This window comes from Colletes gigas, unplaced genomic scaffold (assembly GCF_013123115.1).
Source record: "Colletes gigas isolate AHSC1104 unplaced genomic scaffold, ASM1312311v1 Colletes_gigas_Sc00018, whole genome shotgun sequence".
In the NCBI taxonomy this organism is placed as follows: Eukaryota; Metazoa; Arthropoda; class Insecta; order Hymenoptera; family Colletidae; genus Colletes; species Colletes gigas.
This window is the reverse complement of record NW_025106647.1, coordinates 5,691,288-5,763,376: the sequence shown is the minus strand read 5'-3', so window position 1 is coordinate 5,763,376 and position 72,089 is coordinate 5,691,288. Positions and strand designations below refer to the sequence as shown.

General features: G+C 39.3%; 3 protein-coding genes and 2 long non-coding RNA genes across 8 annotated transcripts; all 5 read right to left on the bottom strand.

Annotated features, from left to right (window-relative positions):
* Nucleotides 1-41,445: 41,445 nt before the first annotated feature.
* Nucleotides 41,446-45,806, bottom strand: LOC122400496 (juvenile hormone esterase-like). 2 transcript variants are annotated; one of them, XR_006259353.1, is made up of 10 exons: nucleotides 45,716-45,806; nucleotides 44,951-45,127; nucleotides 44,350-44,638; nucleotides 44,102-44,287; nucleotides 43,828-44,027; nucleotides 43,586-43,742; nucleotides 42,981-43,307; nucleotides 42,755-42,899; nucleotides 42,118-42,688; nucleotides 41,446-42,057 (listed from the first exon to the last, which is right to left on the bottom strand). XR_006259353.1 is itself a non-coding variant. In XM_043402008.1 (8 exons), exons 1-8 carry the CDS (start codon nucleotides 45,083-45,085, stop codon nucleotides 42,550-42,552), a joined length of 1,578 nt encoding a protein of 525 aa, XP_043257943.1. In that variant the 5' UTR covers nucleotides 45,086-45,706; the 3' UTR covers nucleotides 42,109-42,549. The 2 variants fall into 2 exon arrangements, 1 of the variants encoding a protein (XP_043257943.1); XM_043402008.1 differs by lacking the exons at nucleotides 41,446-42,057; nucleotides 45,716-45,806 and having other exon boundaries at nucleotides 42,109-42,688; nucleotides 44,951-45,706.
* Nucleotides 45,807-46,780: 974 nt separating this feature from the next.
* Nucleotides 46,781-47,537, bottom strand: LOC122400500. The gene is made up of 3 exons (XR_006259355.1): nucleotides 47,422-47,537; nucleotides 47,082-47,242; nucleotides 46,781-47,003 (listed from the first exon to the last, which is right to left on the bottom strand). It is a non-coding gene; the product is annotated as an uncharacterized LOC122400500 (long non-coding RNA).
* Nucleotides 47,538-48,936: 1,399 nt separating this feature from the next.
* On the bottom strand, nucleotides 48,937-50,221 carry LOC122400498 (defensin). Its single transcript, XM_043402010.1, has 3 exons — nucleotides 50,068-50,221; nucleotides 49,454-49,634; nucleotides 48,937-49,211 (listed from the first exon to the last, which is right to left on the bottom strand). Exons 1-3 carry the CDS (start codon nucleotides 50,135-50,137, stop codon nucleotides 49,172-49,174), a joined length of 291 nt encoding a protein of 96 aa, XP_043257945.1. The 5' UTR covers nucleotides 50,138-50,221; the 3' UTR covers nucleotides 48,937-49,171.
* A 304-nt stretch (nucleotides 50,222-50,525) lies between these two features.
* Nucleotides 50,526-51,480, bottom strand: LOC122400499. Its single transcript, XR_006259354.1, has 3 exons — nucleotides 51,370-51,480; nucleotides 51,006-51,166; nucleotides 50,526-50,738 (listed from the first exon to the last, which is right to left on the bottom strand). It is a non-coding gene; the product is annotated as an uncharacterized LOC122400499 (long non-coding RNA).
* Nucleotides 51,481-55,946: 4,466 nt separating this feature from the next.
* LOC122400503 (catalase) lies at nucleotides 55,947-70,965 on the bottom strand. Of its 3 annotated transcripts, XM_043402026.1 has the most exons (9): nucleotides 70,623-70,965; nucleotides 69,045-69,049; nucleotides 62,791-62,956; nucleotides 61,956-62,097; nucleotides 58,853-59,003; nucleotides 58,419-58,598; nucleotides 57,925-58,116; nucleotides 57,155-57,391; nucleotides 55,947-56,468 (listed from the first exon to the last, which is right to left on the bottom strand). In XM_043402026.1, exons 1-9 carry the CDS (start codon nucleotides 70,948-70,950, stop codon nucleotides 56,067-56,069), a joined length of 1,803 nt encoding a protein of 600 aa, XP_043257961.1. In that variant the 5' UTR covers nucleotides 70,951-70,965; the 3' UTR covers nucleotides 55,947-56,066. The 3 variants fall into 3 exon arrangements, with proteins under 3 accessions (XP_043257961.1, XP_043257959.1, XP_043257960.1); XM_043402024.1 differs by lacking the exon at nucleotides 69,045-69,049 and having other exon boundaries at nucleotides 62,791-62,962; nucleotides 70,627-70,965; XM_043402025.1 differs by lacking the exon at nucleotides 69,045-69,049 and having other exon boundaries at nucleotides 62,791-62,962; nucleotides 70,633-70,965.
* Nucleotides 70,966-72,089: the final 1,124 nt, after the last annotated feature.

Below are 72,089 nucleotides of genomic sequence, written 5' to 3'. Positions count from 1 at the left end.
GCCGTCAAAATTACATCTCTCCGTTGATTAGGTCGTTCCTCCTTTTCCGATCGATAGGGACGAGACAACGTCGACCAGGAGGACTACGACGAACGAATTAAAATCGAATTTAACGATTTTAACGAGCCCCGCCGGAATTAATCAACGTTAATTTAATATCCGACTCTGACGAACCGTTATAGCGCGAACGGAAAACGGTTTATCGCGATAAAATGTACGCGCCGCGACGGCGTGCGTCGAGTCCGAGATTAGGAAGAACGATCTCGTGCCGGGTAATTCTTCTCTTAATCGTCGGGACAGATTTCGCTTTCGTACGAGCCGCCCGGTATCGTTTTCCAGCTCACGTCCGACTACCTGACTCGCGTGTGAGACGATCTTTATGGTTAGAGTTCAGCGCGATAAGGAACCGTACCTAGAGAGAAGCGAGCCTCTAAAGGTGTCCTATTTTAACCCTTTGCCTCGAGAAGTGACTCCCAGTCGCCACCTAATTTAATCCTAATCCTACCGCGTGACTTTGACTCGCATACCAATTGCGACCAACTGGTAGCATCCACTCGTTTGTTCGTATCGTAACTGTAGCTCGCAAGATTTTGGAAAGATCAAAGTAGAAATATAGACATTTATGCAAATTCGCATTTTCATTAATAGAATTAACGAAACGAGAGATTTTAAATGCAATAATTCGTATCTTACTTTAAATATTTCTTACACTTTTGCATATCAAGTCCCGTAATTTCTCGAGAAGTAAAATTTCCCATAAATGCATAAACATTCAGAGTCTAGCGACGACATAATGGAACTCGCCTCTAAGAGAGACAGAAAATTCATTTAAAAAATATGTTCCACGTCATATTTTTCTATTTTTGACTGAAATTCTTTATTCGAGTAAAAAAGGCTCCACGTTGAAATTTTCCAGAAAATAATTATACGACTTCGGGAATCTCTTTCATGTCGTCCAACTATGTACATTTCCCTTTGTACCTCGCGAATGTTTGGTACAAGTGCTTGTTTGAAATACAATATCTTATTAATATAGAACGTTTCTGTTCGGAACGAGGGAAGTATTAGCATTTTGATAAGTGGCGCTCCGGCGAAACAAACCAAGTATTTCCATTGTGGATGTATAATGACTACTTATTGTGACTCAAACTAGTACGTTCGCTCGAATCGCGTACCGTGTTGCGTCATAGAAAAACATTTCTACTTACGACTCTTAATAATCTCATTTTGCAACTTCTTACGGCTACGGTATAGCAAAGGTTGCGTTTTATACACTATGTTGCATCGATGTGCAATGCAACACGTGTAATTCTTAGTATTCTTTTGCATAAAGTACTTGATCCTTGTAGATGCCTAGGGTTTACAACTTACTAACATATAATTCCAACTAAACCTGTAATTTGTACCACAAATTCCTGAACATTGTACGAAGAATGGTCCTGGTCGTATCGAAACTAAAGTTATTTATCCAAGAATTGAATTCTATTTTTATTCCTTTTGTTCATAAATTATGTTACTTGACAATCTTTATAGACCAGCTAGCATCTACATTCGTTCCAAAAAAAAAACAATTCCAAAGTCCCAGCCTTCTCCTCGCATAAAAATTTGATTTTTCTAGCTCGCTACGCCGGGTTTCCCCTCAAAGGAGTCAACATCGTCTATGTTTAAGCAACCCAAGGTGTCGAACAACAACCCCGGACGCATATTTACGCCACGTGCGCCGAAACCAACCAAATGTTGTCCTACAGTGTTCGTCTACTCGTCCAAGGAAACGATCCGCTTTATTCTGGGGTTTCCTCGTCGTGTCCTGTCTCCTCGATCTCGTCCCTAATAAAGCTAATTGCGACTTCTCCGCTCTCTCTACCCCTTTTTACTTCCTCCCCATCCAGCAGACACCCTTCCGCCCGTCCTTTCGGCTCGTCTTTTTTGACCGTCGCCGGCTCTCGAGCCCTTCGTTCGTTTCGACCGACGTCTCCCGTTTCAAGTTCGACGCCCAGCGTCGTCGTCCCTCAAGGTGTGCTTCTCCAATTTACGCGCGTCTGCCGGGACGGTCCCCGGCCGCAGGAAGATAGAAATTCGATAGGAGAACTACGGGACTCCGTCGAGGGAAACTCGGAACGCATCCTACGAACAAGTGTACCATTGATTTCGATCCCGATCCCCCTTACCGCTGAACTTTCCGCGGCAAGTTCGCGCGATACTGTTAGAGGGAACGACCAAAGTTTCCGATTTCCCGGGATCCAACCCGGGGATTAGTTATGCGCTTTGCCAGGATTGGCTCGGGGTATTAAAGACGCTGGCGAAATTAAGGCCGCGAGTGAAAGGGGAAAGGTACGGTCGAATCTCGACGTGGTAGAAAAAAAAAAAGAAGTATTGCTGGCTAGAAAACGGTATCGGTTCTTTCGAACGCGCCTCAAACTCTGTCGAAATTTGCTAGACGTTTGAATGCGGGACTGCCCTCCATTCTTGCGATCGAATCGGGACTGTCGAGTTGCATGTAGGGAGGGTCGAGCAACACTTTGTACTTGGAACCAGTCGAATTCTATAACAAATCTCTCAAATTTATCTCGAATATGTTGACTGATTACTTTCTTACTGGTATAGAGTGATATTTTGTTAATTTATTTGTGAGATCAAATTAGAACCGTCGAGTTGCATGTAGAGAGGGTCGAGCGAGTCTCTGTATTTGGAACCAGTCGAATTCCATAACAAACCTCTCGAATTTATCTCGAATATGTTGACTGATTACTTTCTTACTGGTATAGAGTGATATTTTGTTAATTTATTTGTGAGATCAAATTAGAACCGTCAGATTGCATGTAGAGAGGGTCGAGCAACACTTTGTACTTGGAACCAGTCGAATTCTATAACAAATCTCTCTAATTGATCTATAACATGTTCACCGATTACTTTTGTGGCCCTGCTGGCTGAGGGTTAGGATCTCGTGAGAATCGTAGGAGGACAGAAAGGGAAACGAGGGGGCGCGTTTCGTCCGGGCCTGCTAGTGGGCTCATCAGTAGCAGGCCCTGACTTAGGCGACTGAAATATTAAGGAGTCGTTCGAGGAATGTATACATAGCAACCGAGAGGTCGGTCGAGCGCTTGTGAGAGCGCGACCCCTCTGGTGGCGAGCATGGGAGGCGTCGCCACACTTTCTTACTAGTATACAGTGTTATTGTCTTAATTGATTCGTTTGATGGTCGTTTAGAAGACAATAAAAATTCTGTAGATAAAGCTGGTATATGGCAAAGTGTCACTAAATCGATTTGAATCACCGTGTCACTGTGCGACATGATGGATCTAGGTTTGCAGATGAAGGTATACGATTAATGAAAACACGGTTTATCTGTTTTTGAATTTCCGAGAGCAACTGCCAAGCGGATCGTTGATTATCCGGACCGACAATCAACAATGACCCATCCCCATTTGTTTCTAGAAACAGTGGCGCGTTTATTGTTGGATACAGGAACACGCAATTTCGATACGACATTCGTAGAAACGCTACCGATAGAAGCGACTTAATTTTTGCTTATAAATTTCTTTAAGGAGTTGCACGAAACTTGTGAATTTATAGTTCTTCGACGGTTACCATTAAGGAATTAATTCCACGCGAATTTGTAACACGCGGGACGGATAAATTAATTAAAATGGCGCGAATCAAGTCGCAGAATTCATCGAATCTCTTCGCGGAGGGTTCGTTAACGCGATTAGGCTCGCCGTTCATGAATTTTATACATATTGAATAAACTCGTAAATCTCCTGCTAATCGGCTCTCCTATTGAGGTTCTCGATCAGATTGTCAGAGCCATTCCGAGGCGTTCCATTCTCATTTGGTTCAATCGGAAGGGGGAAAGCCTTCCTCGAGGTGAAGCCTCGTCGGTTCTTCTTCCTTCCATCATTATTCCATGTCCTGCCGACGTCGTGCTTCCTATCCTTGTAATTTTTCATTCACCGCGAATAACCAACCTCCCGTCTACGTGAGGGAACGAGGAGCCAGAAAGAGAGACGGCTTTTTGAGTGTGAACATCAGACGCTCGAAACATCCCTCGTTGATAAAGCCCCGACCGAATGGCCGCCGTGGTAGTTTCCGTTTCCACGACGAATTCATATTTCCGGCAGTGTGTGTCTTTTACACGATGTATTTTCTTATTTCTCGCTGGGAACTTCGAAGATTACCAATCGCCAATTTGCGTATTCGAGGAATTCGTACGAAAGCGAACGGAGCATCGCGAAACGTTGCGCTTCTGCAAAAATCTCCATTGATCCGTGGAACCGGGGATCTCTGAAACGTTACTTCCACGCGAATTGAATTTATTTCAAAAGTATCTTTTTAAAGTACGATCGAATAGGTAACATTTATTAAATACTGTGGACTACGGGTAATTAATTGAAATCTATTTGATATCAAAAGGGAAACTGTGAAGTAACGTAAACTGCAAAGGTTCGTTTCGATATTTCTTTGAAACGAAGAAAATTGTAAATGTATATCGAACGAAGGTAAAATGTTCCGAGCAATTGGAATAAAATAAATGTAATTTATTGACCTCTTTAAAAATAAAACAACGAATATTTAAATGATTAAAAGTCGAATTAATTTCTACGCGTAACGCGATTTTTCAAACGCATGTTGGCTCCGGTTGTAACTTCAAAGCGCATTTGCGGCGATCGAGCAGCTTTATCGCGTTGATCAATCACTCGACATAACGAGATTGTCTTCCACGCCTTCGATAGAAAGACTCTATTTTTCATCCCTCAGTCTTCTTAACTGTGAGTGCGTATCCATCATACGAAACTCCCTTCGCATCTTTAACATAGATTCTCAAATTTTCTACGTCCATTTGTATTTATCGGTTCATCCGAAGTCTATTGCGTCGCCCAATTTCTATCTTCGCTTTCACGAGATTCGTTTTTAGCGATAACGTCCAGTGAAAAATCTAAAAGATAATCTTCGTTCCATCTCTCTCGACGATTAAAAAATTATTTATTGAACCTCTTGTGTAAATTTCGATAGAAAAATTGTGGAAAACGCGCGGTTCTGAGGATCTCCTCTGTTCGCAATTTATCGTTGGGTTTGAGAACCACTGAAGTAGATCCTACCGGTTCCGTGGTATCTCGCCTGTTACCCTCTTCAAAAGGGCGCATTAGGGTATCAAATTAAGCTGTCAAATAAAACGTATTTGCCGTAGGCCAGGTTTTACGCAGGTCGCACACCGTCGCGCGTGAAACCGTTGCTCTATTTCTTGAAAAGGGACTTTATATTACCCCGAAGGATTACGAGAACGACGGGAATAGCACGCGCGATAAATCTAACAACGGAAACAGCTGCGGGAATTAAATTTATAATTGCGCCTGTAATCGATCGGGCTGTTTATGTTTACGCGAAACGGGCAAGTTAAGTCAACGGAGTTGACGAGTAATTAAAAGTGATTAATTCGTTGTGTCCCGTTACAAGATCCAATGTTTTAGTTCGTGAGCAGCGCGATTGTCTTCGACGGTAATTAGCGCGACGAGTATACCTTCTAGGCAACTCGATCAATTTGAACGTTCGATACGCCTTGAACGTAACGAATATTCATTGGATAGCTCGAAAACGTTATTTGGTATAAAAAATCAACAACTTCTAGCAGTCAGATTAATTAGTTAAGACAGTCAGGATTAAACAACTTACTCGACAGCATTCGTTCGAAAGAGTTTCTCTATTACGAAAGGAGAAATTTTTAGTCCGATTATACTCTTTGGAGAGTAAACTTCTGTCGCGTTGCGTTAATTAAAATAATACGCCCTACCGTAACTTTTATGTAATTTTAAAGAAGCATTCGTTATTACTTTGATCGCGTTTCAGCGCAGAGTCGGGAGGGACGAGGCTTTAGAGGGTAATTTCGACCCCTTGCGAACTCAACCTAATTAGCAAAAATTCGCGTGTCTCTTAATTTCGCGTGCCATAGAGGTATGCAAAGTTACGTCAAGATCGAAAAAAATAATGACGACGTCCATTGTCCGTGGCAAAGGGACTCGAAAGCGACTTATCGCTACGCTACAGAGGACTCGTAAGACAATTAAATAGAATCCTCTTTATTGTTTGCCTATAGTTTCAGCGAAAGGATTACGTCGGGAAAGACAGTTCTCCATTTTTCTACAACGTCGGAATTTTCTTATGAGTTCTTAAATCCGCCGATTCTTTCAAACGGTTCCAAACAATTTACAAGTCGGACGCGTGTAGAGATCGTTGAATCGTTTGTTCGCGTCGCCACGTGGTCTGATGTCATTAGACAGAGCTACATCGAAGAGGCGCCTTAAATGTATTCTACGGCGCGCGTTACATATGTAGAAACGCGGTTTAATTTCATTAGACTGTTACACCGAACACGCCTCGTGGCCATGCTCTACACAGTGCGTTGCGATTCTGAGCGTGTGTCTTAATGTTGTCGACAGTTTTATCGAACGGACCACTGAAATGTACTCCACGCGGCGCGTTGCACATGGTGGACCGTGGTTTGAAGCTGTTGGACACGGTTGCATAAAAAGAGTCGTCTCAAATCTATTCTCTCGTTACAAATATATAAATATGGCTCAATGTTGCTTAATCGTGGCTGAGTGTCATTGATCAAGTGTATCGTGGATTGAAACTGTTGGACAAGGTTGCATAAAAAGAGTCGTCTCAAATCTATTCTCTCGTTACAAATATAGAAATATGGCTCAATGTTGCTTAATCGTGGCTGAGTGTCATTGATCAAGTGTATCGTGGTTTGAAGCTGTTGGACAAGGTTGCATAGAAGAGTCGTCTCAAATCGATTCTCCCGATGCATATATGGAAATGTGGCCTAGTGTCATCGATCAAGTGTATTCTATAAAACATGACGTGGAAACGTTGATGGTTGTTTTCTAAGGTTTCGTCAAACAATCTCAAACCTCTTTTGGACAGCATCTAACGAACACAAGGACCTAACTGAACGTTGATAGCCAAGAATCGCCTGACATATACCCTATTCCCATGCATTAGACGCGATCAAACATCGTCGAACCAACCGTCGACGTGCTTCGAGCGACGAGGTGAGACAAAATGAGTGGGGAACGTAAAATGGTGGTGGTATTTGCAATAACAAGGGGAAACTATCAGCCAGAGGGAACGGGTATTAGTGGAACAGTGGACGGTTGACGTGTATGCGTCGTCTCAAATCTATTCTCCCGTTGCATATATGGAAATGTGGCCTAGTGTCATCGATCAAGTGTATTCTATAAAACATGACGTGGGAACGTTGATGGTTGTTTTCTAAAGTTTCGTCAAACAATCTCAAACCTCTTCTGCACGGTATATAACGAATACAAGAACCTAACATAACGTCGATAGCCAAGAATCGCCTGAAATATACCCTATTCCCATGTATTAGACGCGATCAAACATCGTCAAACCAACCGTCGACGTGCTTCGAACGACGAGGTGAGACGGAATGAGTGGGAAACGTAAAATTGTGGTGGTATTTGCAATAACAAGGGGAAACTATCAGCCAGAACGAACGGTTGACGTGTGTGCGTCATACACGACAGGAAACATTCGATCATGCAAAACCGAGCATACGTGTGAGACTCGGGCAAACTCGTCACGCTCAATTTAGCGTATCGATCGCGTCGAACCACGTCGTAAAGCCGAAGAACGATATTCGGGCAACGTGCTATCGCCAGTAGTTTCGATCCGTGCGGAACGAACGTCTGTAAGTTATGGGGTATGGCGGTGAGCGAACCCGCTTCGTTCCCGAAGCACCATACTTCGGCTCTAGGTGCACGCGAATCCCGCTGCTCGGGAAATAGAGCGAACCTCGGTTCCGGACGCGTCTACTTCTGCTCCGTCAACTCCTACAAATGAGACCTGTGTCGTTCTTCGTATCTCTGACGAGGACAATTTGGCTGGTTTCGAATATTGCGTCGAACAAGCTATCCTCCTCGAGAAACTCTTTCAATCTACTGCCAAAGTTCTGATCAACGTTTCCTTCGATCCGTCCCCGTAAAACGCTACTTTGCGAAATGTTCAGCATTCGTCGACCGATACGGTTCGAATATACGTGTCAAAATTATCAAGGATAATCATAATACACGGAGAGGAATTTTCTACTAAATTATTATTAACTGGTGTGCAGGTTACAAAAAATATTACGGAACCTTTTGAACTGACCGTAGTCGCATTATTCGACGCAGGGATATGACCGACTGTAATCGAAAAACTTAATTTGCAACCACATTCGAGAAACTCTAATTTTGCAAATATCTTTTCCTGGACGAGGCTATGTGCACAGGATATCTCGTTACGTACTTTGCCCGGCTGCCGCTTTCATCAGTAAATCGATCGATTTTTTGTTCCGACGTTTTCGAACTTCAAAAGAGAGCTGAAATTGGAACAGCATTCTGCTCCCATTTTGAATCTAATTTATTTTTTCTTTGCCCGTAATTGGAAGCTGGGACTCGTTCGTGAACCATTGCCACGCGTTCGACGAAATTCGCGAGGGCTTTACATTCTTTGCGAACGGTCCAAGGGTAACCATAGCCGAGCGGAGATCAGATTTTTGTACGATTCTACGATGGACGCGCGAACCTTTCCATGAATCGCAATAATCGATACCGCGATTGAAATGGAGCGTTAATAACTCCAATCTGGGACATGATTTTCTGCTCTAATAGGTACACGAAGTTTTCCGATTCGAAAATATTATCTAAAAATACTAAGTTTCTCGTGCACATGGTCTCAAAATGAACAGCTCGTTTCCTTCAAATCGATAAAATAAGCAGAAATTAAAATTTTGCATTTTAGGAACAGATATCAAATTGAAAAACGTTTCGACTCGATCGATCGTTCTCTTTCCGGTCGCGTGGAATTTGGGAAAAAGGGAACACCTGTAAGAGAAAATTGCGTAGAGATATTCCTGGAACGGGAAACGGTATCGTCGATTTGCCAAAGTCGCGGAAAACTTTTCGAAACGTTTTTCGAACCTGGCACTGTTAAAGCGTCGAAAAATCGTCGTACCCTTTGTGAAACGCTTTCTGAAAAATAACCGTCCCACGGATTCCATCGCGGAATCCATTTCTCTTCGCCGATGGGATTTCCGAAACGAGACACGTCGGTTTACGAAACGTCACGAGCCGGGCGTTTGCCATCGCGAAATCCAATTCCTCGCCAACATAAAAGGCGGGGGCATTGTTTTGACAATACTCCTCAAGATCTATTTGTTTCTTCCGGAAGGAAAAAATAAGCAGGGTTTTCCGCGAAATAGCGGACGCTGGTAATTTTATGAATTTGATATAAATGCACACGTAAAGAGACGCGAATAAAATTTCCACGGGACCGCGTTCCTTTTATAAGCAACGAATGGACACCGTTTTATACTATTTCAGCGGGAGTTTCCCTTTTTCGTTTTCTTTTAAAGCAATAATTACGGTTCCCCGGCGTTCGGCTTCAATCCCTTTGCATCGGGGTCGTCTTGTCTTAGTTACAACATCCGACCGTATACAAAGGAAAAGCACCAATTAACGTTATTAGCTTGTAATCGCATCGAGGCAGCAGCCCAAGGTTAATTGCTCGCTGAAATTGAAGAGACAATTTCATATTCTGCCGGCAAAGAATTGGTCGCGCTGAAACGACGCAGGACTCGTCGCCCCGGAGAATTCCGTTCGAAAGTTCGGGTACTTAAAATCTGATTTACCAGCGACGAACGAATTTCGTACAACTTTCGTCACCTCGTCTTTCCGCTACTTCCGTGCCCCTCACCTGACTTTCCCCGCGGTTTTTTCGTCCCATTCCTAGGATCTATTTTTCTTCCTAACAAGGGAACTTTCGTGACCGGAACATTCTAATTTTTTTCGAAACTTTGCTAGCTTGCGGCGCGGAGATCGTTTGCAAATGTCGAACGATCTTTGTTTACGGCCTTTCGAGCCTTTCCTCGTAATTCAAGTACAGTACCAATTTTAGACTCTTTTTCTAATCGATCGTTTGAAAAAGGTAGTGTCACGGACGAGGTATACGAGTAGACTCAGACAAGTTTTCCGTACAGCATCAAACAGATTTGTTAAAAATCAAAAACGAATTTTTAAGAAAAATCGACAAGGTGGGTAGGTGTCTAAATTTTTCGGCGAAAAAAGGAAATTTCAAATCGCTCTATAAAAATTATTTTTAGCTGCGGGGGTCGATTACGATCATTTTTGGTGAATAGATATACCCTCGAAATCTTACGCACTTTCGAGGGAAAAAATCAAAAGGTGGACAAATTTTTCGGCGAAAACAAAAAATTTCAAATCGTTTTAAAAAAATTATTTTTGGTTGCGGGGATTACTAACTATTATTTTTGTTGAATAGATATACCTTCGAAATCCTACGCACTTTCGAGGGAAAAAATCAAAAGGTGGACAAATTTTTCGGCGAAAACAAAAAATTTCACATCGTTTTAAAAAAATTATTTTTGGTTGCGGGGATTACAAACTATTATTTTTGTTGAATAGATATACCCTCGGATTCCTACGCACTTTCAAGAAAAAATGATCGAAAGACGAATATAAAATAGGGATCGAAGCGTTGACTGTCGATGGTGCATATTTTCCCAACGGACACATTTTAATCAAATGATTTTTCTCGCTTTTGGTTGGCAAATAGGCTGTGTGGCTCGTTTTCGCGATATTCCGCTCGACCGGTGAATCAGAGGGAACGAGAGGACCCCGCGGTTAAGAGAAAAGGAATCACCGGCGGAGGAGACGACTCCCTAATCAAGGCGACATTGTCGCAGGACGAACAATATCCGACCGTCGACGCGCTCGCGGATCCCGCCAAGCCCTCGTACGCACACTCGCAAACACAAGCAAACGCGCATACACGTACGAAAGCGCGCGGTCGAGTGCTCGAACGAGCCGGTATAAAAGTGTACAGCGTGTACAAGGGGGCAGTATTAGTGCTGGCGGGGAAGGGGGGGTGGGGATGAAATATGCGTGTTCCTTCGCGTGAAACGCGAATAGTACTCCGCAGCCTCTGCAGAGGCATTTTCTTTTTCTCTGCTCTTCTTCCACCGTTCTCCGCCTCTCCTGTCCTTTTCCCCCTGGTTTCCTTTTTTCCTCATTCTTTTATTCCTTTCTCGTCCCTGGCCCTCGCTTCCAGCCCCTTTTTTCGCATCTCTCGATCCTTATCGCTCCGTTTCCACCCCCGCGTCGGTCTTCCCAGCGCCTGCGTGAGCCCCGCAGACTCGCAAGGAGGGTCTCGTTAACGCATAAAGGGACGCGTTACTCGTACCCCTAATGGGAACGAACACCCGAAGGAGGAACCGCCGACACGACTCTCACCTTTTCACGGCGCCGTTAGTTTCTTGCGCGCGTCTTTCACCATCATCAACACCACGCGTAAGGAACGCGCGTTGGAACGTTGTTCCGACAACGGCGATACGAGCGCATTCAGGTGACATCGGCCGGGTCCTCGATAACGAAAGAACGAAGATGGCCGTGGATAGAACGGGAGAATCGGATTCTCGAACGGGGACGAGGAATTGACTTCCCTTTCGAGGCTTACGAGCGAGTTTCTGTTCCCTGTGTAGCCGGGGAAATGGAAATCGCGGAGTTTCGATCGTTCCGGGCAAACGCATTGACAGTCGAGACAACCCCCTCACCCCCTGGTTGACGAGAAACTTGAGAAATTGCGGCTCCCAGACCGCGGACAATGGAACGCTATTTATGGTTCTGGTGGACGTCGAACGGCCTCGTAATTAAGAATTCGGAGGGAAAAATCCGAGCGATTGGCCAACAATTTTTAATAATCGTGGGCGACATCAATGTTTTCGTCTGGAACTTTAAATCGTCGGAGTTCCGACGAGACGATGGCTCTAACTGTACCGCTTCGATTTTAACAATCTTTTCTAGGATGACAGAATACTCCAAACAATATGCGTAGAATATCAGTCACATTTTAAAAAATGTAGTTAAAGTTAGCTAGATGTAACTCCAATTCATTATATCTCTGAAATTGTCAAGTAACTAAAACTAATTTAATTTCACGCGTTAAGAATGTGTATTCTACATTCTACGAAAGATATGTCACTGGGTATTCCATGCCCCACAAAAGATCGTTAAAATCGAAGTGGTTCATTGAGTTCCTCCCCTTCTTAGTCGCGTCCCCTCGCTATGTTAACCGAAGGGGTAAGCATTCATTCAACCCGCCAACTTTTGTACATAATAATCGTTCGGCTCCAAACAGAACCCCAAAACTTCACGAAACATTTGATAATTTCATCAAACACGGTAATAAAGAAACTCTTAAGAACAGGAAATGTAGGAAATGAAATGAAAAAATTCACAAAATAATGTAGACAACGGAACAAAGTAGAATCTCGCAGACTTTAGTCATTAAATGTTCGTTTCAAGTTTAATAATGAGAAAGAAGAAGTGTACAAGTAACCTCAAAATAAATGTGTTAAAAGGTGTAACGCTACTAACGAATAACCTCTCCCATTTTAAACTTGAACCAGAAAACGAAAATTTGTAAAAAAGAACTACATACTTTGACTTCTGAATAATTTTGAGATTTTCATTATAAACAAACGTTGAATTTCTGTGTTTAGAGGTAACTCGATAATATCGAGGGATAATTCAATTTACTTTCTTCATTTAAAACAAGAAGCCTTTCTCATCGTGTCTAAACGGAACCGTCAACATTTCGCTGTAAAATTCGAGAGTAAGCAGCGCCATTTTAATAAGATACCCATCCCAAAGATTTCGAGAGAAGCTCTTGAAATGCCCGCCGTTTCGAGCGAACGGATATCGAGTATTCGAAACACCGTTCGAGTCAAAATATCGCTTTCGCCCTAGCGTCGTAAAGAACGGAATCGTACGTTCGGTTCCTTTCTCCGTTCCCTTTCGATGGAGTTTCCAGTCGCCGTCCGACAGAGTTCGAAAGTGACCGCTTATCCCCGTCTTCGTTTGGTCAGTGGAGAGGATTCGGTCGCAAGTTAGCCAACGTCTGCCAATTATGTGTACCTCGGCGAAGCCGGTTGCAACTATATACAAACCAGTATTTACCGGCCGCGCTCCGGGCGATACGATGGAACTAATTATAATCCCGAAAGTTGTACGGTTACGTGGCCGGCTTTTCGAACGTCGCTCCAGACTCCGCTGGTAACTTTTTCGTTATCCTTTCCAGCGTCCCGCGCCTCCCACGAGGTCCGACGATTTTTCCTCGAGCATAATTAGACCCCGGAAGCGTTCGGGGAAACCATTTTATGAGTCGGTATCAATGTTGGGAGCCGACCCGTTCTCTGGTCGTTCGGCGATGAAGTTATTAATGAAAGTTTCGAGTCCCCCGGTTCGATATCAATGCTACAGACCTCGGGACTTCGTGTTCAACTTTACTGTACTGGAGATACGGTTACTCGGGCTACGTGGATTCGTGGACAAGCAATTACTCCCACGTATGGTGGCTCTTTCGCAAAAATTCAAAGAAATAAAATCTTTTATTTCTGTACCGTCTGTGAGATTTTTCTGTTTATAGTTCTCTCCATATGGAGAAAGTATGTGTGATTTTAACGAGGACCCCCCGCGTGTAGAATCAAAACGTAAAAGAGCGATTTCTTTGTCGATTAGAAAGTAGTGCCTGAAATCCTAAACCGCGAATAGAAATTTTGAAATTATCGGTGGTTAAAATTGTAAAAGTTTAGTTGGAATTTAAATTACTTTCTAACGAGTATGTAACGTTCGATAAACCGCGAATGAAATATGTTATTGGTATTTAACGTTTTATAACTTTCAGTTAACTTTATACAAGAAATAAGAATGGTCTGGGTCAAAGTATCGAATAGAAATAATTTGAATTTGTCCAGCAGTACCAAAAATAATTAAGGCGATCGAGGTATGCTGTTCACCCGATATGTGAGACTCGATGGCGAATCGAGTACTTGCAGGGGCAGAATTGGTTGGATCGCAGCCCTCTGGTGACAAGTACTAAGGCATCTAATATCTCTCAGAGGTTCTGATATCTCTGAGGATCTGTCCGTATTGGGTTTCACGAAATCAAAATCGATGAGAATCGGAACTTGCCGCTCCAAATTTGTCTATGTCGACCCTAAAGCCTACAATATGAGCGAGATTGTCTTGAACGAGTTCTGAGAAAAATTCGGAAAATCAGTATTTCCATAAACCACAACGAATAAAAATTTGAATTCCTTCGAACTACAATATCGAACGAACCTAATAAGTGAAACAGTTCTAAATCGAATACCAAATACCGAAGTCACTGAAATTTTCGTCTATTGATAAAATTTATTAAATCTATCATTTTAAAATTAATTCGGTAGAACTAACCTCGTATTTTCGTAAAATCAACACATCGATTAATTGACCTTTCAATAATCGACGTTATACTGTATCTTCTTAATATTTTCTCAGTATTTTGTACACTACTCGGTATAAAAGAGCCAGTACAACGATGAGATTCATATCGAGCGAATACTGATTACGTCTCGTTTTTCAGCAAACTAGAAAGTTAAGAAACTATGTTGGGTCCCTTAAGCGTTTCGCGTACGCGTTCCAATTGTCGAGCAAAGTCAACTTCCGGCGAGAAACGCTAATGCAGTTGCTCGGTTCTTGAGCACTTTTCCATGAAACTCATAAGTTCCACCGCATAGAAGAATATTCCACCCCCCGCGGGTATACTTAACGTAGACGTGCCTCTCTTCTCTGTCATCTTCAATCTCTCTTAAATCTCATTTCTTTTCTTTGCCTTAAATCTTACGTGCGACGCGATTGCAGTTTGTAACTTCGTCCACGAAGAACGATAACAACGTACTTCAGACCAGCAACCGTAATTTTCCGGTTGAGAATTTACCACAAAATACCACGGGCACAATTGTAAACATAATCACAAGTATCTTCTCGTTTTTCAAAAAGTGTAACAGCAATTTTTCTTCTTTTGGGAGACGATTAAAAATTCCTTTCTCTCGAACGAAATACTCGAGCTAGTAAAATGAAGAAATTATTTGCCAAGCTAGTAATATCAGAAATAAAATAAAATTATTACTCTGATACGTTAACTAAAAATTTAATTAGGACCTACGCTTCGCCACGATGAAATTAGAAATCTTCCCTTCGACATTTAGGGCGCTGCAACCCCTTAAATCGACGCGGCGTAAATTACAACGAGCAAATTAATCGCGGCGTTTTTCGTTCGCGTCCCGACGAAGGCAACAGCTTCCGTCGAATCCGGTGATCTCGTTTGTTATTACCTTCGAGCATTGTTCGCAAAAATACAACAATGACAACGGGTTCGTTCGCGTGGTATCGTCGCTGTTATTGGTCCTTTATCATTCCGCGTCCACCGCGGGTAGTCTTTCACGAGATTCCCGTGGAAATGAATTTTCCACGCGGCACGTTGATGCATTATTGCCTGTAGAATGTTAACGAAAACCGTGTCGCGTATGCCGGGGAATTAAAATCCAGTTCGATCGTTCGCCGCGACACTTCGTCGGGTGGAATTTTTTCCTCCCCGAGCGATATTAGATGCCCGCCGTGCGACGTAGTTTTAATTAAACATCAACGATTAATATCTCGCGTTCGAAAAAGGTTCCCGAAACGGCGGGTGCATTTTAAATTAATCTAGTCGGGCACATTTTTTTTCTTTTTTGCAGACCACGGATGATGGATAGCCTCGAAACTCGGACAAGGCTTTGAAACGCGTCCGAAGGAGATGAAAGGCTTCGGGCAAAATCGAAAATTTGACTGACGATTTCCTGGAAGCCACTTCCCGGAAAAGATTAATCGATTACGGGGATCCGGGAGTACGTTATAACCGGTGGGGAGGGGGAAGGGGGGGAACACCTGGGTGGTTTTTAGATAGCAGGTTTTTCTACGATGTTCCCGATCGAATATTAATGCAGTGAGTTACGACACCCGACTGAGTGGTACAAAGTCTGCGCTAAATAGTGTTTTCCAGTGTCAGAGGGCCTTGAACACATAAATTCTGGCATCAGGCTAACGTGTTTGTCGCTTCGACGTTTTCCCAAAGTAATTTTCCACGGGCTGGTAAGATAATTTATGTCCACTTTGTCGAAAACAACTTTACTTTAAAAGGAGGATCGAGAATGATAAAATTTATGCAGGGTGTTAAAAAAAAACCATTGAATATTTATAAGGTATATAGGATACATTGTTCCGAGTAAAAAAGCTTTATTTAACATAGGTCGAAAGGTCAACCGTTTCTGGAATATAAACATTTTTGCTTGTTATTATCATAATTGACTTACTACGGAATTTTTTATGTTTACAGAAGATTTTCCGTGTGTCCATCTTCCATTTCTACACACGCTTGGCATCTTCTTTTTACAGAATCGCAAACTCTCTCGAAAATTCCATATTTCTGTCGAACTGTTTGACAAGAATGGTGGATTCGGTTACGTAATTCTTCTAAGTCATTTATCGGAAAGGAATGCACTAGGCTTTTTAAATATCCCCGTGAGAAGAAGTCCAAAGGGTTTAAATCGAGGTATCGAGGAGGCCATGCAACTGAACACCATGTTTAAATGGTCTCTCACATTACGCACAAAATAAGGTGGCACCCCATCATGCTTATACCACAACGATAATCTTTCTGCCAAAGGCATATCATCCAAGTACTGAGGTAACGTATTCACCAAGAAGTTGAAATAAGCAACTAAGTCAATCATGATACTAGCAAACAAAATTTTTATATCTCAAAAACGGTTGTCCTTTCGACCTATGTATGTTTACTAAAGCTTTTTTACTCAGTACAGTGTATCCTATATATCATATAAATATTGAATGGTTTTTTTTTAACACCCCGTATACAAGAGAGGTATTGCGATCGAGACAGTCTTTTTATAAAAAAATCCGTTTTACGTTTTGATTGTTCAACAAAATTAATATTTTTGAAACACGAGTCGTACCGCATCGAATAACAAATATTTTTTAATTTGTAAACGTTTGTAAGAAGCATCTGTTTAAGATTAAGTTATAAAACTCATGGTCGCGAACTTCTGAATTATACAAAAGGCGAAGGTTTCGGAAAAATACAATAATCAACGTTTTGTACCTAATTCATTCAAATAGCACGGTCGTTGAACGACGTAAGGGTTGAGTACTCACTCTGGAAAATCAGTCTACGAGCGATGTTAGCCAGCCGGTGATCAAATAGATGCATCCTGCGTGCTCGGTGTCCACAAATCCCAGTTTACGATGTTTCTAGCAGTAAAACGACTCGCTGGACGCCGAGGATTTCGCGGGCCTCGTGTACTTAATTTTAAACCGCGGCGGACTGCACTTACTGTAAACGAAGTTACAAGTTGTAAACTACGCGTTGACGTTTACGACATCGTTCTCGTGACTCTGTTATTAAACTCGAAGGTGTCACGGAAGATACCGCGGCACGTTTATCTTGCTAATGACTCGTCGATAATTTATCGAGACCGTTCGACGCTTCGAGACTCGTTAGCGTGGAGGCTATTGGACGGGGACTTTTCCAACGTCCTGGACGTTAAATTCTAATCGAGAATTACCGAAGTCTGATCCGTGGAGGCGCGACTGTGGCCGAATCCGCGAAAAGTTTCGTACGCGTAAACGAGTTAATAATTAGGCACGGAATTATTCACGGTTTTCGCTTCCCGGGAACTCGTCCGTCTGTCTTGGAGAATCGCGGTGCCCCCCCTTGGGCAAACCGCGTTAATTCGAAGTTTACGATCCGCCACAGGTTGAGACGAGCGGCTGGGATCTAGCGAAATTAGAGTCTGCGGAGCGTCGTTGCTCTCTACAGATTTCAGGAGGGCAAAATGTGGGAAACGAGCGACGCTGCAACACTCGCGAATCGTTCGAACGTCTCTCGAGAAGCACTGCTCCTGATATACGGGTAAAAGCCCGTTTGGAAGATATCCTGAAGGACAACGTGGCAGATCCAGACACCTAAAACGGACCATGCTGCACGACAGAACTCTAAACCTGAACCTAAGTTCGCTGATAACCCATCTGATGGTTACAAAAATTATTTCCCCCTCACCCGAGGAAACAATTTCCAAGTAATTGTTTTTCTCAAACGAAACTTTATCGAAGCTCGTAAGAAAATAAAGAATAACTCGTATCTAGTGTCCGTTACTTTTGTACAGTTTAATCGTGCTTGTTTCGTGTGTTTTTAAGAGAAAATCTGTTCGATCTGTCATCGATGTGTTAATGTTGTTTAAATTGGGACCAAAGACACGTATCGAGTTTTCGAGGACGAAGAATTCGTTTTAACGAGATCAGCGTGGTAAGTTTCGCTGTTCGGGCGAAGCAAACCCGTAGTGGTCTGCTGAACAGTGTCGTTGCGATTCTGACGAATACTTCCGGCTGGGAAAGCGAGGACCAGGATATTTCCCTGATGGTTATAGCTTCGATTACTAGTTTTGCGGAATCTTGCGAACACGCCGAGGCGATCGTAAAAGGCAATCGCGTAACTATAATCAGCCTGAGCCGTACAAGCGCCGGTAAAAGCCGTTATGGCCGCGAAAGAGACGAATGCCCCCGGAGCGGATAAGCCGGAAACGGGATAACGTCCGCATCGCCGCGACGTAAAATTTCATGGGTCTGCGAAATTTCTGCCGAACCTACCAGTCCCTATTGCCCGAATGCCTCTTTCGATCCTGATAACGTGCGCTGATTGTACCCAGAGCGTAGTCGAAAATCGATCAAATTTAGCTCGTTAACTCTGATCATCGTAAATTAATTCCGACAACTGAATAGATTTATGAACAAGTCATCGAGCTATCGAGACTCTTAACTCGACGATTGTACCACAGCGTTTTTCAAGCGTTTCACGGTTTGCAATAGTGGGAAAAAAATTTTAAAAAGCTGATCAACTGGAATCATTGAATATTTAACAGTAACTTCTATGTAACGTTCAGTACATTTCTATTAAGAAGTTCGCTACTATAGTAGGATGTATTATTATTAATCGAAGAGGATTTAGATATAATATGATATTTTGATATCAGAATAGAATCTCATATACATATAGTGTGGTCGGCCATCCCTGGGAAAAATTTTAATGGAAGATTCTAGAGGCCAGAATAAGACCAAAATCAAGAATACTAATTTGTTGATGGAGACTTCGTTAAAAAATTATTAACATTTAAAATTCCGCCCCTACTGAATTTTTTCTAGAAAGTGGGTAGGATTTCAGGGGTTGGTCTATCTATCAAAAATTATTGTAATTGACCCCCGCAAACGAAAATAATTTTTCCAGAACGATTTGAAATTTTATTTTCGTCGAAAATTTAGACTGTCGATTTTTCTCAAAATTTCGTTTTTCATTTTTAATAATTTTATTTGTCGCCCTACAGAAAAGTTGTTTAATACTTTTTTATAGATACTAATGAGCTCTAATTTAGAAAAAAGTTTCAATACGGTACGTTCACTATTGTAGGAGTTATGGCAGTTTGAATATTGGACCATTTTGATGGGTACCATTTTTATTTTTCTTATTTTGCGGGGTCAAGGAACAACTTTTCGAATATTTTTAGAATTTCTACATATTCTTCACTAAAATACGCGTTGTTTGCCGGTTGAAACATTAAAATCCCCCAATCCGTTCAGAAGTTATGACATTTTAAAGATTCGCATGAAATTTCGGGGGTGCATTTCTGGTCTCACATTAGATTTTCAGTCAGGAATTTTTTTCTCGAAAGCGGGTAAGATATCAGGGGTATGTCTATTGACCAAAAATGATTATAATCGACCTCTGCAACCGAAAATAATTTTTTCCAAATGATGTTAAATTTTTTAGTAACTTTTTAACGAAGCCTTGATCAAGAAATTGATATTCTTGATTTTCGTCTTACTTTAGCTCCTAAAATCTCTCATTAAAATATTTCTCAGAGGTGGTCGAACACCCTGTATGCAGAATTATTTCGACGTTTTCACTCGATGTACTATTAGTAGAATCTGACCTGATAAAAACGTTCTCATTTCATATAATTTTTCGACTCTTTAGCTAGGTACGTCAGCATCATATGTCGATTAATTAGCAGTTCTCTATTTTTATTTTCAAGTTATTCTGTTGAAATCTGTACAGAGTCTCGTGCATCGAATGCTACAGGCTCCTTGCACGCGTCTTTCAATGTCAGTGTAAACTAGCTTGGAAACTCGTTTTTAGACTAATGCGTCCAAATACGGCCGTACTAGTTAAGGATGCATCGATCGCTACCACGGAACAGGAAGAAGTATCTGGCGAGAAGTAATTTGTGCAGTTTCCACTAAGAAACTTCTTTCGATCGACATAAAACGAAAACTATAAAAAGTAAAATGATATCGTTCGAACAACCGCCGCGATTGCGTGTAACAAACATCTCGGATAAGTAATTTTCCACAAAGTTTCATAAAAAAAAATAAGCGAACGCGACGATGATTTTAAGCGTGCTTGCCTTATTTAATTGGAATTTTTGTACGAAAAGAACTTTGAAAAAAAGATGGAAATGCTCGTGTTTCGAGTGCCGCGCGGATAATAATGCTAATTCGGTGAAGGTAGTGCTGTTGGTTTCCGATAGCGCGCGTAAAGCTGAAACTTTATTCGTTTGCGAACACGAGGTCGTAGCTATGCATGGAAGCCGTCGTTAGCCTTAAACAGCAACTAGAGTTTGTAAGTTGCTAATAAACTAAATAAGGACTTAAGTATGGTATAAGGAACCCGAGTTTGCGGTTCAACGTGTTACACGGCAAAATCATACGGCACGCGGAAACGGGATAAGTTCGCATCCGTTTAAATACATTTCGCAGTTCTTATTAAGCTCGGTACCCGCCGGGATTATACCGTTACTTTTTCCCTTTACCAAATTACTTTTCACGGATCGAAATAATCATTTTTAAATTACTATCCGGAATTGAATCGCGACGCAACTTACCAACTTTCAAATTGATCGCGCTTCCATCAGTTTGGGGGAGCTCTGTTGTTCGAAGTAGAAATTTACCGAGCGAAAGGTTGAGATTCAATGTTTCGTTCGCGCGACACGACATTTTCAACCGAATAACTGAAAACAGAGTTTGCACCTTTCCGCGTTTTCGTCGGTTGGTCGAGTTCCAAACATGTGAACCAACCGATTCACCGCGGTGTGCGCGAGCTTTTATATTCACGCCCCGGCAAATCCGTTATTTGACGAACCCATATTGTTTTACCATCTTGCGTCATACCTCGTACATTTTGCGCGCGTGTATGGATAATAGAAAATATATAAGGAGTTTTTAACGAAACAAAAATATTAATACGCGCGCGCCAAACTTCTACGAAACACTGAATTCGAAGTATTCTCTGGTACAAGAAAACAACCATAAAAGAATCTCCAAGAAAATTCAATTTAGAATCGTGAAGATAGAAGGTTCTTTGAAACAAACGCCAGGAATATTCCTTTTCTCGGAGTTGTAACAATCCAAAGATCAACAGCGTTTCTGACCGCGAATTTATTTGAAAGTTCGTGTGTAAAAAGGGTGCGAGATTCGAATGACGAAAAGGTGTCGAAGGCTTCCAGGAGAGACGGTCCACAATAGTAATGGAGAAACTATCGACGACTTGGTCACATCTGCGCAATAGTCGCGAGATCGTTGTTAATCTCTGAAGGTAGATAGTCACTCACGGACAGACAGGGTAAGCGGATCGCGGTGGATTTTAATTAGAGAGACGACCGCTGCCCGATTTCATCGTCTGGTTCTCCGGCTCTGTTCCTTGGATTCACCGTGCAGTTGCCGCGTCTGGAAAAAATGCCTGGCTTTAATTCTTGGGGTATTCACGGGTTCCCGTTAAATACACTTTTGCCAGAAACTTCCTCCGCACGTTGAATAACCAGATTCAGAGGTTTTTCGTTCGCCCCGACACCGGGCATTTCAATTCACCGGAAACGGCCGCCGCCATCGTTCTAATACAATCTTTTCGCAATACGTTGACCCGGTTCCCCGCCGATTTGATCGATCAAAACGTCGATCGGTGACTCGTGCGTGAATCGCGAACGCCGTTCAAAAATATCGGATCGTTTTGCGTAACGAGCGTTCCCGTTTTGCAAAATTGTCGTTTTGCTGAATAATTTCATGTCTGAAAGTCGCTTTAACGATGGACGTATGTACATACGTCCCTTGGGTCAGCAAAATTTTCCAATCGCTGCCCCGATTTTCGCTCTCGTCTCTGTCAACATTTACGGAGTCGTGTTAACTGTTTCGTTGGGCGATCGCTATTTTGAACACATAACTTTCTAACGGATTCTCCGGTGTTCCCTTGCATTTTGAATCCTTGGTACATCCGTTTCTCCGATACACTCTCCACCGTTGATTTTCGATAACACCGATGTCTTCCGAGGGATTTTAATATTCATATTGTTCTATCAACGATGGACGAGTTCCCTCGAAACGCACAGTTTTTAATAATAGCGTTCGGTGATAAGATTTCTTGGTTCTGAGAATGTAAAACCGTGAAATTGATTTCCCAGTGCTTAAGCAATACGGTGTAAATTGTGTGAACCGAGTAAATTTTTACAAGCGGCTTGATCAGCAGGACGATCGATCGTGATTACAGTTTCAGCTCCGGAATCTCGCATTGACGAACTTATTCAACGCGACAGGCCCTATTTTCTGTAATTTTTTGGAAGGACAGTGTACTCGCTATCGATTATCCCTTCTTTACGAAAATATTCAAAATAAAAGCAATAAATTTTATTCGAATTTGCCATGTTATTTACCGTCAAGGGAAAAAATTTCTTTAAAAGATTCTCTCTCTTTTAAAAAAAATCTTGCGAATTTATTAAACTTCACGGTTTAAAATAAGTAATATTAAAATCGTGTACACCAAAAAAATAGAAGCACAAAAAAAAAATGGAATTGCTCGGAATGAAATTCGCCCCAAAACCGATATCAGATACAACTAGACTGCGGATGTTTATGTAAATACCAATTTGCGAAAACCCTGTATTATTTTTCGGTCGCCGGAACAATTCGATTCCTATCTGAATTGCTGGATCGGCGAACTAGGTCGGTAAAGACTGTTTTTTAAACATTGTAAAATGATACAGGGTGTTTGTAAAGCTATATTTGAATAAATATCTGCAATCTACACTATGTGCAACAACGTCGATTTTCTATTTTAATATCCGTACAAACAAACCAAGCCTGGACTATCGACCATTGAAACATTACGTGGGATACCATATTGAAAATATTGTTTACTATATTTAACTCGTACTTATTACAAACATGAAATGGTCGGTGACGGACAATTTTTCAACCGAGTGGTGGTAGCAAACGTGTCAGTATTAAACATTGAACAGTTATTATTCATCTGAATTTCGAGGACCTTCGAGTGTCCCATCATAGTGAAATACTACAAAATTGATCAAATATTTATTCTCCCACTCCGTACACTCGAATTATCGTTATTACAAGATCACACGCGTCCCTTCGTACAGTTCCAAACCCCCGAGTTAGTACTACATTTAACATTGAAAAATTATTCTCCAGCCAAGTGGCAAATGTTTCGATCGTACATAGATACTAAAAAGCTCGATAAAACATTTATTTTCTCGCTCCATACGGTTCCAAAAACGCGATCCATCGACGATCGTCGCTCGATCGATCCTCCTAAGCGAGATCGACGATCCACCTTATCCCGGTCGAGTGTTGGGAGCGTATTTTTCGTGCGCTTCTGGGGTAAATCGCGAGAGAGGGACGCCGAACGACGGGACAAGCGCGTTTCGGAGAGAAAGAGAAAGAGAGAGAGAGAGAGAGAGAGAGAGAGAGAGGGGGAAAATGGAGAGAAGAAGCAAGAAGCGGCGGGGCTCGTTGTCGGTGCAAAGGGGCGGTCGAGTCAAGGGGATGAAAATTTTGAAATAAAACGATAACGAGGTCGGCGCACGCTACGCCGAGCCCGCTGCTAGAAACCGTCTGCTGCTTATTACGTCACGCTGAACGTAGTTACTAATTAGTTACATTCAAAGCGCCGCGGCGCGCACCGCCGTCGAGAGGGATTGAACGAACGCTGCTGGGTTGCTCGGGGTTGGTGGTGGTGATGCTGGCGCTACCTCGTAGCTGGCATAGGCGATGGAGATGGCGGTGGTGCAGCTTCCGAAGCTGCAAGACCGAGACGATGCCGGGTTGTTCCGGGTTGGTGGTGGTCCCGTCGATGATGGTAACCGGAAAATGGTAGAGGTGGGCCCCGGTGGTGCCCGTAGCGAGATGGCGGCAACGATAGTGGTGGTGTACAGCCCTGTGCACGGAGAACGAAAATTTGTTTTCCTGCCGTGAGCGCGCGGGGAGACAGGGAGGAGGTGAAAGAGAGGGGGGGGTCTAACGGCAGAGGGGTGGTCGGACCGGGAAAAAGGTAGAAAATGGAGAAAGAGGAGCAGAGAAATAGGAAGAGACGGGTGCAACCGTCCTTTCCCCTGTACGCGGGTAGTTGAAAACGCGGGCACAACGCGTCTGCGTCTCCTCTCCTCTATCTTGCCTTCTCCTCTTATCCGACAGCTCGGCTCTATCTCTTTCGACCCTCTCTTTTCCACTCTACGTCCCAGGCCCCGCCACTCGCAACCCTTTTATTTCGCGATCTCGTTTCCGCGGCGGCGTTCCCCTTTTTTTTCTCCCCTCTCTGCTCCGTCTCTCTCTCTCTCTCTCTTCCAACCGCCCGCGACGACTGATTCTTTCTCTCCTTCCCTCTATTCTTTCTCTCTCTCTCTCTCTCTCTCTCTCTCTCTCTCTCGCTCATTTGGTCGCTTTGACTATCCTCCACCGTTCGCCGCGTTTTTTCTTCCCTCTTTTTGCCCGGTTCCGAGCGTCTCTTTCGCTCGCTCCGACCGCCTCCGCGTATCCACAGCGAAATCGATCGACCGAAACGTTCCCGGAGAGCCGAGGACGAACGAAAGTAGCAAGAGATGAACGGATGAGCTGGTTAGAGGGACGTCAGGAGGGGCTGGGCGCAGGATGAGAATTCATAGGGCAATTTAAGGGCACCGCGGCAAGAAACGAAACATTGGCGACGCCGAGTATATCCGACGTCCGCTCAAAACCGGCGAACCACCTGTGATTTTTATGACCCGGCTGATTCACTGCTTCCCGGAGCTTCTTCGTACGGATCGAGCCAGGTTCACCGTGCAAACTTCCCTTTTTTCGAGGGAACTCGCGTGTATTCGACGTATGCAACGACCGAAACACGTACGCTTTGTATCAGTATTATTCCAGCAAAGCTATACCAAAACCGATACACCGGTATTATTTCGGCATTCCGTCGTTAAAGAGTCATTAAAGATTAAAGCGACGAGTCTCCAGACCCTTATTACATTCTGTAATTAAGGAACCTTTATTTAGAACATACTTCAAATTCCAAAATTACCACGTCGCTGTTATCTTCATCTAGTTCAAAGATCGATAACATCTTTAATGTTTAATGTTTATTAATCCGAGAACATGCAAAGTATTCGAATATTAAATCACTCCATCAGTTTTATCGAGCGAATTTTGATTCTCGACGAGGAAATTAAATTTGAATTCTTGTAGACGTTCCCTCCAATCCATCTTGTAACATTCGATGTTCAGTCGTAGCACTGGCGTACTTGCACAGTATTCAAATATTAAATTACTCGAACAGTCTTGTCAAACGAATTTTGATTCTCGACGAGGAAATTAAATGTGAATTCTTGTAGACATTCCCTCCAATTCGTCTGGTAACATTCGATGTTCAGTCGTAGCACTGGTGTACTTGCACAGTATTCAAATATTAAATTACTCGAACAGTCTCGTCAAACGAATCTTGATTCTCGACGAGGAAATTTTTGGGTTTTTGTAGACATTCCTTTCAAACGTTCTGTAACATTCGAATAATAATACTTACGATATTATTAAATTATTCGAATAATCTTCCAGTTTGGGTACTCGGAGTGCTCCACCAGACGCGGCTTGTTTGTTCCTCCGGCGCGAATATTGAACTCGCGATCTTCGGTGCCCTCGAACATCTCGATGGAATCTTCATTCGCTGTTGGTCTTGTTTGCGTCGTGCCTGTTTTCGCTGAATGCTTGATTTTGACAAAACGACTGTAGCGCGCGGAAACAAATATTGAAACACTCTTGAACACGTGTTAACTGATTTTCCGTTGATTGAAATTAACGAAATAACGGTATTCCTGATATGTTCATATCTCATCTATGGTTAACTCGTCAAACGTTCGCATCAAAATTGTCGGTGCAATCATAATTTATATGATATTCTATATATATGAAATGCTTACTCGTACAAATCAGTTTCTGTTATGATAACAATGTCGAAAGGGTGTTTATCTTTACAACATAGTCATGAAGTGTTAGAGCATCTTCTTCAATAAAGACATTTTTTGAAAATATCTCGAGATCTAATAATTTTTTTGCCATGGCACCCTAATCATTTTATACGTAGAATGAACAGAAGAATCGATCTGCCTAAAAAAAAATATGCATTTCTATTTAAATAAATGATGCAATTGTTAATTGTACATGTACTGCTGCATCTAAAAAAAATTTTAAGGCCTACAGATGTAGTGCTCTTCGAACCATTTATCTTTCTCCTTTGGCATTTTTTCGTAAATGCAATAATAACGGAGTTATGCCTTGAAACAATTGCGTGGGCCACCCTGTATAAACGTTTCGGGTCAATTTGAACCCCGTTCGATAAAAAGGGTAGTCTAAAATATAAAGAATTATTAATGAATTGCCTACTGTTAGACAAGTTAAAGAATAGAAATTTAAACCTACCACGACCAGACATTTGACCGGTTGAACGATTTATATTTTCTTGTAAAAGATCGGACAAAATTTGGTATCAAATCTTGATTAGCTTTTGATGTTAATAGAAAATATATAGCAAAGATGGCAGGAGAGAATCTTAATTTTATCCACACCTACGCAAACAACTAAACCAATCACTCACGGCGACAATCACTCCTCCGCCACACCAATTAGCTAATAGGAACACACACCGAACTGGTGTAAACATCAATCACATATCCAAAATATATTCCGTGCTCAACGACCAAAGAGTCCACTTCAGCAGTCAAGTGTGACCAGTCCAGATCATTTTCATGCATTTACAACGATCCCGATAACATCAGTTTGTTCTTCGGGATGTTCCAATTTAACATTTCATGTCGACCGTCAAAATTATCGATACATTTACCTTACCGAATACGTATTTATCGAAATTAACTTCGCTACACCGCCATTAAAAATGCACTATTTTTGCATTCGATTACACGATACATTTTATCTCAATATTATTTCCGATAACCCGCGCTCCGCCGTATCTCCATTGTGTGCTTGAATTATGTAAAGTGAAAAAGTTTATACGGCCGTTTCGTACTGGTTCGATCGCTGTCGAAAAACGTACACGAAATATTACAACCCAAATTTGGTCGAACAGAAGGTCCGGTCGGCTCAGTGGTGGCCATTTTTAATAATCACGTTGGCACAGCGTCAAATTTTTATTCTGCAAATTCCTCCGGGAGCCGCTGGTCGACCGAGTCCCTTGTCGAAAGTTCCATTTCATCTCGAATATTTTTATCTCATCGCAGCATGCACCGGTAACTCTTTCATAATCAGCTTTCCTTTTTTTCTTATCTCGCGAACCAGCCTGCGATCAATCGACCGTAACGTTTTAAGTGTACGTTTCGCGAGGAGAACGTTTGAACTCGTGACCTGCAAAAGTTCAAAGTGATTTTGGCCACCGCTAATCGGGTGAATTCAATATCACAGGCGTGTGTGTTGTTTCATCGGAGCATGTATTCGTCTGGTTGCTTTACCCTTTGATACTAAAATTGCTCGTGCTTTCGCGAAACTCCGACGTAATTCTAATAATGAAAATACATTGGCCCCGCCGGATACCTGACGTATCGTTCTTTCTTTTCTTAACGCTACGACTATCGTAAGACCAGAGCTTTCAAACTCAACGTTCATTAATATTTTCTAAATATTTGAATATCACCTTTGCGTAATTTTATCGTTAACTAAATATTCGAATGTCAATTTCATTCGTTCCCCTGGCTCTATGTTTTAACATTCAAAAATTGAATTTAAATCAATGATATTTAGCCATCGCAGACCGAGCTGCTACTGCTGATTCTACATGTTCCATAACTCTTTGTTTGCCGTAATGGATGTTTGACAACTCAATTTATTGAGGGCCACGATATAGCGAGATTGTAAACTAAACTCTTGAGGGTTGGGACCGACTACTGCTGCGGCACTTAGGGTATGTATACTGTACATGACATCTTGCTTGAGGGTGCCTTTCTGAATGTCTTTCTGTGTCCGTAACTGCACTACCTTTTTCATTTTCTATATGCATATATTATAAGCAGGTAAATTAAGATATTAAGGACTTGAGTAAGACGTTTACCTGTTACGATACCTCTAAAAATCGCTTTCTAAAAATGGCGACACTAGATAAAACTTCAATTCACTTGTTCCGGGAGCTGAAACGCGTAAACTTTGACACCTACTCGAGTTTACGACCTCGCTATATCGTGGCCCGGGCTATACTTCGCATGGTAGTTTATGCGTGACGGTGCACCGTCCCATTTCAGCCGCGTAGTCGGCCAGTTCTTGAATGAACGATCTTCAAACAGATGGATAGATCGTGCAAGACCTGTTGCCTGCATGTTCTTCGGATCTAAATCTATTAAATTTTAACAGCGCTTAAAAACATTTGTTCGGTACCGAACGGAGAATATTCGAACCCGAAAAAGCGATGAAAGAACAACAAAACTTTTCTTCCAAAAGTTATTACTAGACTGCGGATCTTCATGCAAATTCATATTTTTATTAATAAAATTAATGAAATTGGAGCTTTGTAGAGGGTTGTCTCAACCCCTAGATATAATAATTTGTACCTTACTTGAAGTATTTCTTATATTCTTGCATATTAACTAAATTCTGTAGCTTCTTGAAAATTAAAATTTCCCATAAATTCATAAACATCCGCAGTCTAGTTATTACACATATTGCTAGAATAGAAAACTAAGCAAAATAAGACACTGTGTTCCCAGTCTACCGAAGTGGATGTTGGGATTCTCTATAAACTGTCAATATTATTCCCCCGCTTATAAAATCAATTAAATCGCGAAGATATTTATTTAAGTTTCGATCGCGATTCGCTGGACGACCAAGTCCCGACTCCTTTTTTCGTTCGATCGTGTGTCCTGTTTTTAACGGTGTCCGCCCCTTTTGCTTTCCTTTTCCCCCATCCAATTTCGTGATCTCGTTACCGTAAATCTTCTTCGTGTACTCCGCGAACTCGGTAAACCGATAGAATCAAATTATTCGTTTCCCCTCAGGTTTCGAGCGAAGAATACAGATGAAGTTAGTACGAAGGGACTCCTTCGTAGCGATAAATCTTTTCGGAATCCGCGAGCCGCTATCGGTTTCGTTGGAACAATGAAATCATTTCCGCCGTCGCGATTGCTCGTTAACGCGTCCCAGGCTCGCCTGGCGACAGAATTAAACCTAGGCGCGCCGCGATAGAACGACGCTTATTACGCCCGCGAATCGCGAAAACGGTTTGTTGCTTACCTCGTCGGATTCGGACGGTTCCTCGAAGATAAAACAAACCGCGAAACGAATCGGAATAGAAGCGTTTGTTAACGTTTCGCTGATGGTGCAGCATTGAAATATCGCATAACGTTGCGGGAGAAATCTCGTGTCGTCGTATATCATCGGAGATTCGGATATTAATAAAAGAAATCTCACTAAATCGGGAGTAAAAGTACGATAAAATCTCTATGTTATATTTCATAGTTGTTTTAAAAGTCAACGTTGTACCCTCGTAAAAGCTACTCACAATCAGTCTTAACGAACTCTAAAAGACGTAATATTTTATGATCTCTTGTATTAACAGAGAATTTAATTCCATGTCAAAAGCTTCTTGCGTCCACGTTTTAAAGGGACGTACAAACTGGCTTTAAACGGACAATGCTAAATAATTGTAATTTCCCAGGTATCGAGGGACATCGTTATTAATTAAAAATGCTCCATTAATTATATCGGTGAAACGGTACATCGTGCAGTTTGTTTTTATCCGTGTACACAACGTACCGTAAACTGGGTTAACAAAACGCACGAAATGATCAAATGGACGAAAATGTGGAGTATTGATACCGTTTTGTTAAAATTTAAACTCCTATTGAAACGTAACGCTTATTCGTGGGGCGATCAAATTTTAAAATTTTCCCTGAAAATGTTCAAAGTTTATTGCTGGCGTTTAAAACTATTACATACATATTATAATCAACAAAATATGGAAAAAGATAGAAGACCTATTGTCTAGATAGTTTGGGCACAGTATTGCAAAGAATTAAAGTTCTATGACGATGTAAGTTTCCTTTTTTTTCTCAGGAATTTTTGAATAATTCCTGAGCAATATATCTGAATTTTGTGCGTCATTACGTCAACCAAAAGGGGTCAAAGTGTGACTCGTGGAATTCGTGGAACAAGAAATTGGACAACGAAGTTACGTCGATTAAAGGATTAAAATTATTGATCGACCGGATACGGTTAAGCAACTCTGCCAGTTAACTGCCAATCGGTTAACCGCGCGACGCAACTTTATTACGACCCACGTCTCGCGAATTCTATGAATGGAATATCAATTGCGGGAAAACGGACGGCGGATTATCCTGACTTACTTTGCTGTGCTGCGAACCATCAGACAGCACGTGCCCGTCGAATAATTCTCCCGCCTTATTACGCAAATAATCGCTTCGTTCATCCATGGAGCAGGCATAAACTTCCCGTAGATGAATGTCTACTTGCACCAGCGGTCTCCAAACTTGAAAAAAAATCAAACAGATATTTTCATAATAAGAAGATAAAGATATAATAAATCAAATCTTATAATTTAAATTCGATCGTCGACAGATCGAAAACTAAAAATACATTTAGTCCTTTATTCTCTCGTTTCCCCGATTAAATGATAAAAAGATAAAAACACACACGAGCTTTTACCACGGAGCTACAGATAACGATCAAAACTTCAACATTTACTCGCTCCGGCGAAATTAATTCTACAATTTGATAAGAAGCAATAACGATGAAATCCAAATAATTGATATTATTACGCGTTAGCAACAATGCGTCAAGCATTGCGATGTAAATCGGTTGCCACGGTTATTGCACAGTAGTAATACTAATAGCAAGTCGACTTTGCAAGTGTTTACGTTGGAATTAGCATGCATACTCCAGTAAAGCTGTACGTACATTGACTATCGGCTAATTGTGTTTCACTATCGAAATATCCGTAAATCGAGCAACGGAAATTGCCCGAATGATCTCTGACGATGCCAGCACGATGTTTATATTCATTATAAACTCGATCGTGTTTCGAACATCGATAGATTCGCGAAGAAACACGCCATATCTTGCTCGCGACTTAGAATCTCAACTAAGGTGCATCTGTATCTATTATAATGTAGTAGATGGCCGGGGATGAAAGAGATCGGTGAAAATTAAGTACCACGTGGTTAACCTTAAAACTGCTTTATTGCTGTCAAATATCGAATATTTAAAAATACATTGAGAAATTTAATAAAAATTGAACTATGCTCGTTTATAATAATCGTGAGAACAGCCAATTAAACCACTCTGAGTAAGGGCGTTTGCTCGAAAACAAATCGCGCTTGCAACAATTTGTTCGTCGATCGAAATTTTCGCTGCCTTTTAGCGTTCTGGTTCCGCGAATCGGTGTGGCTAGACGCAAAGTGTAAAACACGATCGCGAATATGGCAAAGACGCGCCTCTGACGCGGAATTCCAGCCCACCAGTGAGAAACGCTGATTGATCGAACGTGGCTCGGGTACGATCCTCTCGTAATCGTTGTAAGCCAAATACGTAAACGCGATACGCGTTGACGCAACTCGGATACGGGCGGGGAATGCGTCGCGGTAAGTAGTAACACGACAAAGATTATCGCGGAGAAACGTTTGTACGTCCAATGGGCAACGACCGCAATAATTCTAGTCACGGTTTGCGTAACCATTCGCTCGTTCAAACAATGCTCGACCCCGAAGAACCGCAATCCTTTTAGTGGCGGGCTGTACTTTTTCGGGATTGACACTGAAACCAAACATTGTTCGCGGGGGGGGAGATATACAGCGCCAACGTTTCGAGAATTTAGATTTCGTACAGAATTAATTTTTCCACGAGAAGTGTAAAAAATTTTATCTCGTGGGGAATGGGTTTTTAGACTTTGCCTTATACGAGAGAAACAAGAAGAAAAAAAACAACTGAAACGACGTTGAATCGTGCAAAAAAATATTTCAATTTTTAAAACAAATAGCAATGGTGTACCGTATAAATTTTCAGGCACTAGTGTAGGTATTTTACTATCCATGGTGTTCGGCCAACCCTAGGAAAAATTTTAATGGGAGATTCCAGAGGCCAAAATAAGACGAAAATCAAAAATATCAATTTGTTGATTGAGGCTTCGATAAAAAGTTATTAACGTTCAAAGTTCCGCCTGTACAACAGCAATTTGTCCACCTAGTCGAATTTTTGTTTCGAAAGTGGATAGGATTTCGGGGATATGTCTATTCACCAAAAATGATTGTAATTGACCGTTGCAACTAAAAGTAATTTTTCCAGAATGATTTGAAATTTTTTAATTTCGCTGGAAAATTTGTCCACCTTCCTGAATTTTTTTCTTGAAAATTCGTAGGATTTTGGGTATACGTCTATTCGCCAAAAAGGATTGCAATTGATCCCCGCAATTAAAAATAATTTTTTCAGAATGATTTGAAATTTTTCAACAACTTTTTAACAAAGCCTCAGTCAAGAAATTTATATTCTTGATTTTAATCTTATTTTGGCCTCTAGAATCTTTTATTAAAATTTTTCCCAGGGGTGGCCGAACACCCTGTATACTATACATTCTACAAGAAATAACTTCCGTTTATGAGTCGTTTATAGACGATGGAATATTGATTTTGAACACGACTAAATGTCATCAAAAACTTAATTTGGACATAATAAGAATTTTTTTTAAAGTTTTTATAATATCGTTGTGATTATAACTTTGAAAAAACTGGAATAATTATCGCCAACTTCTATTATCTTCTATTCCCCTACTTTCGTGGTAAAAGCTGAATTTCATGGCGGTAGAATTCCAATGGTTTAAATTCAAAGTATGCGTCGACCCAATTTTTCACTCCGTCGAATTTTCGGAATATTTGCCCACTGAGACAGTGGTCCCATCGATCGAAATAGACGGTAATCAGAAAGTGCTGCATCTGGAGAATAAACTAGGTAACGGAAGGAGTACCCAACTTAGAAATCATTTCAGCGGTGATTTTTTGGGATATTTGTATTATAAAACAGGAACGTTAAAAAGACAGCAAGGATAATTATAAACGTTTTTGTTCTTTGTAGCTATGTTAAAATTTCAACCAAAAAATTTCATTTCCGACAAATACCAAAAATAGTAATTTAAAATAACGAATTTCGTGGCATATAAATCTTTGTAATGCACGTTATATACCAGAAAGGAAAGCTTCCCACGACCTAATTAACGACCAACGTCCCCATTTTTGGGGGCAGAACTACGAAAGATTTTTTGCTCTCTAAATGGTCTTACCAGCGACGGTCATTGTTTCAAAATTGGAACACGCCTTTTTCAGATTCGAGATAGACATTATATGTTTAACGACCGTAACATTAATCTATGATCTTCGAGAATGCAACGCAAGTATGATGAAACGTTTCATGAGTGAATGTAAATTATTTGACGTTTGAACGGAGGAAAACGAAAGCGACTCGGAATTTACTTTAGTTAACGCTATTCGTCTAAAGATTATCTGAAAGGAGGATATTGCAAAAAAACATTTTTCGTTCGTGATTAAAATCTAGATTCTTCGGGATGATTTAAAATTTACACAAAAATCATTTTCAACTAATAATCATGAATTTTGTTATAAATCAAAAACATCCTCTTTTTTAAAAGGGTGATTTTTTCCCCCTCAAACCGGAATATTGCAGAACCAAAAAATGAATTTATGTTATCGACAGACTACTCTACATTGCTTACAATTTTTTCAAATTTCCTGAATTTTCATATTCATGCTGTTCGCTCATAAATCAACGAAACGTTTTTTTCTTTCGTCGAGTCCAAACATAAAGCTCGCAAAAAAATGTGAAATCGTTATACCACTGTCGTCGTTAAACGAGTTATATAATGTAAAAACTCTACTGTCCGAGAACAAGATACAGCCATTGCGCAAGCGAAATGATCCGAAGAGGCGAAGGAAACAATATTTATTAGTGTTATATAAGATTCAGTATTTATTATTCCTCCATTCCATTTGAAACTGGACCGCGTATTGCACAATACTTTGGTTTATTGAGTAATCATAATTACTAACTTCTTTCCTCGATATAATTCTACTTTGTGCTCTCACGATGGACTGTCATCTATCTTTTAACTGTCGAACAAATTGCAGACTACCCTGTATACTTAAAAAAATAAATATATAGCTTGGCAGATACGAATCGTGCTGAATCTAGTTTGAACAACATTAATTCTTCCATAGAAAGAATGAACTATCAATCGTTGGAATTTATTTCAAGGATCGAAAAACAACTGTTTTCCAGTTAAAAGTAAATTCATTCTTTATTCGATACAGCAAATTTAACTTTTGCATCTTCTAACATAGATTTCCTGACAGCTGATATTTCTTAATTTTTCTCGGTATTTCCTGTGCCCCGATTTTAAATAAATATTTTTACTTTACTTCTATCACGCGTATTCAAGCTTTGACATTTATTTGACTTATTTTCTTCGTATTTCTATTCTTATCTTGTCATTATATGCATCTCGTTTTCGAAATTCAGATAATATTGCTCGCATTAACGCTACCGTCAACAAACACTCTGCATCTGCAAGTTTTGATGTACCTTCTCAGAAATTTCAATGATGAGTATGTGGCGTCGCCTGCCATGCTCGCCACCAGTATCCCTCGGTTGCTATGTATACATTCCTCGAACGACTCCCCAATATACCAGTCGTCTAAAGCAGGGCCTGCTAGAAAGCCTTACTAACGAATCCACTACTATCCAGAGATGACTTGTTGGCTAGGCACCAACAAACTAAACGGGGCAAGGGCAAGGAGAGAAGGTCTACGCGCCGCCTTATTCCCACCATAGAGACCCGCTCTGACGTCACGCTACATAGTAGTAGGGTCTCCATAACCACAAGAGATACACTTTTGTTCTATTCATGGCTAGTATTTTGAGCGTACGGTTGCGCCAATGCCTCTCATTGTCAGTCTTGTCCTATCCTACTCGCTATTAAGCTACTGCCAATCGGTGTGCCTAGCCATCAAGTCATCGCTGTATAGTAGCTGGCCCGGACGAAACACGACCCCCTCCTTTCCTTTTCTGCCCTTCTACGAATTTCCCGAGATCCTACCCTCAGCGAAGCAGCGCCACAAGTAAAATGGATAATGTTCTGTAAACCAATGGATATCTGGCCGTAAATAAACAAATAAAATAAAGTAAAATTTCGTTAAGGAGTCCTGATAGAAACTCGAGATCTCAATCCCAGCTTCGATCTGTCTTGCATCTGATTGGACGCGTTTCGAAATCTTCCCGAACGTTTCAAAATTCTCGGGGCAAGTTCGAGGAAGTTATTGACGCTGGGTCGTCGCCAGAGGCGTCGAAGAGGATCAGACGCCGAGGGTGACTGGGCTCGGGATCGTGTCCTCGAAACGAATGACCGGTTTGGAAATAATGCGAGCGCGGGAGTACAGGTCGATTCGGTTGGTACGCGAATTCACGCTCAGGAAATCGGATTACGTCGTGACCCAAAGCACTGCCTGTCTACTAACTCTTGCATTAGCCTCCCTTCGAGCAAATTGCGTTTATCCTGGAGCGAGCAAGGACGATCGGCTTGCCGGGAGTACTCTGCCCCCGGGGTAAATTGCTAATTCGGGCTAATTCGCGAGTCGCAGAAACAACACGATCGTGGATAGCACGCGGGATTTCGGCCCGTCGAAGGTGACCCTTGAACTATGCAATGGCCCGTGGCATGATGAGAAAATTTCCAAACATCCTCGGAATCGCCGCGCCCGAAAAACAATTACGCCTGACGAAAAATTCTCGGATACAGCGACGCTGCAGTTCCCCTACGATGGTCCATAAATTCCACCATTGTTTATTGTTTTCATTGTGTACATAAACATAATAACGACAAAATTTCTTCTTACGATTGCCTCTCTGACGCGTCCGTTTCTACTTAAACTATCGTAAACGCGAACACTACTCTTTATTTTCGACTTCTTTTCACGAAGAAACAATGAAACGTCTTTTATAGAGTCCCTCTATAGACTGTGTCACGAAACGAGCGAGTAAACAGCTAGGAGTCTATCGAATCCACGACCGCAAAGAGACCGAAGATCTCGAAAACCTCTCGATCGGTCAGCGCGAATCTACAGGGTGTCCCGTAACTGGTGTAAGAACCGGAAGTGGGAGGTAGCTGAGACGATTCTGAACAACAATTTCCTTTGCAAAAATGTCGCATGGGGCTTCGTTTTTGAATTATTAACGAAAAACACTGACCAATCACGGCGCGCACTCAGGGTCGTCTGAACTAGGAGAGCCAACGCGTCGGGTAGGTAGTAAGATGTGCATTGAAATAATTAAAAATACTACCACTGCAACTGTTACCTAATTCGTTAATTACTACGTAATTAGTACGTAAATTACTAAATCGAATTTATTAATTATTTGTATTCGCTGTTTCCGAGGAAAAAGGAATAAAATCTCGGAATTTTTACGAAATTATTTATTTAATATATCTCCCCAGAGTGTTTTTTTTTAAATTAAAGTAAGAATTATTTTCAGAAAATTCAAATAAATACGGTAAGAACCACTTGCAAACGTTTGTTATTAAAAACTGTACTGAAAAAGCGGACTGGATTTCTGCGTGCCGAAACATTCCTCGAATGCAAAGAGTTAATAGAGAAATAATTGAAATTTGATTTACCCTCTGCAAGGTCGACGACCCCAACGAAAATCAGCTGCTGGGATGACCCGGGCACTGCACCGTCGTGACCGACAGTGGTGCACTGTCCGGGCCCTATTGCCAGCGCTGCAGGTAAATCAAATTTCAATTATTTCTCTATTAACTCTGTATTCGAGGAATGTTTCGGCACGCAGTAATCCAGTCCGCTTTTTCAGTACAGGTTTTAATAACAAACGTTTGCAAATGGTTCTTGCCGTATTTATTTTAATTATCTGAAAATAATTCTTACTTTAATTTTAAAACACTCTGGGGAGATATATTAAATAAATAATTTCGTAAAAATTCCGAGATTTTATTCCTTTTTCCTCGGAAACAGCGAATACAAATAATTAATAAATTCGATTTAGTAATTTACGTAGTAATTACGTAGTAATTAACGAATTAGGTAACGGTTGCAGTGGTAGTATTTTTAATTATTTGTATTCGTTCCTCGGCGTGGGCTCTCCGAATTCGGACGGCCTTGAGCGCGCGGTAGGCGCGCGCCGTGATTGGCCAGTGTTTTTCGTTAATAATTCAAAAACGAAGCCCCATCCGACATTTTTGCAAAGGAAATTGTTGTTCAGAATCGTCACAGCTACCCCCCATTTCCGGTTCTTGCACTAATTACGGGACACCCTGTATAGCGACGTAATTGCATCGAGGGGAGAACTAATAAGAGGAAAATAATCGTCGCCCGTCTCGAGCTTCGAGGAACGTTTCGAATAACCTGTTAGAGTCAAAACTGCAACGATGCATTCCCGGTTTCATTCAGTCTCGTTCGCGGGAGACACAATGCTCGGTAAAAGTACTTGCATCCCTCGCGAGAGAAAAAGAGAGAGAGAGAGAAGGTTAAATCGCCTGTTAGAACGCTAAACAGATAATTGCGCGTAATCGACCGATTGGTCAACTCTCGCCAGCGCTGGTAATCGTGTACGATCGTTTCGCCATCGATTACAATTATGGGAACCAGTCTCGTTGCTCCGACGTCCTTGCAATAACGTTACGAGCACAAAAATCGTAACGCTGTCTTTCGCGTCGAAACCGGCGAGGGAAAGTCGGGCTTCGTCGAAGGTTGCGTACGAACACGAATGTAACACAAATTGAAAGATCTCCGTACGATCACTCTCTCCCGTAAAATGTTATTATTAATGACTTACGTAACGGACGGTCGTCGTTCTTTTCGCGAACTGATCGAAGCAATTACCTGTTATTCGACGTTCGAGGCCACGTCGATCGAACCGCCTGACGCCTACGGCCATATTCAGACGTTATGCTGTCGCCCGAGACGCGAACAGGTCCCGCGCTAGACCAGCGCTGAAAATTTCACTCGAAACGATCGACGCGAGATTTCTTGATAAATTAATTAAGCGACCAGCTACTTCGGGGGTCGAACGACACGCTCGTACGAACAAGAAGAAATTAAATGCAAGTTTGACGAATCGTGATTCGCTGTACGCGAGCCTGGCTCGTGATGTTTACGTTTGGGCCAAAATCATCGTCACGAGTCAGACTCGTTAAAGTACGGGAAGGGGTTAATTAGTAAAGCAAGCAGCGAGAAGCTAGATGGAAAACTAAGAACGAGGAGAAACCGGTGGAGGGGAAAAAAATAAGATCTCGATGACTCGATTTCAAACGCCTATCCAAATCGACTACATCTCACTCTTTCGCACCCTGCGCCTAAGAAATGGGTACAGGATCCCGAGTGCCCCACGTGGAAGTGAGATGAGTGGATTTGACCAGAGCCACCAAGATAGCAGCCCAGATTTAGGAGAACATCAGCTACATCGGGGTTTTCGACCTGTCAAAAGTCAGGAAGACCCACTCCAGTCTCGTGCCCCCTTTTCTGATGTGCAACTGGCGAACTCACACTTACTCACGCTGTAAAAGTTCGGTCTCGTTTGTTTTCTGAAACAGAAACGAATAACGACAGGTGCGTATTCTTTATATTTTCATGTATAATGACAAACTCGTACTTACGGACGCTATAAAAATTTGGTCTCGTTTGTTTTCTGAAACAGAAGCATACTTTTTTATTTTAATAACCTTTTCTTTTTAAAGGTATTGCTCCCACGATATGTAGGACGCGTAATATAGTTTATAAATATTGCAAATGGACTGCTTGTCTAGGCATAGTTTATATACATATATTTTTTCTTCGTTGATTAAGAATCTTCGACATTCGTAATAGTAAAGTATCATATTTGTGCTTTCGTTTCCTTGATCTTACAGTTAGATCTCATTTGCATTGCACTATGTATGCCCATAAATATTTGGCGGGAATGTTAAATACTGTACGTATTTTCACGTTTTCGCGCCTTAATAAATACGCAGGTATGTGCAGAAATATTCGTACATGGTCGGAGAAGCACGTGGAGACATCTCTTCGTCGGCGATCGAAGATCCTGGCTGCGTATCGTGAATGGAACCCGAGAGAATCGCGCGTATTTTTACCACGCGATCTGCACGGAATTGCACGGAATCGCGACTGTTATAAATTGAATGCAAAATTTCATTGGGGATTTGTAGTTCTCCGCAGTGCGCAATTTCGACTTGCACCTGGGTTTTTTCCCCCCCGGTTGCACGGCAATATATTTGACAACGCGTGTGTAGCTGCATGTGACGATCGCGTAGAACAGCTTGTAGAATCTACGTGTACTAAACAAATTCACAAAAATCCCCTCGAAACGACGTTCGTATTGTTTTGGGAAACGATAGGGCCACGATAAAATTAATATTCGAACGCTATAGAATTTTTACGACGAAACGCATAAATATTTTATTATACAGAGTGTTTGGCCACCCCTGGGAAAAATTGTAATGGGCGATTCTAGAGGCCAAAATAGGACGAAAGTCAAGAATACCAATTTATTGATGGAGCCTTCGTTAAAAAGTTGTTAACGTTTAAATTTCCGCCCGTGCTTAATTTTTTTCTCAAAAATGCGCCGGATTTTGGGGGGTATGTCTGTTTACCAAAAATGATTGTAATTGACCCCCGCAATCAAAAATAATTTTTTTAGGACGATTTGAAATTTCTTAATTTTGTCGAAAAATTTCACACCTCGAATTTTTTTCTCAAAAGCGGGTAGGATTTCGGGAGTATGTCCATTGACCAAAAATGATTGTAATTGACCCCCGCAACCGAAAATAATTTTTCCAAAACGATATGAAATTTTTACTTTTCGCCTAAAAATTTAGGTTGTCGATTTTTCCCAAAAATTCGTTTTTCATTTTTAGTAATTTTATTTAACACCCTACAGAAACGTTGTTTAATACTTTTTTATAGATACTAATGAGCTCTACTTTAGAAAAAAGTTTCAATGCGATACGTTCACTATTGTAGGAGTTATGGCAGTTTGAAAATTGGACCACTTTTATTTTTCTCATATTGCGGAGTCAAGGAACAACTTTTCGAATATTTTTAGAATTTATACATGTTCTTCACTAAAATACGCATTGTTTGCCTTTTTAAATATTAAAATCCTTCAAGCCGTTCAAAAGTTATGACGTTTTAAAGATTCGTATGAAATTTCGGGGGTGCATTTCTGGACTCACATTAGATTTTCAGTCAGGAATTTTTTTCTCGAAAGTGGGGAAGATTTCAGGTGTATGTCCATTGACCAAACATGATTATAATGGACCTCTGCAATCGAAAATAATTTTTTTAGAACGATTTGAAAAATTTTTTTTTCGCCGAAAAATTTCATCAACTACACGAATTTTTGTCTCGAAAGTCGGTAGAATTTCGGGGGTTTGTATATTCACCAAAAATAATTATAATTGACCACCGCAACCAAAAATAATTTTTTCAGTATGATTTGCAATTTTTTAATTACTTTTTAACGAAGCCTCAGTCAAAAAATTGATATTCTTGATTTTCGTTTTAATTTTGTCTCTGGAATCTTTTCGCAGGAGTGGCCAAAATCGTAAAAATTATTTATCCATCGAAAGGTCCGTTTGTACACGCGACATTATCGTATTGTAAACCCGTAAGTAGCGAGAGGCAGTCAGTTTCTAGTAAAGTAGAGTCATCAGCAACGAACGAGAATTAATTCGTTGCCTTGAACTCCGGTACGCCGGAACTTGATTTCCCCTTAGAACGCAAAACGATACTCCCGCGACGAGAGCCGCTTAACCGTCGACAATTTGACGCGGGACAAACGTTTCGAGCCAGGGGCTGGTCGACGTGGCTATTTGCAATTCAGCACGGGTATCCGGTATTCGTATTATCGTTGAAGAGGCCGAAATGCCCGGCGCGGGAATACCCGGAGGAAATAATTTTCAACGAGCCCCGCGGACCGTGGGCCTCGGAGAACGAACAAAGATGAAAAGCTCGACCGCGAATATGACTGACATCGGGGGTTGGTATATCCTGGCGATTTGCGCGAACGAAAAGTGGCAAAAAAAAAAAAAAAAAAAAGAGACAGAGAGTGGGGGAACGTAGTAAGCGTATGGATGAAAGAATAGAGGAAACGAGAGAAAAATAGCGAACGTTGGATAGCGAAAGGGATGGACGGGGAAAAAAGAGACGAGGAGTAAGAGAAAAGAGCGACGAGAGAAGGCACGAGGTGCTTTAGAGAGTAGAGTCCAATTTTTAATGAAAGCGCGGAAAGAACCATAAGTGCATATAGTGGCCGCATTTGTCCGCTTCTGAAGGGTCCTTCATGCAGAAAAGTCCTGCAGGACTACCGTGCTCGGTCGGTCCGGTCCGGTTATAACCCGGCTATATCAGGGGGGAAAAAGATTCCAATAATTGCTGGTCGAAAAATATCGACAGTAAACTCTCTCGACCCTTTAATTGCATACCGACGCACAAGGCATATTGGTTTTTCAGCCGTGATCTGCACCGTGCTCTTTCGCCTCTCATTCTCTCTCGCGCTTCGTCTGTGATATTTCAACCCCTTTTCGTCGGTTCCTTTACTCCGAAATCGCCAAACTTTTTCTGGTTATCGCGTAATCGGGGTGACCTTTTCCCCCCGACCGGAAAGGTCAAATTTTCGTACATCATGGAGGATACCGGGGCCGGAAGTTGATATGCTTTTCAATTTTTCCCAATTTTATTCGAATCGCACGCTCAATAAAATGTATCCTCGATACTTAAATACTTTTCTGTTGATGTATTTCGACCCTTCGTGTTCAAACGCCACCAGCGAAGATTGGAAGAAAATGCATTAGTTACGAAAATAAATATGAACAGAGTATCAGTTTTCAATTTGCAGCGAGTACTGTCGACTCCATTCAAGAGGACAAATATTTCTTATTAGGAAAGAATGTTCGAACGAAAGCGAAGAATAACGTAAATATCGATTTAAAAGATAGATTACAAACCCTGGTATACGAGACAATCTTTAGACGTACTGAAACAAATTGTACTTTTTTCAAATCAAACCAGATATTGTCATCCGACCAGAAAATTGTTTTTACTATTTTTTCATGTGACAAATGCAAGTGTCGCTTGATAACTTATTTCTGGCATCGGGTCTGGATTAGATCTAGGTAGTTCATTTGAAATGGATTCACCTAGAATGTTCAATTGGAGCTACAGAATAATTCCGGTTCCTTGGTTAACAATTCAGACTCTTCGCCGATGTCTAAGCAATAGAAATTATCCTTTGTCGCGGGCTTCCAACTTGTCTTGACGAAATCATCGTGACACGGGGTAGGATTTCTACGTTAAAAATGTGAAATATATACTATTTAAATGGTTGTTAAATTAACAATATTTAATACTTGCCCTGTTCTAGCGAAGTTGGTCCACATCGTGGTCAGACGTTCCAGTATAATTCTGTCTTTCGTGCCATTTACAGGTGGTTCACGGTTTCTGGCTTTACAAATAGGCGAGTAAAACAGGTATGCCAATTCGTCCATATGAGATGCCCCTAAAAGTATGTTTAAGTATTACTCTTATAGACTCAACGACAGCCCTAACGTAAGTGAGATTTAGATTAATATAGCTTTACCATTGAGCAAACGTTTAAACCTGAGATCCGTGTATGTATTCTCATTCCCGACGTACGAAAATCTGTAAACGTAACTAGGCGTGGACGTTCTTTTCAAACGATCCCTCAGGTACAGTTTTAAGGGTGCGATAAAAAAAACATATGTTTGGAAATATATAAGCATGTCCAGTCTCTTTATGCTAATTGGTTGCCCATCGAAATACCGACACTTGACAGTCTTTAATAATTCTTCTAATTCTACGGGTCCTAACTTTTCTAATTTTCCTAAGACATTCACGTACTCCGGTAGATAATTATTATAAGCTTCCATACTTTCTTCCTTATTCGCTGAAACAAAATAATATCATATTAGACACGATCAACGCGTCGCGTGTACGTCGATAAAATTCACGGTTACGCTTCGTTTTGGAGGACTTATTTTATGCGTCGATCAAGTCAGTAAATTAGTATCGATCAAGCTCGACGTTAAATCTGTACTATATCTACGACTGAAACGTTGCTATAAAAACGCACGTAAGCTGTCTGAGTTAACCAGTGGTAATATCAATGGTAAATAATAAGGCCAAAATTGTTGGTCTCCCAAAACGAAGTTCAACCAAAATCACCGTTGCAGAACATGGTGCACTCGTATGGCAGGTAACCAGCCATAATAGGAATGCTGTTATCGTTCGAGTATAATTGTTCGATTGGCAATGGAAAAACTGGATCGTCTGCCATTCCATCGTAACTCGCCCCAAAGAGCAGCTCGTATAACTCCAACTCCTGTAAAACGATTAAAGGAACGTTACGTTGGTCGTTAAAAAAATCACCTGATTGTCTCGAGACGCGGTCATGGAAAATATTTTGCCTGTCTTGTAAGAATGGACGAATAAGCTCCGACGATATCCTTGTCGGGCATTTTACGCAACATTTCGACGACTTCCTTGGGATCTGTCGACGTTATTCCGAGGTTCGACGCGAGTTTAAAACTGCGTTCCACACAATTTTGTCCGAAGCCCCAACTGGCAGTCAAAAATCCACTTTGTAAGATTGCTTTGTGAAAGAGTCCTGAATAAAAATGATGATTTACCAGATTAATAAAATTTTAACCGGTTATGGTAGGTAAGAATCGATAAGTCTACCTCGTGCTTTTGGCGATATAGATAAGGCGTGAGTTAACGCTCCTCCCGCGCTTTGACCAAAAATCGTGACGTTCCCGGGATCGCCTCCAAAATTAGCAATATTCTCCTTAACCCACTGCAGAGCTGCGATCAGATCTTTCAAGCCCTGGTTTCCGGACGCGACTCGGTGCCCAAGGTTCAAGAAACCTTGAAAATTTCAACGATAAAACTTTTTCTTTAATTATCGAGTCGAAAATGATCCAACTAACCGAATGCGCCCAATCTGTAATTAGCTGTAACAAGAACGACGTCTTTTGCGACTAAGTAATCAGAACTTGTTAGCCCGGGGCTTGCGGATCCTGTTACGAATTTACCGCCATGGATCCAGAACATGACTGGCTTTGATCCACTGATAGAATTGGTATACACATTCAGGTAAAGACAATCCTCGTTACCGATTACATTGTAAGGTGGATATTCTCTCGACTGTACACAGATCTTTTTGGTATATTTGGTGCAATTTCTGATATCCGTCCATGGAACGGGTGGCTCTGGATCCTATTACCAAGTCGAAGATATACATTAATGTCTATTCAATGATCTTTCTACTTGTCCCATTTCAATTTACCCGAGCAAATATCTCGAAAGATACGAAAAAGATGTTCCTCGAGCATGCTCACAAAGTTCGACGCCAATTTCTTTTATTTGAAGATATTTACCTGGAGAGATTAAAATGGGACATTCTTGCGTTGCTGTTTGATACTTCTCATATTTGTTTACGTCATTGTACTTAATAGAGATTGGAGTTAAACGAGATTGTAAGCGATATTTTATGATAATGTAAGTGACTAATAATAATAAATGCATTACCTTAAATCTGAGTTCTCTAATAGGAGGAGCCGCGAATGGTATCTCGTAAAAAGCGATGTAAGAAGCGCCCAAGACACTTTTTACGATAGTACCCTGTACTTTACCCTGCTTTGTAGTAACAGTCGACTCATTCATTTTTGCGTAAGACCCTTGTCAGCTTAACAAGAGTTTAACACTTTACACAGTATAATATAATACACATAATTTTAATACATAGTTATTAATAATTTAATACGTAAATTCAATAATATTTATCGTTGAAATTATACGTCGTAAAATAAATTTTAATGCGGTCTGTCGAGACTTTTTTGACTAATCGTGCATGCGATTGTTTATTAAATCAATAGCTCTTCTTGCGTGACGTCAAAAGAATGTCAATAATTTATACCTTGGACGTATAAAAAGTTTTACTCGAACAATCAACTGCGTTTCAAAAGGATTCGTCGATCGATTTGATACGAACAGCTTGAAACAGCTGCACTGACATGTTAGTCCAAAGTAAGGCCAGTATTTTAGGCCATTCTCGAGGATGCTAGGAATATTATTAATGAACGTAAGACGTAAAATTTCTAAAACAGTCGTCCAATCGTTTTAAAATAGACGTTCGCTTAATCGAGATTGTTAACTCAACGTGTATCGCAAAAATGTCACCACGTTCGTTCGAAATGCCACAAATGTCGTGTACTACCATTTCACTATCTCGGTCTTAAGGAATATACTCCACAAATGTTGCACGAACCTCATTTTTATAAAGTGTATACTCACTTTTCACACTCTTTGTACGAGCGTATGATAGAGAACTGCGGTTTGATCTTGACTGGTTGGGAGTTTGACACGTTCACGATTAAACATTGACATTATATATAGAGGTGTATCAAGCATGGTAAATTCGTTCATATATACATAATATATGTAAAATATATGCAAAATATGCCGGACATTTGTAAATATGCAAAGTATATGCGCATAGAGCGGAATACACGCGAAGTCCCAACAACGACGATGATCACATCTGTCAATTTTGAACATATTATTTAATATTTGCATACATGCTGCACATTTTGCATTCATTTTACGTATTTTGCGCGTATTATGTACATCTGTCGGTGATTGTGAATTTCCGTCAAATTCTCTTTGTTTCGAGATATTTACGCTACTGTGCTCGGATAAGAAATATTTTGTCAGTAATTTTTATGCGTAGATTCGGGCCCGTAAGTGTTTACATATATTCCTGAAAACCTCTGTACGTTAATATCTATAATAGTTCTTTTACACAGTGTCGGCGACCTTATAATATAAACCACATTTTTTTTATTTGTATAGAAAATTTTGAAGCCCAATCAATTTGGGCATTCCGGAGTCAACGGTATGATCAACCTTATAGCGATATCGAATTTGACAGTAATGGAGAACACGCCAACAGCCAATTGTTTCAGGCGAAGTGACCTTGCATCCGCTGTACCGGGGGTCAAAGGTCTCCATGCGCCGCGTATCAATTTACTGCACGATCGCAAGCCACTCGCCGGGAATGCACGCTTTGTACGCTCACAAAAGTAAGCATAGCGCTTTCCTTGACACGTTGATCGCGACCGTACACGGATAACAGGAGTTCTCTACTCAGGAGCTAACAAAATTAATTCTCATCTTAAGATACCAGCACTACAAACTTCGAACAAAATAATATCCGATTGTCCAAGCACAAAATATCGATCTCAAACTTTTCTCGATACAATAGCAAAAAAAAAAGGAAACAGTTTAGTGGACAATTTTCTATTTACGACATTCATTCAGACGCTGTATAGATTAATAGAAACACAATTACAATGGCTGCGATATCATTTATTTTTAATATAAATCTATGTGTATAATATTACATTTTTTTTTTATTTCTAAACATGATGAATCTTAATAAACCAAGGCCTATTGTAGTTTCGATGTGCTCGATGTCATCATATTTCAACAAAAACAATGAATTGTCGTTGGTCCACTAATAAGTTCCGTTACACAGAAAATTATATTGCCGGATTTGATATGTAAACTCGTTACATTAAATCTGCAAAGAGGGAAATCACATGAGGCCCTTAAACGTAATTAAATTTAAAAATAAGATCGAACCCAAGATATCACGTACCTAGTTGTAACAAGTGCAAGTACCCTTTATGCATTTTCCACCCTTTCTGCCCTCGCCCCGACAGTGGGCAGAGCAAACAGCGTCCCCGAAGATACAGGAAACACCTTGCGTGTCGACATCGCTTTCCGCAACATTCAATTCGAGAGGATGCAAGTCTGACCCTGAAATATTCGCAGTTATATCAGTTTGGGTCAGAACAGAAAGTTCGTCTTTCGAACGATGTTGTCAATAAAAAATTAACGGATTTCATTCTAGGAACGCTTTAGAAATCGTTCTTCGAAAACCTTTTCATTCAACGAGTACTATTTCTATTTATCTCTACTTAATAATGTGTACTAACCTTCGGCCACCTGATTGGGAGCAGCCATGGCAGCAACGACTGCTACGAGCATGAAGGCGACAAGAACTTGGATTTTCATTTTGCTTTCGTATAAATCGGAGTCTGGTCACTCTGAATTTGTAAACTGCATTTTCAACCGATTTACGATGTTTATATAGAGACCCACATCGCGATAACTGATATTCTAACGGAAGGTGGGGTTCCATTTCCAACAATAAGATGTAAAACCGCGATATTTTATCGCGCTTATTGCGTCTATTATCACCTTTTAATATCTTTACCTGCGCACTTCATTTATCGTTCCTTTAATCTATAATATTTATTTTGAAATAGTTACTTGTACGATTTTACTATTTATACAAGTTTCGTGACTCATAAGAAGTTGCATTATTGCGTTCAACGAACTATGTTCCAGCGTGATCAGAAAACTTGTAAACACGTGCATTATTTGTATTAATATTCAACGCTGAATTATTATCAAACTTCGGAGTCGGCTTGATTATTTTTAATAGTCCAAAAATCATAATTATCGAGAAAAGGGCGTATAATCTTATTAAAAACGTTTACGTCCTCAATGCCACAAGGGAAAGTAATTACTGGCATTTCAACTAATGTAAATAATTTTAGTAAATCATTCGTATTGAAACATTGTTAAGCAAGCATTACCATTTGATGTCACAGTTTTGTAGTAATATAAGAATAAAAATCGAGATCGTAAACGTTTAAAATAAATTAAATAAATAAACGTGTCGCTAAGATTGTCCTTGTAACTGAACGGAATTTAAAGTGACGTTAAAAACAAAAAGATTATCAGTAATCTTATCGATAAATGGAAATCGAAAATTCGAGAAAAGTGGCATGACATAAGGTGTTTACTACATCATATCGCATAATCGAATCTCCTCTTCCTGTGTATAAGATTTCTCGGTATATACATATATCAATTTTACGAAATACATATTGTATTTATCTAAATGTATATTTTCGACGAGTATTGACGTTGTACAAATTTAACGAGATAACATTATTTTACCCCGCATCTTAGTACATCAATGAAAGATAAATACGATTACGCAATATTATAATACATAGAACTGATAAAATCAACGATAATCAGTCGAGCATTAATAATTCGTGTAATAAAAAACGGATAATAACAAGGTGAAGTGGGTATTGGAAAGGATCATGTACTTGACATAAAACAATAAAATTGTTGGTAAAAATAGACGAAGTTTATCCTCGATCATTTCTCAAATTATAATGTGACAAATAGTAGTATTAAATGATGACGTTATCAACAAAAATTATAAGTATCAACACTATTTCGACCAAAAGTTGTGTTTTGGCACCTTTGATAGAAATAATCTTATAATTCATTTATCCCAAGCATTTTAAAGACACGTCAATTTGGAGCGCCGATTTCAATGAATTCCATCGTCTTTCAAACTACAGTGTATCGACTTTCTCTAAATTACACATAGGACAAGGGTACACATTTAGGTACAGATTTTCTATGCAAATAGCGATCTCGTTTATTTTATACTCAAATATACAGAAAAAAATATTGTTCCTTGCATTGAAATATAATGAGATGAATTTGAATAAATCGATGTCCAGAATACGTTCGATGAACAACGACGTATTTTATCAATAAGTATCTTGCCACTCTCTGAAAACCAAAGTCAGTCTTTAATCGCTTTAAGTAGAAAATTCCATCGTTGGATATCGGTGTGCACGCGAGTGGTTGAATTTAACCAAAACGTTGATCCCAGAGATCCTTGAAGTTAGTTCTGAAAGAGGAAAAACACTGTAAGACACAGAACCTAATTGGCGTCTTCGAAGGAGGCACCAAAAGTGCAAATAAAAAAAAAAAAAAAGAATAGAAAACGCAATAAAGCGTTGCTTTGAAGTGTATCATTGTATACAAAATTATTAATGAACTGAAGATTTTACGTTGGTCTTCTTCGGAAATATGGAAATACCCATATTCCAACATTTATTATACACCAATGTAATCGAAAAAATCACATACTTGCGACAAAGACAGACACCATCCTCGCAGCGACCACCGGCTTTGCCCATGCTGAGACAGTTGGCAGCGCAAGCACTATGCTCAGCGACCCCCTTGATCGATAAAAGGTCACAGGTCACTCTTCTTTGTCTGAGAGCGCGTTCTTCCGGCGCGGACAGTTCCATCGGTTCAAACTCGCTCTCTGAAAACCACCGAGCAGTTGTATATAGTTTGTTTACATTATGATGCAAGCGACAATATTGCGAAAGACTTAAACTATTTTTATCTATTTACATCTAGATCATCGAATATCACGACGTACTTAAATCTGTTACAAATTCTTCTATACAAATATTTTAACCTACGCGAATTTCTTTAATGCGTTAAAAGAAATATACACAGCACAGGTAATTCACTGATAAATGATTTTTATAATATTAACCATTCCATTATTCTATGCTTGCAACACTATATCGATTCACACTACGATTTGGAACCTTAAATCAAAGATTACAAAGAATTTTGCGCGTATTTGGTTATTTTGGTTCCCCCGTGAACAGACGTTCGATAGAAAATTAAAAGAAAATATGCGAGTGTTCGAATATTTAAAAGTCTATGATAAATTTTACACTCACCTACGGGTGCGGCCATTACCGCGGCCGCAGCTACGAAGAGAAAAGCGGCTAGAAAATAAATCTTAACCATCTTGGTATTGGTTGAGATTTCTGTTCTGCTTTGAGAAAAGACTGAAGAGAAACTGATAGTTCAATCGGATGCACAAGCTGTTTATATACAAATGTTCTTTTGCACTCCGGGAGTCCCCGACAGACGCGTGAACAGTTGTATCTCCGTAAAAATTGTTTCCTACTATGTAATGACACAATATTATGACTACACTGTCCGTCATTATGCAAACTCAAAATGCTGAATCCAATTATACGATATACACATATCTTTATTTGTCGACTATTGTAATTTGAATTAATCATTTGTTTAACCGAATGGTCTGACAGAGCCAATCTTTTATTTTATTTTAGTATTTCACGTATCATGGACATACATTAATCTAAATTAATAATACAACTTCGATGCAAGGTACGATATCGTTTATTTTGAATTTAAGTGTACATTAATAACATTATATACTTTTATAGAATTACATATTTTATTGAATTTTCGGTGTACTCCTTACTAAACAGCGATGGAAACGCGTCGAAGCGTCGATACTACATTAAGTTACACAGAAAATTCTATCGCCAGATTCAATGTATATTCGAGCAGTCCGGGTCAACATTTAGCATTAGCCCTGAAAACAAAGAAATAACACTTAGGTACATTGTTCGGATTTTCTGTCATTCTGCATTAAAAGGAATTGGAAAATCTCCGTACAAACATAGTTCGATACAAAAAGTTGCAAACACTTGGGATCGTCTTTCTAATCTTTTCAAAATCAATATTCGTGACTTGCAGAAGATGTAATTAAAAGATTTCACTGGGTACGCAATAGTTGGAATCTTGGATTACAAAATCAGATTGACAACACCGAGAAGATTAAATTTCAAAGATCGCGTACCTAGTTGTAGCAAGTGCAGGTACCCCTTATGCATCTGCCACCTTTTCTGCCGATGCCACGACAATGGGCAGAGCAAGCCCAATCTCCAAGGATGCAGGAAACACCTTGCGTGCCGACATCATGTTCCGCAACACCCAATTCGAGAGGGTGTGATTCTGCCTCTAAAATATTCGCAGTTATATTAGTTTGGGTCAGAACAGAAAGTTCAACTTTCGAACAAAGTTTTAACAAAAAATTATTGATAGGTTCCTATTTAAACACAAATTGATTTCTTTCTAGGAACGCTTTAGAAATCGTTCTTCGAAAACCTTTTCATTCAACGAGTACTATTTCTATTTATTTTTAGTTAATAATGCGTACTAACCTTCGGCCACCTGATTGGGATCAGCCATGGCAGCAACGACTGCCACGATCATGAAGGCGACGAGAACTTGGATTTTCATTTTGCTTCGATTGACTCGGAGTCTGGTCACTCTGAAATTTTAAACTGAATTAACAACCGATTTATGGTGTTTATATACACCTCAGATCATGAGATATTGACATTTTTTCAATGGGCGGGGACAAGTGCATTTCTCGCAATAAGTTGTTGCAACATCTTTATCGTACCTGCTGTTACACATGTTGTCACTTTACATTATCTGTGTCTTCCTTGATCGTTCATTTCGATTGCATTTTTCACAGTTCTGTTTGCCAGATTAGTAAGAGAGTCAACACCGATACCAATTTTTGTACACGTCGGAAAGTACCTAAAATTAATGACTGCTTCCGGGTCATCTAAGTATCTTCAACCGTGATGATACAAAAAAGATATTTTCTATAGAATTTAAATGTTATCGAGAGTTCAATACCTTGCAAGAAGTATATGTTTTTCAAGATCATCGACGTTTCCTTTCGTATTTAAGTACATATTTTTGTTTCTCTGTATCGTGTGACCTAATTTAGATGAAAAATGTTGTGACAGCGTAAATTGAAAATTTCCAATCTGTACTCTGCAATTGTTGCTTTATTTCGAAGATTGCACGGAAGTGATGCATGCATGTTTATCTCATTCTTTATCCACTTAATCCACCGAAGAGAAATCAATGAAAGACAAATACTACGCAATGTAAGAATACGCGGAATTGATAAAAGGAGCGATTATCAGTCGAGTACCAGTCATTCATACAATAGAACAGATAACGAGAAAGTAAAGCGCATATTGCAAAAGAACATATACTTAATGTAAAACTTCTAGCTAAAAATATTTGAGCAAACGCAACAACACAACGCAGTTCACGGTATGATAACGATCACAGTATTTCTTTCGATCAGATGTTAAATCCTGAACACATATCGCGCCTGCTGATACACATGTTGCCACTTATCAATATATAAATAGATCTCCACTCTTGATTTATCGTTTTCTGAATCATTACTGCGCTTTACGAAAATACCACTCGGTTGATTTAATATGTACCTATTCATAGACCATGCGTGATATTCGAGAAGAAGCCACCGTAATTATGTCTATGTTCAATGGAATTCGTTCGAGCAAATCAGTAAAAATAATTTACATCAATATCGCACACTGAAGTTTCAATAATTTTCCGACACGATACGATCGTTCGAAGTAAGAGAAAGATAGCAACGATGAATCACAGCATCTCGATATTATTTTTTAACGTTTCACAAAACTTTTAACGCAAAATGTTGGGCCTGATAAAAAAATTAACGATCGTCCGTAAAGTCTGTTTTCCAATTCTTCTGTACATTTTACACCAACTATGACATTCGCTCAGAAACGAAAATTCTGATAGGTGACAATGAAATAATACGAATAATACGAATAATACCGTGATTTTAATCGATCGAGATATGGAAAAATACATGTTAAAGCTAAACCTTATAATCGATCTAAATTCAAAAGGAGGAAAAAATATCACAGATACAACTTATCAGTAAACGAAAATCGAATATTCTGAAAGCTTGCCTGACGCAATGTACTCGTTACAAAATATTGTACGATCGAGATTTTGAAGCATATCTATTTTAAAAATGGTCAATCCTATGGAGTACAGTTTAGAAACACACAGCCTTAGAAGTATCTGCTTAATTAATAAAAAAAAGAGCTATGCTCTTCAATCGAAAATCGAATATTCTGGAAGCTTGCCTGACGCAATGTACTCGTTACAAAATATTGTACGATCGAGATTTTGAAGCATATCTATTTTAAAAATGGTCAATCCTATGGAGTACAGTTTAGAAACACACAGCCTTAGAAGTATCTGCTTAATTAATAAAAAAAAGAGCTATGCTCTTCAATCGAAAATCGAATATTCTGGAAGCTTGCCTGACGCAATGTACTCGTTACAAAATATTGTACGATCGAGATTTTGAAGCATATCTATTTTAAAAATGGTCAATCCTATGGAGTACAGTTTAGAAACACACAGCCTTAGAAGTATCTGCTTAATTAATAAAAAAAAGAGCTATGCTCTTCAATATTCCCAATCGTTCTGTCAAAAATACGAACACGGAATTTCCGGGAGTAAACAGACTGACTTCTTTTGTATGCTGCTTTTCCCACTTTACGGTATGACAGGTTGCGGTGCTTCCCCGTCGTTTTCATAGTGGTTTTCCCGGCAAACGTGTTATTTGCATCCATATCAATATCGCTATATACACAATATACTACTGTAAAGAACTGACAATCCGGTTGAAGTATCGTTAAAAAAATTTTTCATCGCGCATATGAACGCGTGAATACTATCGTCGTTTAATTAGTGCTTTCTCCTGTCAAAACTCGACCGTGGTGATATTCAGAGAGACATTAGCGAAACTTTTCCAGACTGCTAATTGCACCAAAAACGTATAGAAATATATTTATGGAAACGTCCATAATAGGGAGTGATTGTTTCTTAATTAACATCTACAAAATATATTTTTTTGTAAATCAGAGTCTTTTACCATGCTTGTTTATTCATATACATTTACATTACATGTTTTAAAGATTAAGTCACATTACACAAAAAATTGTATCGTCGGATTCCATGTATACTCGAACTGCTTGAACCAGCTATTAGCATTAACTCTGAAAACAGAAAAATAATGGTCATTAATTTACATATTCATAAATTTCTTGGACTTTTTTTTTAATTATTGCAATACCCATAGCTTAATTGAAAAAGGTACAAAAACTTGTGATTATTATTCTGCTCGTCCTAAGGATAAACAAATGTTGAAAATATACAGTTTTCTAGTAGCTCTGTTACAAATGTAATTAAAAGATTTCACTGGATCGACTAAAATGGTGGAAACCTTGGGTTAAAAAATTAGATTGGCAACACCGAGAAGATTAAATTTTTAAAATCGCATACCTAGGCGTAGCAGGTGCAGGTACCCTTTATGCAGGTGCCACCTTCCTTGCCAATACCACGACAGTGGGCAGAGCAAGCCCAATCTCCAATGCTGCAGGTGAATCCTCTCTCGAGATCACCATTTTCTCCCAAAGCAGCAACTTCCACAGCGTCAATTTCTTTCTCTAAAATTTACGCAGCTATTTAGTACGGTCTGTCTTTTACATACGACGACTAAGAGCTACGAACAATTTAAATCTTAAGCATGGATTAAAATTAATCTATTTTTATTTTTTGTACTAACCTTCGGCCACCTGATTGGGAGCAGCCATGGTAGCAACGACTGCTACGAGCAAAAAGGCGACGAGAATCTGGATTTTCATTTTGTATCGAACAAGTCAAAGACTGGTCAATCTGAAATAATAAACTGAATTTTTCACTAATTGGTGGTTTTTATATACAGCATAAAATTATCTTTGAAATGGTGGGGACACGTGTATTTCTTCTAATCAGATGTTATGTACAGACGAAATGATACGAATATCGATATCGTAATTTTAATCATTGAAGATAAGAGAAATGGAAAAACAGTTGTTAAAGTTAAACCTCATAATCGATTTAAATTTAAAATACAAAAGAAGTAAAGAATATCATGGATACATCTACTTGTTACGAAATATCGTTATAAAAAAAGTGACCGATTCTACGAAGTGAATATTCACTTAAAATTATATAGTTATAATAAATTGCGTCAACTTTGTAGTAAAGTTACGGGTTTACTATTTTTTAAAATAATATTGGAAACATGCCGAAATGATACTCTGACGACCTACAAATAATATAGAACATGCACCATAGAGAAAATTAGTAATACGAAGCGTAACACCCAGCGTGCGACTTCGTGTTTAAGCTCTAAATATATTCTCATAATGAGATTTTGAGTAAACTTGCTCCAATAACTACATTCGAGACAGTTAGAAACAGACTCTTATTTTTCATAATCAAAATTTTATCTAGAATGCCATCGGGATTCACCTTGTACGATGACGTAAATTCCCCATCGAAGATAACCCGATAGGTTACCTCACGACATTTTTAAAGACTCGAAACGAGATAATTCTTGCATTAAATTACTTTGTAATAAGTTATTACTGCGGATGTTTATGCATTTATGGGAAATTTTAATCCTCAAAAAACTACAGAATGCATTTAATATGCAAAAATATAAGAAATACTTAAAGTAAGATACGAATTATTATATTTAGGGATTGAGACAGCCCTCTGCGAAGCTTCCGTTTCATTAATTCTATTAATAAAAATGTGAATTTGCATAAAGATCCGCAGTCTAGTAATAACTTTATAGTACGCATTCTGATCGTAATAATAATTTCGAAAAATTCGAAGCAAGATCATCTTGAATTATGTAATGGTATTTGTTTCGACCGAGTGACAATGTAACGAGTTCGCTCATAATCTATGCAATACCTAACCAGGGAAAATATTTATTTTACTGCATTCTACTCGTCATAACGGAGAAGGTAAATGGAAAATCAATCGTAACGATATTAAATAAATAGCTAAAGACGATCTCTAACGAAAATAATAATGATAATAATATGTTCTTTATTCGTGCACAATAATAATAATTACATAGTGTATAGAAATAATAGTAAAATAATGGTGAATATAATTAAAAGTAAGGATACGTTTCGCGTATCACTCTTCACAAATTGGCTGATTGGCCTAAAGCACTGATATTAACACCGGATTCCTTGAGGCATTCCGTCAATCTTTTGCCAAGGTCTACGTCCACCGCGGTGAAGTTCTTCACCGCTCTTTCGACGATGAACGGCGACGCGTGGCTAAGATTATCTGCCAAATTCTTCACCAGTCTTGACTTCTCGTCGGAGTTTAGAATGTCTCTCCAGAAAGTGGTAACCTGTCCGAAATCGTCTTCGTTTACAGGCTGGAAGCGATCCACGTCGCCGCTCATAGGATAACTTGGAGAACGCACTGCCGGGCATTCTTTCGGACCTTTGAAACTGTTGGGATAGTAATTCGGCGCGCCGTTTTGATTGTACACTGACATGTCGCCATCCCGTTGGTAGTTGGACACCATAAATTTCTGAAAGTCAACGAAGTTATTGATCAATTATTCCTACTTGCGTTTAAGAAAGACTTGGCTGGTTTTCGTTTACTCTCGCTATATCTTATGCTTAAAGTTATATATTAAAGAAACTAATTGTAAAACGTTCTTGACTCTTGGCTTCGAATCATCCTTGATACATGAGCTTTATAAAAATGGATGCAACTTTAAATTTTGTATTCTATTAGAAAAATACAAGGCAAGTCGACGGATTAGTGCTCCCTCCAACAAACAATACCTTATCGTTATCTCGTATGGTATTGTACGTTATGTAAATTTATCCTTCCCATTTCTCAAATAGTAATTTCGGTTAGTATTATGTTAATTTATTATCATTATATTTTTTCTTGCTCGTGCTCGTTACTGCCTGCATAATTATTTTAATCTACGGTTATTACTTTTCACAGATTTCCACTGATTCGCGACCACGGTTCACGGTTTAAATTACCCTTGAAATTGCTCTTTAATTAGATTCAGTTTCCTTTTAAATAAACCTAACGAATTTATTGCATACTTGACTCGATTTAACGCGTTGCCTCTCGTTTAAAACTAAATTAGTACCGTAACGAACTAATATATATATGTATTAACGAAAACTGAAAATTTTACTGCTTTGGCGGGTCGATGGTCGTATGTAAGTACGGAGACAAAGCTTGGTAAATTACCTTGAATGGGCAGTTAACTGGAAGTTTGAGATAATTCGGACCTAGACGATATCTTTGAGTGTCACCGTAAGCGAACAGACGACCCTGCAGCAGTTTGTCAGGGCTCGGTTCAATGCCAGGCACCATATGAGCCGGATCGAAGCCCAGCTGTTCCACGTCAGCGAAGTAATTGTCAGGATTTCGGTCCAACACCAGCTTACCAACAGGGATGAGCGGGAATTCCTTGTGCGGCCAGATCTGTTCAACGCAGAACGAAACACTTTAATCATGGCACGCTCTCACGCGACTTCAGAGACTTCCATTCAAATTAGAATTAAAATATCTTCGATTCCAAGGTCTAGTAGTTATTGTTTAAACAAGATCTCCACATTTCTGTAATCACAATTCTATTCAATTTGAAACGACTTCCTTTATTAAAATTTAATTCTTTTCGACTTGGATTAAAACGGGACCTTAGTATTTCCATACGCAAAACATTGTTCGATTCAAAATTCTGTTTCATTTGAATTTTAAATTAAGGGGTCGATTCGAAATCGAAATGAAACATTTATAACCGAAACAAGCAGTAGCTTATTGCTAACAGACGATCCGAAAACGTCTCTATAAACAAAACGCATTGATCGAATCGTTACTGAACGATTCAACATTGATTTTCTTTGTTGAACTTGTACTTTATATTATGCGTATAAAATTTAAATATCATTATTCCAGTCAACAGCTCCAGTTTCTTCGTCGTCGAAGCTAGCGGCCGTTGAACTTCGATTCGTTACCTTGGTCACGTCGAATGGATTCCATCTGAAGGTCTTTGCTTGGCTGGGAGTCATAATTTGAATGTAGAACGTCCAGGACGGAAACTTGCCAGACGCGATTGCATTATAAAGATCCTTGAGGGAGTAATCAGGATCCGTACCGCTCAATTGTGTCGCTTTTTCGACTGGAATATTCTTGATTCCTTGGTCGGTCTGCGTAAAGGAATAATCACTGATTCAAAAATATAAAAAAACAATAACACTTCTGCTTCTTAGCCGACACTCTAAGCTCAGTTGGACAGATACTTACAAACACGATTAAAATTCATTTTTACACTATTTCTTTAGAATTTTTGGCATTGCAAAACTAAGAACCGACATACCGAAATATTTCTGGTAAAACCAATGTTACCACAAATATATTGTTCGCGAGTATACGTCCACGACTGTGAACGTCACGGGAAGCGAAAATTTTCGAAAACGACGATTGTACGCTATGGAACCAAAAATCGTACCTTGTAGATAAATTTACAATAATGTATTTCGTTCTGGGCGTTCACGAGCTTGAACGTGTGCGAACCGAAACCGTCCATGTGGCGATGACCATCGGGAATACCGCGGTCCGAGAACAGGAACATGACCTGGTGCGTCGACTCCGGTCTCAGTGAAAGGAAGTCCCAGAACATGTCGCTGTCCTGTGGAAAACAATTCGATTAGCACGTCGTTTAGAGCGGCTCTAATTAGGGCACGAGCAAAACAGTATCCAGCATCGCGACTACGGAACGATAATGGTGTTGTTCGCGCGATCACGCGACCTTCGGCGAGAAAAACGGTATACCTTTGTAAAGCGAATAGTAGACTCGATCGAAGTTTAGCAACATTGATTCAGTATTCGATATTTCGTGTATTAACAACGATTACCAATCGTTTATACTAATCGTTGTCACACCTTTGTATGGGTGACAGGGTTTCTCTTCTGAGTGTGAACGAAACTGGGGAACATCAGTGGATCCTTGATGAAGAAGATCGGCGTGTTGTTGCCCACCAAGTCCCAGATACCCTCCTCGGTGTAGAATTTAACAGCGAAACCACGGGGGTCCCTGCAAGCGTAACGAACCAAATTAATATCAAAGGACGAAGGTACCACCCGTTTCAACGGTGATAAATACTTTTCTCCCGATGCAACTGCACGATGGCGAAACAACGAATTGAGTCATTTGTTAAAACGCAACGCGAGATAAAAAATTCGCAATCGTGTGATTCATTGGGAAATTGTTTCGCCGACGGAGGTTTCGAAAAAGAAACTTTTCCACGCCCCTGGACGATCGATCGCGAGGTGGTGCGCTCGTTTGCATTTCCGGTACGTTATTTCGCGCGTTTCCGTGCCACTAAGTCGGCTAATTCGTACGCAAGGAACAACGAACCGAGGGTTTCCGTCATTCTCGAGTGGCCAACGACGCAAAATACGAGGAACCTCGATTACTCTTACAAAGGTGCTCGTATACTGTTCGAATTTTACATCGAGGCGAGGACTTGGATTCAATGAGACGCAAAAATGAACACCTGCTTTCTGACGACCACCTTTTTTTATATATAATCACGCTCGTACTCTATTTGTAATCGACATTAGTTTAAGAAGAACGTTTGAACACGGTGGTGATTCGAACGAATAATAATAAGTACAATTAACATGATACATGGTGTTCCGCCAAACCTGGGAAAAATTTTAATGGGAGATTCTAGAGGCCAAAATAAGAGGAATTCGTAGGATTTCGGGGTTATGTCTATTAACCAAAAATGGTTGTAATTGCCCCCTACGGCCGAAAATAATTTTTCCGTGAATGATTTGAAATTTTTTAATTCAATTTTTTAATAACTTTTTAACGAAGCCTCAATCAACAAATTAATATTCTTGATTTTCGTCTTATTTTGGCCTCTAGAATCTCCCATTAAAATTTTTCCCAGGGGTAGCCGACCACCCTGTATATTAAATTTTTAAAAACATAAATGTTTAATAATTTATCAAGAACGCAGTCGTCCTAAAGTTTTGTCCGCCACTGTGTATCGCCGAATTTTTCTGAATTTCACCATCGTAATTTAAATCGAACGTTACGTTCGAATGTTCCAAACTTTCAATACACGAAACGTACGAATGCATAGTCGACTCCGAATCAAAACTACGACTTTGGGAATGCCAGCTTCCGAAATCAAACTACGTTCGTTTCCCTGAACAGTCGGAAACTGTGACAAGCGAATCGAGTAGTTTGCCTCCAATTGAGCCGACATTTGTTCGATCACGAGTGACGCGAGGCTTTTGGCACTTCGTGTGACACCGGGAACAGTCACCGTACCAGAAAATGCTCAAATGAAATTTATCGAGACAGAAGTAATACCGAATTAATGGTTAAAGGGCATAACGAAGGGAAGTCGTGACCGCGTAAAACCATGTGATCGTTAGGGCAGAGACAGAATTCACGATCTGTACTTGTTGTAAAACTAAAACTGAAAAGAAGTTCTTAGCTCGATTAAAGAAACGTTTCGCTAGCTTTTTAATCAATAAGTGACTCGTTTAGAAAGTTGATCGTGAAATATTTTTAAAAATTCGAGACGCCTGGATAGATGAAAATAAATTAAATCCAGTTTATGAAGAGCTAAAATAGCGTTGCTCTGCTGGCTGCGATTCTTTGACCGACACTGGTCCGTCGTCGTTTCGATATTTCACGCCACTTAGATGCCGTGAATACGATAATGTCGCGGTTACGAAGATCCAGATCAATCGTTTCTGCGGGAAACGAAACCACCAGGTTACCGTGAGAATCCTAAACATCGAGAAAGCGAGTCACAGATTATGATAAGGAGCCGGGGAGCGCTCAACTGGAAAACATTTTACCGCTCTTCGTTTATCCCGTAGCGGTATAAGAAGAATTCAGCGTAAGGATTTGAACTCTCGTCCTTATAAAATGGTGGCGGTGCAGGAGCTAAGCGAGCGTGACAAAGCAAATCGCATGACTTCCTCTGAGAACTTTCTTAACTCGTTGAGGGATGAAATTGTCCTGTTAACGAGCGACGAAGCGCATTTTCATTTATCTGGTTCACTGAACGAACAACATTTACGTCGCTGGCCCGGTTCGAGTCCCAAACTACTTCATTTGCGTTCTCTTCGTGGTCCACGCTTAACTATCTGGTCCGGTATAACAAATTTCGTTTAAGCAACATTGACGCAACGAGTACAGAAGAATTTCACGATTCGAGTAAATTATTTTTTGTAACATCAAACGTAACACCGTGCATTCAAATAGATATTAAGAAAATAGAAATTGTCGACAAACAACACTTTTATCCACGCGGATGAACGTTAGATAGAATTATTATCTTCGAGTGGACACTTCATGTGTCATAATCCATCTGTTTGCACTTGCATTAACGGTAATAACTTTGTTCGAAATGCATCTATAGCGGGCAGAATGTACAGTCAAACGTTCCTATTGCCATCTGAGCAAACAAAATAAAGCTTGTTGTACAATGGATACCTATTTTTGCAATTACGTTCGGTCAATGGATCGCGCGTGTACGAACATTAAACACGTGTTTTAATCGTGTCTGCAATGTCCGCTCGCGACCTATATTTATTTGAAAATTGACTTTTAATTAATCGAGAAATTCATCGTGGATAGAAAACAATAGGCGAATATGTATATTAAAAGAACAAAACTTGATAAAATTTAATTTTAATTAATTCTGTCGAGCTCGTGATTATAATGTTATTAGATTGCCACAACACTGTACAATGACAAATATACATATGAAATTATTATGTACGAGTATCGCATGAAAACTGTACAACCGACGATTTTATCTTTCATTCTGTAATTTATACATATTTTCTTATTATTTTTCATCCTTAAGTAAAAGATGACTCGTATTCGCGTCGAAACGTTCAAATAAAATTTGCCCAACCGCTTGTATCAAGACTGAACAAAGAGTTCACGCTCTGTAAATATATTCTAGGATAGCGTGCGATGCACTTTTTGCAAAATTTTATTTCTAATTACCTGACCGTATCTGTCGAACCGCTTTCACCGCTTACGGCGGAGAATCTCACGGCGATGGGCGTTTTTTTACCAATGCTGGTCAAAACCTTCGCCTTAGTATACTTGGAGATATCATGGGTAACTTCGAAATAACCAAATGCACCTGCAATCGAAAGACAGAAAATATATAGTAAAGTCAAGAATGGTTAGAAACCAAGAGGTAAATGTTGGAGCTTGAGCAAAAAAAAAATTTCTTTATTTGTTGTCGAATACATCTATTTTTATTTATAATTTCTAGAGGATTATTTCTTAAGAAATTATTGTATACAAAGTTGACTGAGAACCGATTGCATAGAAGAGAATTTGCAACAGTGATAAGTAGATAACAAATATGAAATTGGGCCAAACTGTAGTAGCTCCTGAGTCATCGTGTATGTAAATAATTTGAAAAATAAAGCCTGAGCTACTCGACCCACATAATATTTTTCTTTTGTTCTGTACTCAAGATAAATCTTTAAATCAATAAAGAAGATTATTGGATTTCATAATATATACTGATTATTCCAATTTTGGTATGTCGTAATGAGAGAGACGAACGTTCTGATTCAGATAATATTAAAGCGAGGATTTATATGCTTTTAGAATTATTAGCGGGCATCCCTGTAATAAACGTATGCCTATTGATTGTTAAAGAATATTTCAGCAGCAGTCGTTTATCCTGTTACTCATTCAACTATTCTCGTATTCGGTATTTTCCATTTGCAACGTGAAAAATCTCAACGTCGAGTGACAATCCGCACTGCAAAAAATCCTTTAACATACTTCGATACGCTTAGAACGCGACAAATTAACTAACCAGCTCCTTTCGCGTGTACAACACGCTCCGGAATCCTTTCTCTGTCGAAATGCGACAGTTCGTTGAGAAAGACATAATCCTGGATCAACAAGGGACCATGTGGACCCGCCGTCAAACTATTTGTTTTGTCAGCAATTGCTTGGCCACTTCCGGTTAACAATACTGGCTCGCCCTAGAAAAATAATAATACGTCTTTATTTTATTCGGTATGCATACAATACGAATCGAAGGATTAAATAAAATGTGGAAACAGAGACGAATAAACAGTTGCAGTTTGTTAATTTTATTGACTACCTATTACATTATGTGCATACAAAACAATTATACCCCGTACCATTAACTCACTGCCCTCCTCAGAATATAATTTTCATTTAAAGAGTGGCTTGCGTAGATAATTACAAAAATACATTGCTAACTGTTACACATTTATTTTTAATTTCAACGTTTGTTATTCCACATTACTTTAACGTCGTTCATTTTATCACCATTTCCCACACGAAAGAACAAAATTTCCACGTATCTCATAAAGACTTCAATTACAAGTTTAACCAACAAGTTTCGAGCAGTTGAAATTATATTTTTAGTATATATTTAATTCTAATCCGCTGTATAACCGTTGATATTACTTGCACATTGCAGAAAATAAAAATGACGATATTAAGTAAACGATGGATGCACCTTGAAGGAATATAATTGTCGATATGAGCAATGCGAGACTTATCTTGAATAATGACGCTGCGTAATATTCCTGCCGTTTAACATTATCGTTGCATGAGCCGTCATAGATAATGCACATTCGCATTAAAGCGAATCGTACCTTTCCTCGCGATCAATATATTGAACTTAATTGGTCAATATTGGATATTTACTAAAACCGCAGTTAACGTTGTTTCCTTCGACGCTCCAAATTCTAAACACATACTCTAGTTTATTTAAAATACAATCAATTGTATTTTCTGGAGACTTAAGATCCTAAAATTACAACCTTAAAATATAAATGATTTATTTTTAATTAATCCTGATGCGATTTACAAAAATTTTGCACTACTGTTAACAGCAATTTTTAAACTTTGCCACGCTCCTCCAAACAATAGTTAAAGTATTATTATTATTCGAATAAAATTCATCTTATCTCGATCTGCAGTTGATCGATAGTTGATTCAGTGCAACAGAGACGACGATTTTAAGTCAGTCCTTAAGTAAACTCGACTCAGAGATACGGATTATTACGATATCGTTCTAGAGATTCTGTACTGATTGCATTCAGTGTTGTACGAAATAGTATTCCATAATCGAAGTTATCATTGGTTAATCCAGAGTTACGTAATTAAGTGGAATCGTTATATGCACAAGAGGGCAATGAAACTCATCGCATACGAGAATTGTTTCACTCTACGTTGATCACTTCGTTTCAAGGTAAACTGTGAGATAATTATGCTCGATCAAGGATTCTCTATCTGCCTGCATTGATAAGCAATTCCTTCATTGTTTTAATGTAATCTATATAACTTCTAATGCTGATTGATTCTTATTGAATTTAAAACGAAGTCATTATGAAATTACAAATATAATTTTTCATGTTTCAAAGACCGCGATACAGTTTAAAAACCATTCTTAACAATAGTTTTTCAGATCTAGCTACTTTGCTCGTATAACCATATCCACCTACACAAAAGAATAGTTCAAGTAAATATTATTTGACAAAAGTTTTCTTCATGACAGTCTTCCTCTTGAACCACTTAATTTAAAACAAACACGAAGCTAACCTGGCACCCCTGGGAAAAATTTTAATGAGGGATTCTAGAGGCCAAAATAAGACGAAAATCAAGAATACCAATTTGTTGATGGTGGCTTTGTTAAAAAGTTATTAACAATTAAATTAAAATATTTCAAATCGTTCTGGAAAACTTATTTTCGGTTGCGGGGGTCAATTACAATCATTTTTTATGAATAGACATACCCTCGAAATCCTACCCACTTTTTAGAAAAAAATTCCAGAAGGTGTGAAATTTTTCGACGGAAAAAACAATTTCAAATCGTTCTGGAAAAATTATTTTCGGTAGCGGGGGTCAATTACAATCATTTTTGGTGAATAGACATAACCCCGAAATCCTGCGCATTCTCGAAAAAAAATTCAGTACGGGCGGAACTTCAAACGTTAATAACTTTTTAACGAAGCCTCCATCAACAAATTGGTATTCTTGATTTTCGTCTTATTTTGGCATCTAGAATCCCCCATTAAAATTTTTCCCAGGGGTAGCCGAACACCCTGTATTTTTACTGTCTTTGCATTTTCTATATTCAACAACGACGTAGAAAATTGAAAATACGATATTGAGAAATGTTATAATTGAAACCAATTATAAAATTTTCGATGTGGCTTTTCATGTGTCACAACCCATTTCCACTTACATTAATTGTAAAAAATGCTCTTGCCATCTGATCAAACAAAATAAGACCTTGTACAATGGATATTGTGCGCCAGTGACTCATATTATTAAAGTACACTTTTGATTAAACGACAAATGCACCGTAGGAAAAGAAACATATAATGGATAAATTATATATGAAACGAACGGAACGTACTATGTAAATTTTATCACTCTCTGACCTTTATGCATCATATCGGTGGTAGTTCAATTGTCGTAGGAAAAACAATCCTAAAATTCAAAGTTAATCAAATTTTACGTGTTTGTGATTACGAATTCATTACTTCTCACTACTACTCTCTAACTACAAATTGTTTTCGAATTTCCAACTAGATAGTCTGCAACCGCTGCAAGAGTAGCCTAATCCGTGCATTGATTACAACAGTCTACTGTTCGCGGGAAGCCTTATTTTCTATATTATACTACGTGTTATTAGTAACAATTTATTACGATACAATAAATTAGAAAAAAAAAAAATGTTATTAAGAAAATCATGAGCACCGGTTCAGAAACACCCATTTCTATAATGTCGACGGTGCCTATTTATTCTCAAATATCTCCAAACTTCAATTCTCGAAAATCTTTCAAAATTATGCACAAAACCAAGAGTATTAACGAACCTTTTCGTTCTATTCGTATATTTCATTGCACATTTTATATCTCACTCTCCACAATAGATCGTCATTTTATATCATATCGTAGATATTCGATACGATTACTAATTTGAAAATTACAGGAGCTTACAAAATCGTTTAACGACATTACATAATAACCGCGCTTTTACCTTCGATATCGTGTTCTTTGGATCGTTATCTTATCGAAAAGTAAACGATCCATTAAGATTTCATTTCTCCGCACTACAATATAAATTTTCTTTCGCTACATCGAAACAAATATTTTTATTTTTAATGCCACGTATAAAATCGCTGTTCGAACTTAAATCTTTAATTACCGGGTCCGTACGCGGCTGGATAAACAACGATGGAAAAGCTGTTCGATTTCTACACGTTTCAGGAAACTTTTATCGGACGTCTATCTTCGGGGGCCATCGGTTTTGATCACCGAGCGACCGTCGATATTTAAAATTTCCCGAAGTTACGCGTTCGAATTTTTTTTTTTTTTTCTCTCCCATCGCGCGCTACCGTGACACACTTCTAGATCTCGTAGCGGCAATTATCGTCGTTTCATCGCCAGCGCTACGGGTCGCCTAAACGGCAGTTTGCGGTTTGTGTATCGTACCGATTCCATCGAACTGCCACGCAATTTCTACTATTCCGCGGAGGATTGCAGCGCACGCTCTCGTCAATCATCTGGCGTTGAATTATTCGACCGCGATGAATAAAAATGACATACGATCGAGGAAAAACGCGCGTCCACCACGCCTCGTTCGCCTAATCAATGAACAGATACGCGGTCTAACTAGGAGAACGGTGAAAAAAAAACAACGAGGCTCGTGCATTAGACTTTGTTTCCCCTTTGGGGGAAATAAACGTCATCGTCTTTCCAATTAACGTACAAAACGAACGTAAAATAATTTCTTCTAATTATATTTTTTCAAACGATACAACGTTTATTATAGAGACACAAATAAATGGTGTAACTCTGAAGATCGGTGAAAATGAAACTCGCAAACTGAATGGGAAGTTAATTCCTTTTCTGTTGTCCACGATTACATGCTCTATGTACAAGATCGTAACTCAAATATTGTCATTATGCGCACCTTATCCGAATGTTTGTAAAATGAAATGTTTTAGAAAATGCAAACAAATTGCATGTCGCGCGAACCAGACGAGCTATATCGCATTTTCTTAAATTTGTTTAACACCGAGCCAGGTGATTCTATTTTGACAACATATTCTCTTCTTCCTAAACGCGAAAAAGGACCGTAAAGATATAGAATCGGGACACGTTTTGTTTCTAAATATCTCGTAACGTGTTCGCTGTTCGAACACAGAATTTTCCTACCCGCGATCGAACGAGAGGTGAGAACATTCACGAGTTTGCGTGACTCACTATGGATAATGCTTCAGGATAATGTGCCCTTGGCAATGGTCCACTTAGGAAATGGAAAGGCTGTTATTCAGTGCTATTTTTTACGTTAAGATAAACGAACCGCCGAAGAAATGGTAAATTAAACGAAACATTATCAGCGGATCGAGCATATCGCAAATTGAATCTAATTGTCGAAACTTTGAAATCGCGAAGACCATTTTTATGGAATAACGAGGCTGATAAATACCTGAAAACTCCCCGAGAGAAGATTTAAGGCGGCATTTCGATCCAGAATTTCGAAAAAAAATTTTTTCAGAATTACGAGAGCTTTTCTCGTTTCTGACGAACGAGACGCGGAAATTCTCGTGAGAATCTATGTACCAACCAGCCACGCGATCGGTATTGTGTTTAAATCAGTTTCCCAGCTCGTCGTGAATTATCGTGATTTCACAATGAACTAATTCCTCGCGGCGAACAAGAATCTTCAACCCGTTTGAAATTTGTAAATCATTTCTCAGATATTGAAGAAAATATATCGATCTATTTCTGTCTACGGCCACCTGATAGAAGAAATAAGTTACTTGAAATCCCCTAGATATTCTGATTCCCCTAGCAAAGGGAATTTAATTGCGATATTATTTAATAATTTCACGTTCACCGTTGACTCGATTCGCACATTTGACTCGATTCGCACACCAAAACGCCTACGTTACAAAGTGTACATGCATTACGATATTCAGGGGCAAGCTGATGTGGGGAATACCATTAACCCAAGCGATTTTGCTATTATTAGCTTCGTTTGCACCGTCACTGCAAAAGAGGCACACATATATTTCGTCAAATACTCGGGCCACGTATGTGTGCAAAATGCGTTGCAGGATTAAATTGATACTACGTCAGCATCCTTAATTAACTTCCAGAGAACTGTGTTATTGTTCGAGTAACTTGGAATACTCGTCTTTGGCAAAGAATTTTGTAGATTTTAAAGGAAAAAGAGTTCAGAATTCCCAAACAGATAAATTGATTCTATTGCAAGCTAAGCATGTAGATTTACTTTGAAATTCAGCTTGTAAAGCTCAAGATTTAGAAGAGTAACTTAGAATACTCATCTTTGCCAAAGAATTTTGTAGATTTTAGAGGAAAAAGAGTTCAGAATTCCCAAACAGATAAATTGATTCTATTGCAAGCTGAGCATGTAGGTTCACTTTGAAATTCAGCTTTTAAAGCTCAAGATTTAGAAGAGTAACTTGGAATACTCATCTTTGCCAAAGAATTTTGTAGATTTTAGAGGAAAAAGAGTTCAGAATTCCCAAAACAGATAAATTGATTCTATTGCAAGCTGAGAATGTAGGTTTACTTTGAAATTCAGCTTGTAAAGCTCAAGATTTATCGACTCCTCTAGGACGAAGAGGACGTGAAAAGTTCTCCGCTAATTGAGGTGCCTAATTCTGAGAAATGACTTCACCGATGGGAATTTATGATCGTGTCCCGTAAACTAAATGGTACCGATAATGCCACTTGAACTTGACCACTTACACTCCAGAACGATATACCGATTTTTCCAAATTTGAAGAAACCGACAATTATAGAGTACCTAAGAAAGTACTTAATTAATAAAAATTGATAAATTGGAGATACTAAAAAGGTTTGCTACGAAATATTAAATTGTATCGTTATTAAAACTGTGCCAATGGTTTTGTTTACGCGTAAAACGTTTCGTGATAACAATTTCGTGCCCGTAGTAATGTAAAATATTGCAAATAGGGATCCATACGTACGAAAATACATAGAAGCAATTTTTTTCAATAGTTACAAATATTTTTACGCTTTAACGCACGCTGTACCAATACATATTTTCATATTTTCACTATTCTCATTTATCTTTAAAACGAGTTGCGAAAGAATGAAACTGTCTATGTTTTTACACTATTATTGGATGCAAATCAGAACCAAACAAAACAGAATTATAACAAATTATAACTCTAGAATTGAAATCATAATTTGCACAATGTACAATCTAGACCTTGCTCCGTCATGCTATTAACTCTTTCGAGGAATTGTACATTTTCTGAACAAGACTTAATTGAACAGTAATGATCAAAGTCACTTCGTATAAAAGAATGTCTCGTGGGTTTCTGCCAGACTTAATCATATAAAGTTTCTGAATAAACGCTTTGTTTTTAGGAATAAAAATAAATGTTCCGTCACATGGTATAAAAGATCGATTGTGTAGTTACATGTTTTTTTTTTTTTTTTGTAGTTCTCAAAAATAATTTTTATTTGCAATTAGAATAATCTGAGGATTCCATAGAACCGAAAAGAAAGTTCCGATGTGATTCGCGAATTTGTTGGAATACTGTAACGAATTCATGACAATCTCAATCATTTTAAAGAGTGCGATAACGTATCGCTATCGAGAACTCCTTCGATAGAAAACAACGCTCGGTAGTGTTACTCAACTTGTACACAAAAATAAACTGTCCAGTGTATGTAAAGAGTCGACTCTATTTGACTAAGGTCTAACTGAAATAGCAAATCAAGAAGTATAATAATATCGTTGCAAACATTTTTACAAAGTTTTATTCGCATATATTTCATTCGCGTTTTAATTTCACACGTTGCTTACTGATATTGAAAAGAGTGACCTTGAAATTGCTATTTTTTCTCATTTTTCGAAACTGAATTGCGTGCCAAATAATATCTCATGACTAGATATCAATCGCAAAACATTTTAAGTTCAGCTAAGAATTGGTTTCAGAGATCAAGGGGTCAAACTAGTCGAAAATCATTATCGCATCAGCCTATATATTTCGTAGCAAGAATTTTTATATCAGCCCAACAGTTCAAAATTTTGTAACCGAATGTTGCTGACTGCTGCAAAAAAAAAAAAATGAAATGAATTTTTCAGAATGGAAAACGGTCTATTTGCTTTACTATACTGTACTATTTAATTCCTATTAAGTCAACCTTGGTACACAAACTTTTTGACGATGGGCACTTATAACTATATAACTATACATTGCGTTAAATCTATATTAGTTCTTTATTTCGAAGTAAAAACTATATTATTCATTATAAATTCTTATATTTACATGCTTCGTTCGAAGTTATTGTTATTTCTACTTCAATGTTATTTACAAGACCACTACAAACGGTATATCTACAACGAATCTGACCTAAACGATACATCCATTGCTCTATTTATTCATACACACGAAAAACCCGTGTCGAAAACCTAAACAGTACATTTATTCCTTCACGTGACTAACAAACGTGACACCTGCCAAACGGATCTGCAGTATCGACCAATGCCTGTTTTACCGATGGGTCAGCAACGATGGAGAATGGCGGGCGAAGTGTAAAAGAAGAAAAAGTATAATTTCACTATGATGTCCAGCGAGAACGCACTACATACCTCGGCATGTTTCTTGTATTCGTTCAGCTGCTCTGCAGCCGGATCTCTCTTGGGGGGCGTCATCTTGTCCTGATCTTTCTTGCAAGAGTAACTTCTGAATGAAAGTCGATGTATAGCGAACGGCGTGAGAAGCTTTCTCGAGAGGCGTACACTAGATTGCGTTCCACGTTGCGAACAACTGAACAGTCGCAGGAGCAACGGTCTTTTATCATCGCACCGAACCGGTGTGTGGTGGAGGCGCGACGAAATGACGTTGCGTGTCAACACTCGATCCAACGACACCACCCGAACAACCTGTACAAGGCACGAACTCCTCCTCGACATTCTTCGGCAATCTTCGCCAAACGCGTCGTTACTTCTTCGCCGCTTCAAAAATTTACCGCGTAGACGGATCGTTCTTAAAAAGCTCTTCCACTCTAGAATTCCAACAAATTGCACATTTGTTCCCTTGCATTTTCTTCAACCTCAAAATTCTAATCGTAAATTTTTAAACCGTAAGATTGGAATTTTTAAAATTAGAGAAGCGTAAAAGTCGAGAACGGTTTTCGTTTTCGTTTAAAGAAATTTAAATAATTTTTGTTTCGTACTCCCGTGGATTTGTTCCTTTGCATTCCCTTCAACCTCGAAATTCTAATCGTAAATTTTTAAACCGTAAGATTGGAATTTTAAAAATTAGAGAAGGGAATCGCGACAAAATTTATTTGAATACTAGTTACGAGTTAGAAATGAAATTCTACTACTGCTCGTTGAAATTTTATATTTATAGGCGTTAAAGTGACCGCGACCGTTCCAATCTAGTGCCTTTTCTAGTAACGGTCTAATTACGTGCAATGATTCTAAATGATACATTTCCAGGCAGTGTTTTAAAACAATGAAACGTCGAATTTCCTGGTTCCCTACTGTTTCATTACTTTGTACTGCAACGTAAGGTACTTTCGATTCTAATCACCCGTGCAACACTAAACATTATAGAAACATTTTCGTTAAGAAATCAAAATATTTGATAGACTACTTTTCTTTTTTTTTTATTTATTTTTAACCTTGCAATGTATCTATGTTTGCCTCTGAACACGTTGCAACAACATTTCTGCAACATTTTATGTTTCAAAGTGTACACGATCTATTTCGACAGTGAAATGACGTCAGAGAATTTCGTGCATTAGATGATCTCACTGTTTCTCCTTATAAAAGTTTGTTAAGTTGAAAAAAATTTATTAGGAAATCTGAGAAACTGTTGCAACAATCATCACAACGGATGCGGAAAACATTAACGTGCAACTTTTTCAAAATTGTTCACGATATTGAGTAAGTTTTTAGAACGTTACAAAACGAGCGAATTTTATTTTAGTTACGATGACATCGAAACTAATTCTTTTTATCAAAGTTACGAATCCGTTAAAGATTCATGGCGTGCTAAACAACTGCTGGGAACGTCATGAGCGTGTAAGAAATCAAGAGTTTTA

What these genes read in the sequence shown, in the direction of transcription:
- LOC122400498 (XM_043402010.1), bottom strand. Translation starts at nt 50,137, where the DNA reads ATGGTTAAGATTTATTTTCTAGCCGCTTTTCTCTTCGTAGCTGCGGCC. An exon ending in GGTAATGGCCGCACCCGTAG is followed by an intron (nt 49,635 to 50,067) that starts GTGAGTGTAAAA and finishes GGTGGTTTTCAG; the next exon opens with AGAGCGAGTTTGAACCGATG. An exon ending in GGTGTCTGTCTTTGTCGCAA is followed by an intron (nt 49,212 to 49,453) that starts GTATGTGATTTT and finishes TTCCTCTTTCAG; the next exon opens with AACTAACTTCAAGGATCTCT.
- LOC122400503 (XM_043402026.1), bottom strand. Translation starts at nt 70,950, where the DNA reads ATGTCGAGGAGGAGTTCGTGCCTTGTACAGGTTGTTCGGGTGGTGTCG. An exon ending in GGTTCGACAGATACGGTCAG is followed by an intron (nt 59,004 to 61,955) that starts GTAATTAGAAAT and finishes TTACGCTTGCAG; the next exon opens with GGACCCCCGTGGTTTCGCTG. An exon ending in ACCCTGTCACCCATACAAAG is followed by an intron (nt 58,599 to 58,852) that starts GTGTGACAACGA and finishes TGTTTTCCACAG; the next exon opens with GACAGCGACATGTTCTGGGA.
- LOC122400496 (XM_043402008.1), bottom strand. Translation starts at nt 45,085, where the DNA reads ATGAATGAGTCGACTGTTACTACAAAGCAGGGTAAAGTACAGGGTACT. An exon ending in GTTTAAACGTTTGCTCAATG is followed by an intron (nt 42,900 to 42,980) that starts GTAAAGCTATAT and finishes ACATACTTTTAG; the next exon opens with GGGCATCTCATATGGACGAA. An exon ending in ACCAACTTCGCTAGAACAGG is followed by an intron (nt 42,689 to 42,754) that starts GCAAGTATTAAA and finishes TTTTTAACGTAG; the next exon opens with AAATCCTACCCCGTGTCACG.